At 44.1% G+C, this 57,048-nt stretch overlaps 1 protein-coding gene across 1 annotated transcript; it reads right to left on the bottom strand.

The window, feature by feature from the left end:
- Positions 1 to 10,544: 10,544 nt before the first annotated feature.
- On the bottom strand, positions 10,545 to 56,196 carry LOC115459362 (disintegrin and metalloproteinase domain-containing protein 9-like; the record flags this gene model as incomplete). The annotated part of the gene is made up of 11 exons (XM_030189200.1): positions 10,545 to 10,662; positions 11,998 to 12,050; positions 13,346 to 13,412; positions 19,368 to 19,494; positions 24,571 to 24,676; positions 30,558 to 30,638; positions 31,267 to 31,438; positions 43,441 to 43,546; positions 51,769 to 51,964; positions 52,044 to 52,133; positions 56,025 to 56,196. Coding segments are annotated over 11 exons (1,288 nt in total), but the record flags the coding sequence as incomplete, so codon positions are not given.
- Positions 56,197 to 57,048: the final 852 nt, after the last annotated feature.

The raw sequence follows: 57,048 nt of genomic DNA, 5'->3' as shown, positions 1-57,048 counted from the left end.
TTTTTTAATTGTTGGTCCACCTTTAGCAAGTCTAAAGCTGTTTCAATTGGATAGGCAGTGCCTTAAAAGGTGCAGAAAAAAACTTTTTAATTTATTTGAAAGCGTCCCATATATAACTATCATGAAATAACAATTGAATATCACTAAAACAGCTCATAAAATTATTATAGCTGGTAGAAACAGCAATTTTAAACTCTGTATTTTGTGCTCATTTTCTACACTAAAAACGAAATAAATACACTGTGTACAATACAGATGGCAACCCAATAAATAACTAAATATTCAAACAGAACAATCCATTTATGTATCTCAAACAGATCAAGATGTGATTCTATGTGTGCCCCAATGAAAGGAGAATTTAATTCTACTTCCATTTAATTTCAATATATTCCATCATCTTTATAAGACCAGGCTTCCCAAGGCAGGTAACAACAACATTTAGATGAATCCATCAGGAAACAGGACTTCCCTTTTGTCCTCCACCTTTTAAGGCACTGCCTATCCAATTGAAACAGCTACTGATGGACCAACAATAAAGAACGTCGACAACCTGGATGCAGCAACTCATAGGTTTGCTTGCTTTGTTTTGAGTGTACTAGAGATGACGGCTACGCGCGGGAGTGGAAACAAAGATTACCCAAATTGGCTTCTTTGCTTACAGTGGACTACATAGGCTCACATCCACTCCTGTCTATAAACCTCTGTGCAGCAGCTCATAGGCTTGCTTGCTTTGTTTTTAGTGTACTAGATGACGGCTGCTTAGGGGTAGTAGAAACAGAGATTAACCAAATTGGCTTCCTTGCTTACAGTGGACTAGACAGCCTCACTTCCACTCCTGTCTATTAAATCTCCTTGATTAGATCCAAGGATGTTTGTTTGTTTGTTTGTTTATTGCATTTGTATCCCACATTTTCCCACCTATTTCCAGGCTCAATGTGGCTTACATAGTACTGTTGTGGTGTTCGCCTAGTCCGGTAGAGAAACAAATACAAGGTGATGTTATGGTCGAATAAGGATCATGCGTTTCAGACACAATGGGGTTCAAAGAAAGGAGAGGTTATGTAGTGTCCATTACGAGCTTTGGTTTTGCTGTGTTGCAGAGTGTAGGTATTTATGTTGGGTTGGTAGGGTATGCCTTTTTGAACAGGTTGGTTTTTAGTGATTTCCTGAAGTTTAGATGGTCATAGATTGTTTTCACAGCTTTTGGTAGTGCATTCCATAATTGTGTGCATATTTAGGAGAAGCTGGATGCATAGGTTGATTTGTACTTGAGTCCTTTGCAATTTGGGTAGTGGAGATTGAGATATGTTCGTGATGTTCTGATTATGTTTCTAATTGGTAGATCTATGAGGTCTGTCATGTATCCTGGGGCTGCGCCGTAGATAATTTTGTGGACCAGGGTGCAGATTTTGAAGTTAATACATTCTTTGATTGGGAGCCAATGCAGTGTTTCTCGGAGGGGTTTGGCGCTTTCGAATCGAGTTTTACCAAATATCAGCCTGACTGCTGTGTTTTGAGCTGTCTGGAGTTTCTTTGTGAGTTGTTCTTTACATCCTGCATAAATTCCATTGCAGTAGTCCGCATGGCTTAGTACCATTGATTGTATTAAGTTGTTAGATTGAAGCAAGCAGAAAGCGGGATGACGTCAACAGTTGAAGCCACTTAGGTAAGTCAAGCAAACCTGTGAGCTGCTGAATCCACGTTGTCGTTCTTTATTATTGGTGGCATATTTATTTAATCTCACTTATATGTGCAACTTAGGAAGTGTTGGTTTCATCAGTTAGAGTACTAATTTGTTCTACAATTTAAATCATTGTGTCATTTGGAGGGGTTGGCTATAGGGACTCCCTGTATTCTTGCCAGAGATGTTTTCAGTTAGTGAAGGGCCACCAAAACACAAATCATGTTATGAGAATCAGGTACTTAACAGATATATATTGAATACTGAGGTAGGGGCTTCCTTCATGACTGTCCAGAGTCAGTCTAAATGTGCCAACATTGTCCAGTTCAGCACATTATTAGCAACCAAGTTCATACAAAGTTAATTATGTCCAATGGAAAATACATCTGTTGGCTCAGGGTGTCTGCTATGTGAATATTCAATCACTGTTTCATTATTGCTACCAAGTATTTCATATTAAGGACATTTGTTGCTGTAAACTTTATTTTAATTCATTTATCCAGTCCTTACATGCACATAGTTTTGCTTTTTAAGCCCAAAGGTGAATCCAAAGGGTGGTTGAACAATTAGGTATAAACTGCTTTGGGTCCTACAGATCTGTTCATCTGCTGTCTGGTATTTTGGAAGATGGAAATAAGAAAATAAAAATTAAATTTTGGATCTACTCTGTAGAAGTTGTTTACTTTTGCAATGTGTGTATGGATGCCTGTTCTGGTGTAAGCATGTGATAATATTTGAATAACTGTCTATACTTATGGCTATGATTTCTGAACATGCAGCATCATTAAAGGACAGACTTTTAAATGCCCAGCTGGGTATATATGGTAATCTCATCATAATAGAATTCAGTTACATCATGGGAGCAACATTGAACCCAAGTTTGCTTGAGATAATGTGGGATATAAATGTAAAGAAATATCCTTTTTCCTTCACCTTTTAAGACACTGTCTATCCAGCTGGATGCTGACGACACATGGAAAGCAAGTTTGGTCCAGTGAAGACTAAATCAAAATAACCTATTCCTTAGCTGGGCCTTAGTATTACCACATTGAAAATGCAACCATACCATGCCTTTGTGGTTATGCTCCACTAATAAGTTAAATAATTAACTGGCTTTCTTGAAAGGATTATATAACCTTTGGATGCATGACTAGGGACACAAACATACACTTATTTATTCAATATCACAATTCCTCATGTACAGCCAGAAAACAACCTTTGAGGGTAGATAGTGTTCACAATGAGCTCCGTTTATTATTGACCAGATAGAAGAGATAAGAGTTTTCAATTTTGGCACAGTATAAGTCATCACAAGGACAAAATATAAGAAAACTAATGGACACCATTAGGGGCTTATAGCCCATTTAGTTATGTTTAAACAAAAGAGATCTGCATAAACAAAATATTTATTTTTATTTAGACTTATAAAACCACTTGTTCCTGAAACATGTTCAAGACAGAATAATCGATTTATGTATCTAAAATGTAAACTTCAACAAAACAGATGAAGATGTGATTCTATCAGGCTTATTTTCGAAACAGAAGGGCACCCATCTTTCGACACAAATCGGGAGATGGGCGTCCTTCTCCCAGGGTCGCCCAAATCGGCATAATCGAAAGCCAATTTTGGGCATCCTGAACTGCTTTCTGTCGTGGGGACAACCAAAGTTCACGGGGGCATGTCTGAAGCTTAGCGAAGGCGGGACTTGGATGTGCTTAACACATGGGCGTCCTCGGCCGATAATGGAAAAAAGAAGGGTGTCCCTGATGAACACTTGGCCGACTTTACTTGGTCCTTTTTATTTTTATGACCAAGCCACAAAAATGTGCTCTAAATGACAAGATGACCACCAGAGGGAATTGTTGTGGATGACCTCCCCTCACTCCCCCAGTGGTCACTATCCCCCTCCCACCCTAAAAAAAATTTTTTCCAGCCTCTATGCCAGCCTGAAATATCATACCCAGCTCCATGATAGCAGTATGCAGGTCCCTGGAGCAGTTTTAGTGGGTACTGCAGTGCACTTCAGGCAGGCGGACCCAGGCCCATCCCCCCTACCTGTTATACTTGTGGTGGTAAATGTGAGCCCTCCAAAACCCGCCACAAACCCACTGTACCCACATCTAGGTGCCCCCCTTCATCCCTAAGGGCTATGGTAGTGGTGTACAGTTGTGGGGAGGGGTTTTGGGGGCCTCAGCACACAAGGTAAGGGAGCTATGCACCTGGGAGCTTTTTCTGAAGTCCACTGCAGTGCCCCCTAGGGTGCCCGGTTGGTGTCCTGGCATGACAGGGGGACCAGTGTACTATGAATGCTGGCTCCTCCTACAACCAAATGGCTTGGATTTGGTCGTTTCTGAGATGGGCATCCTCGGTTTCCATTATCGCCGAAAATTGGGGACAACCATCTCTGAGAACGACTATCTCTATGGTCGACCTAAATGTTGAGATTTGGGAGTCCCCGACTGTATTATCAAAATGAAAGATGGGTGCCTATCTTGTTTCGATAATACGGGTTTCCCCGCCCTTTCGCGGGATGTCCTGCGATGACGTCCTCAGGAAAACTTGGGTGCCCCATTCGATTATGCCCCTCCACGTGCCCTATTAAAAGAGAGTTTAATTTTGCTTCCATTTAATTTTAATTTTTATAACACCAGGCTTCCCAAAGAGGCTTACACCATATGCTTGAATAAACAACAAAGCTTTAAGGTGTTTCTTAAAGCTCGACGTATCCAAGAACAGTCTTAAATACTCTGGAAGGTGATTCCATGTCTCAGGACTCGCAAATGAAAATGTACATTTTCTTGTCACTGCAAGATGGAAATTCGTAACAGAGAGAACAAACCACAACTGCTTCTCATCTGATCTCAATGTCCATCTTGGTATATGAGCATTCAAAACTTTCATCAGAGCGGAAAGGGGAGATATGATAGAGGCATTTAAGTAACTGCACAGCATAAATGCACAGGAGACGAGTCTCTTTCAATGGAAAGGAAGCTCTGGAAGGGGATAGACTGAAGGGGATAGACTCAAGGGGTTCCTAACCACACGATCATACCAAGTGACATCAAATTCGATTACATCAGCCTTATGGGCACCTGAATGCGGAGTTCCACAGGGATCCCCCCTCTCACCGACCTTATTCAACCTAATGATGATACCATTGGCCAAACTACTATCAAATCAAAACCTCAACCCATACATATATGCTGATGACGTAAAGATATACATCCCATTCAAACAAGACTTAAAGGAAATCTCCAACGACATCAACCAAAGTCTACAAATCATGCACTCATGGGCAGATACATTTCATCTGAAACTTAATGCAGAAAAAAACCCAATGCCTAATACTCACCTCTCAACACAACACGAGCAAATTCACCACCATCAGCACATCAAAACTGAATCTACCAATTTCAGACACCTTAAAAATTCTTGGAGTTACCATTGATCGACACCTAACACTTGAAAGCCACGCGAAGAACACAACCAAAAAGATGTTCCACTCAATGTGGAAATTAAAAAGAGTAAGACCATTCTTTCCAAGGACTATCTTCCGTAACCTGGTACAATCACTGGTACTTAGTCATCTAGTCTATTGCAATGCATTATATGCTGGCTGCAAAGAACAAATACTCAAAAAACTCCAGACAGCCCAGAATACTGCAGCTAGACTATTAAGCAATTCTACCATACCATAGTAAGCTAGTGCTATCCAGGAATCACTGAACAAGGACCTACCTAGGAAAGGCAGCACTATAAACATTGCAGTGGGCATTAGAACATCAATACATTAATTGGGAAAACTAAATAAGCAGATTATGGATCAATCCTACACAGACACTCAGTGCTAACAGAATACCTGTCTTTTTTCACACATGAACACAGACACACCCTTACCAAGTGTATTTATTTATTTATTGCATTTTTATCCCACATTTTCCCACCTCTTTGCAGGCTCAATGTGGTTTACAATACATCATAAATAGTGGAAACATATAAGAAAATATATATTTGGCATTACAGGAGGATCTTGGGTTACTTGATAATGATAAAACATATTAGTAGATTTAACAATCGAATATTGTAGTCAGTTCTGGATATTAGTACAGGAATTCACATTTGGTGATCTTTGTGGTATGCCCTATCAAAGAGATGGGTCTTCAGTAGTTTGCGGAAGTTAGTTAGTTCATAGAGCATTTTTAAGTTGCGCGGTAGCACGTTCCAAAATTGTGTGCTCAGGTAGGAAAAGGTTGACGCATGCGTTAATTTGTATTTTAGACCTTTAAGGTTGGGGAAGTGAAGATCAAGGAATGTGCGAGATGATTTTTTTGCATTCCTGGGTGGTAGGTCTATCAGGTCTGACATGTAAGCTGGGGCGTCTCCGTGAATGATTTTGTGAACTAGGGTGCATATTTTGAACATCATGCGTTCCTTGAGTGGGAGCCAGTGCAGCTTTTCTCATAGGGGTTTTGCACTTTCATATTTTGATTTGCCGAATATGAGTCTAGCTGCAGTGTTCTGAGCTGTCTGAAGTTTCTTGATTATTTGCTCTTTGCAGCCAGCGTAGAGTGCATTGCAGTAATCTAGATGACTGAGTACCATTGATTGCACTAGGTTGCGGAAGACTGTCCTTGGGAAGAAAGGTCTTAGTCTCTTTAATTTTTAATGTAGAATAAATTAACCACAAACAACAAAATAGAAATATCTAAAAAAAATAAAATTTAACTGAAAACCCAAGAAACCAAACTCTGCAAACAGTGCAACACCAGAGAAATAGAAAGAGTGATGCACAGTCCCCTGTGCGGTGCAAAATATAAAGACAGCAGATACAAATGTCAAAAACTAACACATTCCGCTCATTAAATAAAAACATGAATAAAAATAAAACAAAATAATGGAAAATAAGGTGATACCTTTTATTGGACTAATTTAATACATTTTGTCTGGCTTTTGGAGGTCAAAACCTCCTTCCAGTACTGCAAGTCCAGTGTTCCATTTGGCTGAAACTAATATTAATGTTTTAGGTTAATGTCTGTTCATTGATCCAGCTGATTGTTTATATTCATGCAATGCCTTTATATGCTACAGTGTACAGGGCAGTTACCAAGTATCTGTTAGAACAGTTGTTCGTTGTTGCATACTCTGCCTGTTCTCGGTAAATTCTGGGGTTGCCACATCGTTCAGGGAACTACCCGCAGTACACCCGCTACCAAACACAAGTCCCAGAACCAGGGGCGTAGCCAGACACTCAATTTTGGGTGGGCCTGGGCCCGATGGGTGGGCAGAAGAACCCTGCCCCAACCCCCAGGTGATTTAGTCTCTCCTTCTCTCACCTGCATGCCATATCGTCTCTCAAACATCCTCCCTCTCCCGCATACCTTTTAAATAGCAGATTTTCACCAGCAGCGAGCAGCAACTAATACACACTGCTCATGTTGGCCCCACAGCCTTCCCTCTGATGCAACTTCCTGTTTCCGCATAGGTGGGAATACGTCAGAGGGAAGGCTGTGGGGCTGGTGCGAGCAGTATGTATCAGTCACTGCTCAGTGCAGGCGAAGATCTGCTATTTACAAGTTATGCAGGAGGGACAGTTGTTAGGAGTTTTCGGCTGGTGGGGCTTGGGGATCCCTGCCAGCCACATCATATGTGTGCTGCTACTGGGTGGGCCTGAGCCCAAAATGGTTGGGCCTGGGCCCATCCAGGCCCCCCCCCCCCCTGGCTACGCCACTGCCCAGAACCCTGATTCCAGGTACATAAGCAGCCGCAGGATGGAAAGGGAGCCCCAGCGTCACAACAGATGTAACAGACCTTTTCCATTGGTAACTCAAAGCAAGTTACATTCTGCTAATTCTCAGTCCCCAGAGAGCTTACGATCCAAGGGGCCAATATTTAAAGGGGACCTGCTAACTGTATAAATCCCAGTGAGTCCAATATTTAGTTGCATTATCTGGCCCGTGCCACTGAACAGTTTGCTCTGACCACTGTAATACTATCCATATGGTATTGGGGTGATCCATGGATGGTGCTGGGGAAGAGCTGGTACACATATCTTAGGACAGAAAAAGGCTTCCTAAGCGTATGTGGATCGGCTACCCAGACAGCTGCAGAGGTGACTGCAAACTCCGGATATTCCGCAGTTGCAACTATCCGGATATTAACACTGAATCTAGATTTATTGATCACCACGGGCTCACTATTAACTGCTAAGTTGGCCCTGTTGGAAACAGGACACTGGGCTAGATGGACCATTGGTCTGACCCAATATGGCTGTTCTTATGTAATGTTAGCTCTTGCGTTGCACTAGAGGAATAGCCTAAGCTTCCATTCTTGGAGCCTGGATTGGCCGCTGTCGGAGACAGGATGCTGGGCTTGATGGATCTTTGGTCTTTTCCCAGTGTGGCGGTGCTTATGTGCTTATTTTCATTGGCTACTGAAACGCCACCTGAAATTAAACATGACCAAAACCGAGCTTCTCATTTTTCCCCCCAAACCCACCTCCCCATTCCCCCCGTTTTCTATTTCTGTTGATGGCTCTCTCATTCTCCCTGTCTCCTCAGCTCGAAACCTTGGGGTCATCTTTGACTCTTCTCTCTCCTTCTCTGCTCATATCCAGCAGATCGCCAAGACCTGTCGTTTCTTTCTTTACAACATCCGTAAAATCCGCCCCTTTCTTTCCGAGCACTCTACCAAAACCCTCATCCACACCCTTGTCACCTCTCGTTTAGACTACTGCAATCTGCTTTTTGCTGGCCTCCCACTTAGTCACCTCTCCCCTCTCCAGTCAGTTCAAAACTCTGCTGCCCGTCTCATCTTCCACCAGGGTCGATTTACTGATACTACCCCTCTCCTCAAGTCGCTTCACTGGCTCCCTATCCGTTTTCACATCCTGTTCAAACTTCTTCTACTAACCTATAAATGTACTCACTCTGCTGCTCCCCAGTATCTCTCCACACTCGTCCTTCCCTACACCCCTTCCCGTGCACTCCGCTCCATAGATAAATCCTTCTTATCTGTTCCCTTCTCTACTACTGCCAACTCCAGACTTCGTGCCTTCTGTCTCGCTGCACCCTACACCTGGAATAAACTTCCTGAGCCCCTACGTCTTGCCCCATCCTTGGCCACCTTTAAATCTAGACTGAAAGCCCACCTCTTTAACATTGCTTTTGACTCGTAACCACTCGCCTCTACCTACCCTCCTCTCCTCCTTCCTGTACACATTAATTGATTTGATTTGCTTACTTTATTTTTTGTCTATTAGATTGTAAGCTCTATTGAGCAGGGACTGTCTTTCTTCTGTGTTTGTGCAGTGCTGCATATGCCTTGTAGCGCTATAGAAATGCTAAATAGTAGTAGTAGTAGGCTACTGAGGTGAATTGTTTACCCTTTGAAAACACATCTATTTTCCCAGGTCTTTGGGGACATTGGTTACAGTAACCAGGAGGCTCAGATTAGTCTGTTTTCCTTATCTTTCACTTTATATCCTCTTTTTACATTGCAACTGTTTCCATCTGACAATATCATTGTAAACAGCATTGTTCTTCCTCGAACCGAAGATGCAATACAGAATAATTGTCAAATAATAAAATAGTAATAATAATAATAATAACTAGGCTAGTCCACTGAATGGAGTGTAGAGAGAATGTCTGGCGGGAGGGGAGAGGAGAGAGAATGTTCTTGCAAAGAAATGTGGGAGAATGGGAAGAGAGGGCTTGGATGAAGGTCTAGAATTAGGTATTGCAAACAGGGGGTCCAAAGCCTGTCTGAGGCTGAAGGAGATACAGTTTGCTACTGGGCTTTAGGACCTCCTGGGTCCTGCCATGTTTAACACTGGCCCTGGTTGGCTGAAGGGAGAAAGATGAAGAAGGAGAGAGAAGGAGAGAGGAAGAAGTGAGAAAATGCCTGGAAGGATGTGGGGGGGGGGGGGGGGAAGAGGGAGACGTGAGAAGATCTCTGGAGGGATAGGGAGAAAGAGAATGTCTGGAGGGAAGGAGAGAGGGAAAAGGGGGGAGAAAATTTTCTGGAGGAAAGGAGAGAAGAAGTGAGAAAATGCCTGGAAGGATGTGGGGGGGGGGGGGGGGAAAGAGGGAGACGTGAGAAGATCCCTGGAGGGATAGGGAGAAAGAGAATGTCTGGAGGGAAGGAGAGAGAGAGAAGGGAGGAGAAAATGTCTAGAGGGAAGGAGAGAGGAAGAAGTGAAAAAATGCAGTGCCTGGAGGGATGGGGGGAGAAGGGGGGAGGAAGAAGTGAAAAAATGTTTGGAGGGACAGAGAGAGAGAATATCTGGAGGGAAGGAGAGAGGGAAAAGGGGGGAGAAAATGTCTGGAGGAAAGGAGAGAAGAAGTGGGAAAATGCCTGGAGGGACAGGGAGAGAATGTCTGAAGGGTAGGAGAGAGGGAGAAGTGGGGAAATGCCTGGAGGGATAGGAAGAGAGGGAAGGAGAGAGGAAGAAGGGGAGAAGAATATCTGGAGGAAAGGAGAGAGGAAGAAGTTAGAAAATGCCTGGAGGGACGAAGAGAGAGAATATCTGGAGGGAAGGAGAGAGGGAAAAGGGGGGAGAAAATTTTCTGGAGGAAAGGAGAGAGGAAGTGAGAAAATGCCTGGAGGGACAGGGAGAGAATATCTGGAGGGTAGGAGAGAGGGAGAAGTGGGGAAATGCCTGGAGGGATAGGAAGAGAGGGAAGGAGAGAGGAAGAAGGGGAGAAGAATATCTGGAGGAAAGGAGAGAGGAAGAAGTTAGAAAATGCCTGGAGGGACAGGGAGAGAATATCTGGAGGGTAGGAGTGAGGGACCATAGGAAAGTGAGAAATTCACAGATGTATATAAGGCTCCCAGTCAGGTGCTCACTGCAGTTGTTATGTGGAATCAGACGGCCCTTTGTGGGAGCCAGGCAGGATATGGAGGAATGGGAGGTTTCAGTGGGAAGCCCGAGGGCTGAGGAGGTCTTTGAGGCAGTGCTGATGTTCCAGACGGCCCATTATTCCTGCAGATGTAAAACAAATGGATTCAAACCTTCACCAACACACAGTAAAACCTATTAAGATAGCACAGGGGCCTATGCACTAAAATTCACATTTTAAAAGGTTTCAGCATGTGATTTGCTAAAGATTTTACATTCATGCTAACTTGGACTTAATGCACTCACTATATATTTGCCCACCATATACGGTCTTGGACATCAACACAAAAAGTAACCTAGCTGCTGGGAAATCGACCATGCTAAATGGCTTAACATTAAGGGGCCAATTAGCAAAGAGATTATCCCCCCCCCCCCCCAAAATAAACGATACCACTTCCTGCTCCATAGTCTCCACACATGCACTGTCACAGGACAAGAACAGAAATTGCTCCACGGTTAATTTACCCCCTTCCTACAAGAATTATGTAGCCCCTTCTTCAGGTAAACCCCCTGTGCATTCTCTCTTTCCACATAAGAATGATACATAGATCCCCTGGGGCAAATCCCCATCCCCATTGCATTTTTCATTATTTAATCGGACTAAGCGCCTTTTCAAAAGAAACATTTGGCAAGATAAGTGATGATTTTACTTTTTTGATAAAACAAAGCAAATAAAAATTCTATATAAGCAAAAAATTGAGGGTTTTTTCAAGTCTATGATGACTTTTTCTACAGGCTATAAAATGAACACTTAGGTGTATACAATATAGCTGTAGCGGTTGAGACTTTTCCCTCATAGACAAACAACTCTGCTTTATACACATTGAGATCTTCTAGTATGACCCCATTTCAACACTTAATTTCATGTGACCGCAGATGATGAAAACAAAACAGCAGACCACACTCACCTCCTCAACTGCTTCCTCCTGCTGCCACTTACCCAAAGCAGCGGGTCTGCTCCAGCAATCGCTTCTGCCCGATACGTTCCTGCCCTCCCCTTTACCCTACCAGGGATGCAGAAGGTTAGAGGCCAGGTTTTCAGGATATCCCTAAAGAATATGCATAAGATAGATCTGAATGGTTACTACTTCCACTGTATTCAAATCTCTCTCATGTGTTTCCATTAGGGATATCCTGAAATCCCTGCCTTAAGTGGTGAGGTCTTGCTTTCCTGTTTCTGCCTTCTCATCTGCCAGTGTGTTCTTGACCCCCTTCTCTTCCACAGTCATCGCCTACCTTCCCCTTTCCCTCTGCCTGATGCACTGAGCTCCTGCCCTCCTCTCCTTCATGTGCTGAGCTCCAGGCCATCCCTCTTGCCGTGAGCGCCTGCCCTGACCTTGCAGAGCTCCGGTCTAGAAGAAGGATGTAATATTGGATCCAGAATCCCGGAGGACAGGTTCAAAGATTTCAGTTACAAACCTTGGAGTTGGGAAATACGATACTGTAAACATGCCGGGATTGAATGCTTCACCCTAGAGGTAAATTAAACAAAAGAATATCCTTAAATTAAACATTCTATTCAGCATGATTTTACACAAACTTTTTAAATAAATAAGTTTTGATCTGTTTACGGAACAAGTTATAGGAGATTTTAGATGTCAAGAGACCTTTAATAGCCTTGTCCAAGCGAACCACTTGATATGAGAAGGAAGTGTCTATTAATTTGATCCTTCTCATACTTTTTACAGAAGGAAAGGTAAAAAGTACTAATGTTCTGGTAGCTCTGGTTTTTTTTTTTAATGAGATGGTTCAATAAATAAAGTAGGGATAAACTATATAATTTTGCAGATAAGGCAAGAAAATTTAAACAGGATCCTGGTTTGCACAGGAAACCAATGGAGCTTTACGTAATAGCATGATCCAGTATCAAATTATTTGAAAGAGAAGATCAAACGTAATGCTACATTCTATATAGTGAGAAGCTTCTTCAATAGAGTGGAAGAGTGGCCTAGTGGTTAGGGTGGTGGACTTTGGTTCTGAGGAACTGAGTTTGATTCCCACTTCAGGCACAGGCAGCTCCTTGTGACTCTGGGCAAGTCACTTAACCCTCCATCGCCTGCCATGAGTGGGAAAGTGCGGGGTACAAATGTAACAAAAATAAAATAAATATACGTTTGGAGACTCCCAAATAAACGATATTACAGTAATCAAGCAAACTCAAAATTAAAGCCTGAACAAGTGATCTTGATCAAAATATTTCTGAATTTGACGCAAATTGCGCAACAGAAAGATAGATCTTTGAGTGTTAATTTGCTCCTCTAAAGATAATTTATTATCCAACCATACCCCCCAAAATCTTAATGGATGAAGAAAACAGGTACTGGGTCTTATTATATATCATTATACTCATTTCATCCATATCAGAACTTCAGCTGATTGACATAAACTTTGTTTTGTCTGAATTTAATTTGAGCTTATGCTTTAGCATTCAATGTTCTATTTCTTTTAAGATGTTTTGAAATAGCTCTAAGTGTGAAGCAACTAAAAAACTAATGGGGACCATAACCGTAATATCATCAGCATAGCTGGAAAGATAGACTCCCAACTTTTCTAAAACGATAAGAGTTGGGCTGAAGAAAGAGAAGCAGAGAAGTCAGGGAGAGGGAATCTGGGACCCAGTGCTTCTGCTTCCATCCAATCATAGGAGCTGGCTCTGTGGGTACTTGAGCACCCCTCAATATTGAGAAAATTCCTTGTATGCATCCAGGGAGGGGTTATTTCCATTGGACTTAGCACCCCCAATAATTTTGAAAAGTTGGCTCCTTACCTGACCCGTTGATGCAGAGCTCCTGACAGCCTGATTATTCTGTACCCTGGGCTGCACCGGCTCAGACCTGAGGGGAAAAAAAGTTGTGATCACGCATCGGATGCCAGGCGTCCACAGTCTGTTCAGAGAGCAAAGCAGAGGGAAGTAAGGACTGCCATCGCACGAAGGGAGCACATGGCCATGGCTTCCATTTTGTTCATTTTGGTAGGCTGTTTGGTTTCAGGAATAAGCCCATGCTGTGGTCGAAATAGTGTGCTTATTTCTAGGGCTGCATTTCGTTTAAAATTTTAATCGCAGTTAATCACGTGATTAAACAAGATATCTTTATTTTTGTTTCCAGAGCAGCTTCTTGTGACTCTGGGCAAGTCACTTAACCCTCCATTGCCCAGAGTCACAAGGAGGAGGAGGAGGGAAAAAGAAATATGTAACTTAATCGCGCAATTTATCTCAATTACAAATTGTTTGGGGAGAGAAGTATCTGAGCAGGGAGTTATCTAGATATTACGAGTTAGCTTTCTGGGTGACACCTAATGTGGGGCTTCATGAGATCCAGTTTAGAATACTGCCTAATGCGTATATCACTGGCTAAGAAGGTAATATTACAGCATTGGATAAGTCAGATCCCTCCGCCTATAGAACAATGGGATGGGCATATGCGCCAGATGGCGGATTGGGAGAGAAGGCGGACAGCTGATTTGGGGCGCAGGTCAGCCAGAGAGTACAGAGGCTTGTGGTTACATAGTTTGGAGTCCATGCCCAATATGGACACAGTGAGTAAACATGATAGAAGTTCTGTTGCCGGATCTAGTTCTGTGTGTGTTTGAGTCCTGGACATGGGGAGGGGTCAGGGAAGGGGAGGGAAGAAGGGGGGGCTGGTTAAAGGGGGAGGGAGGTAAGAAAATGAGAAAAATGCGAGTGGGAGTTAAGAGCCAAGACATGGGTTCTAGATATATTGTTATAAATGGTATGGATTTTTTGAGCACATATGTCCTGGTGGTGATAAATTGTTCATGCTGAATTGCTCTGCTCATTATCAATAAAAAGATTATTCCAAAAAAAAAGAAAAAGAAATATAGCCCTAAAAAAATTAAACAATAAAAAGTAATCCTACTATATAAATGAAGAGTGACCGACGTGCCGCGCATGTGCAGAACAGCGCAGCACATCACACCTCTCTCCCGTGCCTCCATTCCTGCTGCGGGGATATGCGGGGAAAGTACGAGCAGTTCTTACAGCTCTCTCCCGACTACACCCACCTCACTGCCGCTACCACCCAGTACCTACGCCACCGCTGATAAAATGCACCCAGTACCTCTGACGCTGGCATGCTGTTCTGCGCCCCGGTGAAGCATTGCTCCCGCTGTGGCAAGCGGAAGAACGCAGCGGGAGTGTGTGGTGCAAGTTGCTTTGATGTGTGGTGGCTTCGGCAAGCCCGGAACTTTCCCGTGCATTGGAGCTCAGCAGCAGCGCCATGTTTGATGCATCGGGTGACGCGCGGCTCTCGGTCCCTTTAGAGAGTGAGGGCATAAATCGAGAGGGAGGGGTCCTGACACCAGAGAGAGAGATGGGGGGGGGGGGTCCTGACACCAGAGAGGGAGGGAGAGAAGGAGGTCCTGACACCAGGGAGGGGGGTCCTCACACCAGAGAGGGAGGGGGGAGAGGGAGGTCCTGACACCAGAGAGGGAGGGAAAGAGGGAGGTCCTGACACCAGAGAGGGAGGGGGTGAGGGAGGTCCTGACACCGGGGGGGCGGGGGGCGGGGGGGCGTCCTCACACCAGAGAGGGAGGGGGGAGGTATCTCTGTGACACACACACTCACACACTCTCTCACACAGTCAGTGTCTTTCTCTCACTCTCACACACTGTCTCTCACATTGTATCATATTCACTCTCTAAGTGTCACAGTCACTCTCACACACTCTCTCTGTCTCATACACTCTAGGTCTCACAGAAAGTCTGTGTATTGCACACATACTCTCACACTCTGTCTCACACACTCTGTCACACACACTGTATCTGTGTGAAACACACTCTCTCTCTCTCTCACACTCACTGAGTCTCACATACGCACTCGCACACACTCATTCTCACACACACACTCTCTGTCTGACAAACACACTCGCACCCAGTCTCACTCTCTCTCTATCACACACACACACTCGCACATTCACTCTCTCTCTTTCACACAGTCACTCTCACACACACTCTCTCAAACATACACACTCCGAGGAACTCTCATTTCTTGGTTTGGCTATTTCATTACATTTTTCACAACAAAAATGTCACCCATTTTAACGGGCTTTACGACTAGTGAAAAGATAAGAAATAAAAAGTACAAATTAACAAATTACAAATTAAGGTGTCCTTTTACTGAGGTGCACTGAAAAATGGCTTGTGGTAGTGTAGGTGTGTGTTTTGGTTGCACACATAATCATTTTTCAGCGCACCTGTAAAAAAAATGCCGAAAATAGATGTGCAGCAAAATGAAAATTGGCACGCATCCATTTTGGGTCTGAGACCTTCCCACCAGCCACTGATTTAGCGATAAAGTCTCAGACATTAACTGGGTGGTAATGGTCAACGAATGTTCAAATGCTGATTACTGTCCGCTTGCCAGCAAAGAAAAATAATTCCTGATGCACGTAGTGGACGCACGTGAAAATTGAAATTACCGCCCAGGCCACGCACATTGGGCTTGCGTAGGCGCTTACACGGCTTAGAAAAAGTGCCCCTAAAGAACAGAAACAGCATTCAGACTACTATAAACAACCTTACAGGTTTCACAGCCTACTTTGGAAATACAGCCCTACTTATTTCCAAAAGAAAACAATTGTTCTTTCATTTTGTGCCCATTAGTTTTGAAATGAAATGAAACATGCCTTTTTGTAGTACATAAGAAGAGCCATATTGGATCAGAGCGATGGTCCATCTAGCCCACTATCCTGTTTCCAACAGTGGCCAATCCAGATCCTTGTGGAAACAAGCTTGATTACACCTTCATTTGAAGATCGAAGAAGTGGATCTCATAGATTATCCTAGTTATTGCCTGATTTCACATCTTCTTTTCATTTCCAAATTATCTCTTCAACTCTCTAACTTCCTAGATAAATCCAATACCCTCATCCCCAACTACTACTACTACTACTTAACATTTCTAGAGCGCTACTAGGGTTATGCAGCGCTGTACAAATTAACAAAGAAGGACAGTCCCTGCTCAAAGGAGCTTACAATCTAAAGAACGAAATGTCAAGGTGGGGCAGTCTAGATTTCTTGGGTAGAGGTGTAGAGGTTAGGTGCCGAAGGCGACCTTGAAGAGGTGGGCTTTGAGCAAGGATTTGAAGATGGGTAGGGAGGGGGCCTGGCATATGGGCTCAGGGAGTTTGTTCCAAGCATGGAGAAAGGGCGGAGCCTGGAGTTGGCAGTGGTGGAGAAGGGTACTGAAAGGAGGGATGTGTCTTGGGAGCGGAGGTTACGGGAAGGAACGTAAGGGGAGATGAGGGTAGAGAGGTAATGAGGGGCTGCAGACTGAGTGCATTTGTAGGTAAGAAGGAGAAGCTTGAACTGTATGCGGTACCTGATCGGAAGCCAGTGAAGTGACTTGAGGAGAGGGGTGATATGAGTATATCGGTCTAGGCGGAAGATAAGATGTGCAGCCGAGTTCTGAACGGACTGAAGGGGGGATAGATGGCTAAGTGGGAGGCCAGTGAGGAGTAGGTTGCAGTAGTCAAGGCGAGAGGTAATGAGAGAGTGAATGAGAGTTCGGGTGGTGTGCTCAGAGAGGAAAGGGCGAATTTTGCTAATGTTATAGAGGAAGAAGCGACAGGTCTTGGCTATCTGCTGGATATGCGCAGAGAAGGAGAGGGAGGAGTCGAAGATGACACTGAGGTTGCGGGCAGATGAGACGGGGATGATGTAGTAGTGACACTGTCTATCCTACCAAATATTGTCGTCGTTTTCTGAATTTTCAGTTTTTAGCTTGTAAACCACCTAGACCTGCAAGTTAGCTTGGGCAGTATTAGTAAATGCAACTATAACCTAACTTATTCTCATCATAGTGTTGAAACAAAACTCCTTTGCTGCCACCCAATATCCTGTCTGTAGCCATAAAAGTTATCCTCAGGAAATGCTCAAGGGTGAGATGTAAAATGCAGCAGTATTGATAAGACTTATCAAGAGAGACTCAGAAGAGGCGTAAAGCCTTTTTGGCTTTACGCACAAGAACTGTGGCAATAGGAGCTACCTTCCTGTTGAAATTTCCTTGTGTATGTAGAATAGTGTTTCAATCTAAACAGTTTCAATTTTTTGACCCCAAACAGCTAGAGGAATTTCTAATCAGTAGGGAAGAGGTTAATGTAGCGGTTTAATCCCATATGTACACTGTTTAACAGCCTTGGAGTGAATCACTCGGGACGTGACGCTTCATTATTATAATTTACAATGTATGTTTATTTCCTTTAGATTATATTATTAATCTTACATCTTGGATTGATTTCTTATTCTTGTGGTCGATAACTATTTGAAACTTAAAAAAATATTTGCTTGTCTATATAATTTTTATTTCCAAATTGTGTAGTATCATTCATAAATGTGAAATTATGTTTGTTAAAAAGCTTAATAAAGATAAAGTTTTTAAAAAATGCAGCAGTATTGCTCCATTACAGTGGAGAGTGAAATCAGAGATGTTTAGCAGTCTAATGTCCATAGAAATGAAAAATATCCCTGGAGGAGTAGCCTAGGTGTATAGGTGGTATATAAATTTAAAAATAAATCAATAAATAAATAACACAGCCCTCTGGAGGGAAACCAAGGCTGGGCGGGACTGGAGAGAGAGTCAGAGTAAAGAAGTACTTGGCCCACTGTTAGGTAAAATTCTTCTGTTATTTCCAGCTGCCATTCTTCAGTATATAGTCGTACAGCTCCAGATGGGGTACCTGTAGTGCAGTGAATAGGTCATGCAAGGCAGAGCCCACTCGTGGTCAGTGGTGAGAGGCTGCAGGAGCAAGTCACAATTTCATGGGTTCAGCAACATAGCTCCGAAAAAGGTAAACGAACCTCCATTTTCAAAGCTCTCCCGTTGAAGAAACGGTAAGTGTCCTGTAGTGATTGAGGTCAGCCTCGCTCGGCTTAAGGTGTGCAGGAGCCACCATGTGGGGAAGAAGGAACAGTTGTCAACTTCAAGAAGGAAAGAGGAAACGGGCTCACCAGCACTTCCAGTGATCCATATCAAACCCATTTCAGCCAAGACATCGTGTGCCAGTGCAGTCAGTGTAGAAGGATGGATTTGGATAGAAAGTTGAGCTAAGCGGCCATTTTGCTCAGAATGCAACCTTCACCTCGACCTCTTATATGATTAAACTGCATTGGCTCCCTGGGTCTATTTTAAATTAGGAGTTACAGTTTTTAAAATATTGTATGGTGAGGCCCCTCTTTATATGGTGGGTATAGTTAATTTACTGCTAGGGCGTAAATTGGGTCGTTTGCACGAGCAACTTTTTAAAATCTTATTTCCTCAGTGCGAAAGAATAAGTCTATTCTTGACCCCTACTTGACTGTTTGTCCATTAGATTGTAAGCTCCTTTGAGCAGGGACTGTCCTTCTATGTTAAATTGTACAGCGCTGCGTAACCCTAGTAGCGCTTTAGAAATGTTAAGTAGTAGTAGTACTATTAGATTTTATCTACTTCTCTTTCTTATCAGGCTACAACCTTTTGGAACACTTTGCCCCTCGATCTTAGAATGACAAGAAATTATCAGCTTTTCAGGATGTCGCATAAGACCTTTTTATTAGTCTCTAACTGAGCTATTAGTTTAACTTTTGTATTGTGTTAGTGATATTACCTTGTACATTTGTTATTTATAGTTGAGTGTATTATTTGAACAATGGGTTCTTATCTCAAGTATTGTAATCCGCAGCGAACTATTCTGGTATCTGCGGGCTATAAGTCCTGTATTATAATAATAATAACAATACATAAGCTGGAAGGAGGCAGGGATAGAATTCCACTTGCAGACTCTGTACTGTACCTGTACTTTTTCCTCCTACAAAACCTCTTCCTCAGGGCATCTCGCTTCACAAAGCAGACAATCAGCACAATCAGGAGAGGCAGCACCAGCAGGAAAAAGATCAGCAGGCCATCTCGCAAGGAGGTATCTGTGCAAGAAAAAAAAATAAAAATAAACAAGCCAAAACCATCATACTTGGAGGGGCATAATTGAACGAAAACGCCTATCTCCATGGGCGTTTATCTCCGAGAACGGGTCCGTGAAGGGGTGGACCCAACCGTATTTTGGGAAAAAATAGACGCCCATGTTTTATTCAACAATGTGTGAGCTGGGCGTTTTTGTTTTTCAGCGATAATGAAAGCGCCCAGCTCAAAAACGAATAAATCCAAGGCATTTGTTCGTGGGAGGGGCCAGGATTCATAGTGCACTGGTCCCCCTCACATGCCAGGACATCAACCGGGCACCCTAGGGGTCACTTTTACAAAACCAAAAAAAAAGGTAAAAGAGCTCCCAGGTGCACAGCACCCTTCCCTTGTGTGTTGAGCCCCCCAAATCCCCCTCAAAACCCACTGCCCACAAGTCTACACCATTACTATAGCCCTAAGAGGTGAAGGGGGGCACCTACATGTGGGTACAGTGGGTTTGGGGGGGTTGGACGACTAATAAGCATTAAGCAGCACAATTGTAACAGGTAGGGGGGATGGGCCTGGGTCCACCTGCCTGAAGTCCACTGCACCCCCTAACAACTGCTCCAGGGACCTGCATACTGCTGCCAGGGAGGTGGGTATGACATTTGAGGGTGAAAATAAAAAGTTGTGAAACATCATTTTTTGTGGTGGGAGGGGGTTAGTGACCACTGGGGGAGTCAGGGGAGGTCATCCCCGACTCCCTCTGGTGGTAATCTGGTCATTTAGGGCACTTTTTGGGGCCTTATTCGTGAAAAAACAGGGTCCAGGAAAAGTGTCCTAAATTCTAGCTAAAAACGCATACTTTTTTCCCATTATCGGTGAAATGCGCCCATCTCTGTTCGGCAGATAACCACGCCCCAGTTCCGCCTTCGCCACACCTCTGACACGCCCCCATCAACTTTGTCCGCATCCGCGACAGAGTGCAGTTGAAAACGTCCAAAAATCGGCTTTCGATTATACCGCTTTATTCGTTTTTGTGAGATAAACGTCCATCTCCCGATTTAGGTCGGAACTTGGGCGTTTTTCTCGTTTGATTATAAGCAGGTTAGTATCACAAAGCTTTTGCGACTCGGATTAATTTGCGTAAGTACATCAAGCCCAGCATCCTTTTTCCAACAGTGGCCAATCCAGGTCACAAATACCTGTCAAGATCCCAAAAAAGTACAAAACATTCTATACTGCTTATCCCAGAAATAGTGGATTTTCCCCCAAGTCCATTTAATAATGGTCTATGGGCTTTTCCTTTAGGAAGCCGTCCAAACCTTTTTTAAACTCTGCTAAGCTAACCGCCTTTACCACATTCTCTGGCAACGAATTCCAGAGTTTAATTACACACTGAGTAAAGAAACATTTTCAGTGATTCATTTTAAATTTACTACTTTGTATCTTCATTCGATGCCCCCTAGTATTTTTGGAAAGCGTAAACAAACACTTCACGTCTACCGGTTCAACTCCACTCATTATTTTATAGACCTCTATCATATCTCCCCTCAGCCGCCTTTTCTCCAAGCTGAAGAGCCCCAGCCGCTTAGCCGCATAGTTCTATAGAATTAAGTACTGGTACTAGTGATAGGAAAGAGGGGTTCACACTGTGGTGTTTAGCCTGAATTAATTATCAGAGAGGAGAGGTATCGCAGTTTGGTATTCATGGTCTAGATTATCGGGGAGGAGGCTATCCCAAGGTGTCCATGAGCCAGAATAATTATCAGGACAGAGCAGTGATTCTTAATCCAGTCCTTGGGACATACCTGGCCAGTCAGGTTTTCAGGATATCCACAATAAATATGCATGAGAGAAATTTGCATATAATGGAGGTAATGCATGCAAATTTATCTCATGCATATCCACTGTGGATATCCTGAAAACCTGAGGAAGGACCTAGCAAAACCTGATGAATGGTCCAGAGTTTGTCAGCTAAGATTTTTAAAATGTAGGGTCATGTTTTGGGGCTGCAAAAACCCGAGGGAACAGTACAGTGTAGAGGGTGAGGAACTTCTGTGCATGAAAGAGGAGCAGGACTTGGGTGTGATTGTATGTGATGATCTCAAGGTGCCCAAATAGGTAGAAAAGGTAACGGAGAAAGCTAGAAGGATACTTGGGTGCATAGAGAGAGGAATGGCCAGTAGGAAAAAGGAGGTGATGATGCCCCTGTATAAGACTCTGGTGTGACCTCATTTACAATATTGTGTACAATTCTGGAGACCAAACCTTCAGAAAATATAAACAGGATGGAGTCGGCCCAGAGGTCAGCTACTAAAATGGTCAGTGGTCTTCGTAATAACCTATTGAATGAGAGGGCACAGGATGAAGGTGAAAGGGAATAGAATTAGAAGTAACCTGAGGAAATACTTCTTCACGGAAAGGGTGGTGAATTCATGGAACGGCCTCCTACTGGAGGTGGTGGAGATGAAAACTGTACCTGAATTCAAGGAAGCTTGGGACAAGTACATAGGATCTCTAAGGGAGTGATAGGGATAGTAGATGGTATGGATGGACAGACTAGATGGGCCATATGGAGGGGCATAATCGAACGATAACGCCTATCTCCATGGGCGTTTATCTCCGAGAACGGGTCCGTGAAGGGGCGGAGCCAACCGTATTTTCGAAAAAAATAGACGCCCATATGTTATTCGCTACTTTGTGAGCTGGGCGTTTTTGTTATTCAGTGATAATGGAAAATGAAAGCGCCCAGCTCAAAAACGAATACATCCAAGGCATTTGTTCGTGGGAGGGGCCATGATTCGTAGTGCACTAGTCCCCCTCACATGCCAGAACACCAACCGGGCACCCTAGGGGGCACTTTTACAAAACAAAAAAAAAAGGTAAAAGAGCTCCCAGGTGCATAGCACCCTTCCCTTGTGTGTTGAGCCTCCCAAATCCCCCTCAAAACCCACTGCCCACAAGTCTACACCATTACTATAGCCCTAAGGGGTGAAGGGGGGGCACCTACATGTGGGTACAGTGGGTTTGGGGGGGTTGGACGACTAACGCATTAAGCAGCACAATTGTAACAGGTAGGGGGGGGATGGGCCTGGGTCCACCTGCCTGAAGTCCACTGCACCCCCTAACAACTGCTCCAGTAACCTGCATACTGCTGCCAGGGAGGTAGGTATGACATTTGAGGGTGAAAAGAAAAAGTTGTGAAACGTCATATTTTGTGCTGGGAGGGGGTTTGTGACCACTGGGGAAGTCAGGGGAGGTCATCCCCGATTCCCTCCAGTGGTCATCTGGTCATTTAGGGCACTTTTTGGGGCCTTATTCGTGGAAAAACAGGGTCCAGGAAAAGTGCCCTAAATTCTCGCTAAAATCGCATATTTTTCTTCCATTATCGGCGAAAGGGCGCCCATCTCTGTTCGCCCGATAACCACGCCCCAGTTCCGCCTTCGACACGCCTTCGACACGCCCCCGTCAACTTTGTCCGCATCCGCGACGGAGTGCAGTTGAAAGCGTCCCAAATTCGGCTTTTGATTATACCGCGTTATTCGTTTTTGTGAGATAAACGCCCATCTCCCGATTTAGGTTGGAACTTGGGCGTTTTTCTCGTTCGATTATAAGCTGGACGGTCTTTATCTGCCTTCATATTTCTATGTTTATGACTGGCTTGTTGTGTCCTGAGAATGGAGTTGAGAACTCCTGGGATAGAGGTTATCTCAGCTTGGTGTTTCTGGTTTGAAGTAAATATCAGGAAAGAGGACATCATAATTTAACTCAATACACTGAAATCTTCTGCCGGGTGTGTGGCGGTAGCCAAATAAGCAAACAGAATGCTAGGAATTATAAGGAAAGGGATGCAAAATAAGACCAAGAATATTATAATGCCTCTGTATTGCTCTATGGTGCAACCTCACCTTGAGTATTGCGTTCAGTTCTGGTCACTCTATCTCAAAAAAGATATAGTGGAATTAGAAAAGGGTCAAAGAAGAGCGACCGAAATGATAAAGGGGATGGAACTCCTCCCATTTGAGGAAAGGCTAAAGAGGTTATGGTTCTTCAGCTTGGAAAAGAGGCGGCTGAGGTGGATATCGATTTTTCACTCTTTCAAAAAGTACAAAGACCAGGGGACACTCAATGAAATTACATGGAAATACTTTTAAAACAAATAGGAGGAAATATTTTTTCACTCTGGAAGTTTTTGCCGGAGGATGTGGTAACAGTGGTTAGCGTGTCTGGGTTTAAAAAAGGTTTGGACAAGTTCCTGGAGGAAAAGTCCATAGTCTGTTATTGAGATGGACATGGGGGAAGCCACTGCTTGCCCTGGGATTGGTAGAGTGGAATGTTGCTACTATTTGGGTTTCAGCCAGGTACTGGTGACCGGGACTGCCCACTGCTGGAAGCAAGATACTGGGCTAGATGTTTGGTCTGACCCAGAATGGCTATTCTTAGGTTCTTAAGTTACAATAACAAATCACCTCTAACATAGCATACATAATATTAATAACATAGATAATAAAAAAACATCCAATAAGGATTATTTAGCAACAAGAAATTTCTGAAATAAGAAAGTTTTCAGTTTCCTTTGGAATCTCATACAGTCCCTTCCAATCCCAACAGCCTCCTGTGGCTTTTTGGATGGTTTCACTATTCAACCAATAAGTGTGCCAAGCCTCAATCTGGAGTCACCAGAGATTTTGACTAGACTCCCATAGGAATCCCAATGCAACTTCTTCCATCCCTGTGGGAATCCCTGAGTCCTCATTCCCGTGCAGCTCGTGAGTACCGGCATCTTTTTCCTAGAAACCAAAAGCAGGGTACTCCGAGACATCAGCTGTCTCAGGCATTAAGTGATATAGAGCCCTTGAACATAACGGTCACTGTCTCCTAACCTCTGTCTATCCCTCACACCCCTCTTCTCTGAGCTATACAGCCTATTTAAACCTAGTGTAGCTACACCATTTCCCCCCCTAAGCCAATGCAGAGGGAAACGCTGCAAAGCTTCTCAGATACGTTACATTACTGCAGTAAAAAGGTGTCAATTACACTTGGTTCTTGTGAACATAAAGGGAACAGTAGGGGAAATAAAGAAAGACAATAATTACCTATACAAGTAGGGCCACTGTCCACACTTCCTCCACAGCCTGATCTGTCACAAGATGGTGGCGCCCAGCCAGGGTCACAATGACAGTTTCCATTGTTATTGCAAATCTAAATAATACAATACAGAGTGTTTTACTGAGAGCAAACCCGCCCCCCCCCCCCCCACACACACACACACAAACCCTTCCTCACTGACAGGGACACAATGACACAGTTCACATCGCCCAAGGGGTGCCAATTCCAGAGAATCTGGTAGTCCTTGTAGGGTGCCTGTGTAACCCATGGTCTGTTAAGAACATGATCGAGTGGGCCCACGGGTAGCTGCTCATTAGGGGAGTGACCGGAAGACCCGGGAGGAGATCAAAGGATATATAAGGGAAACCTTGCGGGAAGGATTTTGACTCTGGTTCTGTCTCTTGATAAAGTAACCAGCTCTGGGTGTGCGAGTTCGGTGTTACTGATAGTCCCCCTACCAGATGACCCATTGCAAGAGAAGGGGAAGTCCAGTAACATTGTGACCAGTGGATAGATTATCCGGGCAGTAAGCTGTTATATGCATCAGTCATTAGAGGAGCTAGAAACTCGGTGGATTGGGGAGTCCGGCCATAACCGGGGCTCAGGTGGGCTCAGGTAAAATTGCAGTGTACACCTGGCTGATAGCAAGACCTTCAGGGTGGCAGCCCGAAGGGAGTATGCACTTACTGGGAGTCTAGCCCGGATGGTATTGAAGTACATAGGGAATGTGAAATCCACTCTGGGTCCTAACTGAGCTGCAGGACAGGCATGAGGCGTTAAGCACGTGTATTAACCAGGAAATGTATTATTGCTTATCATCACCTGGAAAGCAATTTTGAATTATAATTGAACTGTATGAAGACCAATGCAGTGGAAACCATCAGTTAAGAAGTTAATAAATGTTCCAGTTCTTTTAATCCTTTGGGTATCGTCTGGTTCCTGAGTGGATTAGCTGACGGGACCATAGTAACATAGTAGATGACAGCAGAGAAAGACCTGTACGGTCCATCCAGTCTGCCCAACACGATAAACTCGTATATGCTACTTTATATGTATACCTGACCTTGATTTGTCCTTGCCATTTTCAGGGCACAGACTGTAGAAGTCTGCCCAACACTTTCCAAGGACCATCTTCCGTAATCTGGTACAATCATTGGTACTCAGTCATCTAGACTAGTGCAATGCACTTTACGCCGGGTGCAAAGAGCAAATACTCAAAAAACTCCAGACTGCCCAGAACACTGCAGCTAGACTCATATTCGGAAAACCAAAATATGAAAGTGCTAAACCCCTACGAGAGAAGCTACACTGGCTCCCACTCAAAGAACACATCGCGTTCAAGGTATGCACCCTAATTCACAAAATCATCCATGGCGCTGCTCCAGTCTACATGTCAAACCTGATAGACTTACCACCCAGAAATGCTAAAAAATCATCTCGCACATTCCTTAATCTTCATTTCCCCAACTGCAAAGGCTTAAAATACAAGCTAATGCACGTATCAACCTTTTCCTATATGAGCACACAATTCTGGAATGCGCTGCCACGCAACCTAAAAACGATCTATGAACTAGCCAGCTTCCGCAAACTATTGAAGACCCATCTCTTCAACAAGAGATCAAGACATGTGAAATTCCCCACATGCATCTAGAACTGTCTTATAATGTTTATCTTGTTATATTGCTACTATGCTTTATCATTATCATGTAACCCAAAATCCTTCTGTAATGCCAAATGTCTATACTGTCCTATTTCCACTATTCATGATGTATTGTAAGCCACATTGAGCCTGCAATAAATTTGCTTCCCAATTACCTGGTGTTGCCACCCAATCTCCGCTAAGCTTCTGTGGATCCATTCCTTCTGAACAGGATTGCTCTGTGTTTATCCCATGCGTTTTTGAATTCCATTACCATTTTCATCTCCACCACCTCCCGCAGGAGGGCATTCCAAGTATCCACCACTCTCTCTGTGAAAAAATACTTCCTGACATTACTCTTGAGTCTGCCCCCCTTCAACCTCATTTCATGTCCTCTCGTTCTACCTCCTTCCCATCTCCGAAAAAGGTTCATTTGCGGATTAATACCTTTCAAATATTTGAACATCTGTATCATATCACCTTTATTTCTCCTTTCCTTCAGGGTATACATGTTCAGGTCAGTAAGTCTCTCCTCATACGTCTTGTAACGCAAATCCCATATCATTCTCGTAGCTTTTCTTTGCACCGCTTCAATTCTTTTTACATCCTTAGCAAGATACGGCCTCCAAAACTGAACACAATACTCCAGGTGGGGCCTCACCAACGACTTATACAGGGGCATCTACACCTCCTTTCTTCTGCTGGTCACACCTCTCTCTATACAGCCAAGCAACCTTCTAGCTATGGCCACCGCCTTGTCACACTGTTTCGCCGCCTTCAGATCCTCAGATACTATCACCCCAAGATCCCTCTCCCCGTCTGTACATATCAGACTCTCACCGCCTAATACATACATCTCCCGTGGATTTCTACTTCCTAAGTTCATCACTTTGCACTTCTTTGCATTGAATTTTAATTGCCAAACATTAGATCATTCTTCTAGCTTCTGCAGATCTTTTTTCATGTTTTCCACTCCCACCGGGGTGTCCGCTCTGTTACAAATCTGCAAAAAGGTACACTTTCCCTTCTAACCCTTCAGCAATGTCACTCACAAATATATTGAACAGAATCGGCCCCAGCACCGATCGCTGAGGCACTCCACTACTCACCTTTCCCTCATCCGAGTGAATTCCATTAACCACCACCTTCTGGCATCATTCTGTCTGTCATTCAGTTCCTAATCCAGTTCACCACGCTGGGTTCTATCTTCAGCCTGTCAAATTTATTCAAGAACCTCCTGAGAGGAACCGTGTCAAAAGCTTTGCTGAAATCTAAGTAGATTATATCAATCACATGTCCTTGATTCAATTCTCTGGTCACTCAGTCAAAGAATTCAGTGACATTCCTTGGCATGTTGTCTCAGATCTTGCAACTTATTGGCTTCCAGGAAATTCACTATTCATTCCTTCAGCATTGCTTCCATTACTTTTCCAATAACCGAAGCGTGGATTAACGGCCTATAGTTTCCAGCTCCTTCTCTGTCACTACTTTTGTGAAGAGGGACCACATCCACTCTTCTCTAATCCCATGGAACCTCCCCTATCTGCAAGGATTTATTAAACAAATCTTTAAGGGGACCCGTCAGAACCTCTCTGAGCTCCCTCAATATCCTGGGATGGATCTCATCCGGTCCCATGGCTTTGTCCACCTTTAGATTTTCAAGTTGTTCATAAACACTCTTTTCCATGAACGGTGCTATATCTGCTCCATTCTCATATGTACTTTTGCCAGTCAATCGTGGTCCTTCACCAGGATTTTCTTCCTTGAAAGCAGAGGAGAAGTATTTGTTTAGCACATTTGCTTTTTCTTCATCATTCTCTACATAGCGGTTCACAGCATCTTTCAATCTCACAATTCCATTCTTAGTCTTCCTCCTTTCACTAATGTACCTGAAAAATATTTTGTCACCCTTTGTTACACTTCTAGCCATTTGTTCTTCCACTTGCGCTTTCTCCAGACGTATATGTCTCTTGGCTTCTTTCAGTTTCATCCGGTATTCCTCTCTGTGTTTCTCTTGTTGAGTTTTTCTGTATTTCATGAATGCCTTAATTTTCTCAGCCACTTTCCTTATTCTCTCGCTTTTATTTACTCTCCTTACATAAAGGTTTGTGGTCATATTTATAGCTTCTTTCAGCCTGGTCCGTGTTTCGGCACTAAAGCGCCTGCCTCAGGGGTCACAAACAACTTTCTCTGAAAAGAAGCTGATTGGCTTTGATGAATCCTTTTTGTATGCACGTGGTTATATAACAATTTATTCTCTCCGTGGATTAAATTGTTATATAACCACGTGCATACAAAAAGGATTCATCAAAGCCAATCAGCTTCTTTTCAGAGAAAGTTGTTTGTGACCCCTGAGGCAGGCGCTTGAGCGCCGAAACATAGACCTTGAGTATTGTGTTCAATTCTGGTCGCCGCATCTCAAGAAAGATATAGTAGAATTGGAAAAGGTGCAGCGAAGGGCGACTAAAATGATAGCGGGGATGGGACGACTTCCCTATGAAGAAAGACTAAGGAGGCTAGGGCTTTTCAGCTTGGAGAAGAGACGGCTGAGGGGAGACATGATAGAGGTATATAAAATAATGAGTGGAGTGGAACAGGTGGATGTGAAGCGTCTGTTCACGCTTTCCAAAAATACTAGGACTAGGGGGCATGCGATTAAACTACAGTGTAGTAAATTTAAAACAAATCGGAGAAAATGTTTCTTCACCCAACGCATAATTAAACTCTGGAATTCGTTGCTGGAGAACGTGGTGAAGGCGGTTACCTTGGTAGAGTTTAAAAAGGGGTTAGACAGTTTCCTAAAGGACAAGTCCATAAACCGCTACTAAATGGACTTGGGAAAAATCCACAATTCAGGGAATCACATGTATAGAATGTTTGTACATTTGGGAAGCTTGCCAGGTGCCCTTGGCCTGGATTGGCCGCTGTCGTGGACAGAATGCTAGGCTCGATGGACCCTTGCTCTTTTCCCAGTATGGCATTACTTATGTACTTATGTACCGTGTCAGGTCCTTGATATGAATATTCTGAATAAACTGCGCTTTGATATTATCTCCCTATTGATTTGTACATTTGTCAGCCTCTACTTTTGCTGTTTTGTTTTGTTTCTCCGTGGAGGCTACTCCTGTTTTTTTGGATTTTTTCTTTCAGCCTGAACCACTGTCCTTCCACTTCTCGTATGTCTTCCCAGCCCATCAGCTCCTTCCTCAGGTATTCCCCCATTTTACTAAAGTCAGCATGTTTGAAATCCAGGACTTTGAGTTTTGAGTGACTGCCCTCTACTTCAGCTGATATATCAAACCAAACTGTTTGATGGTCACTGCTGCCCAGGTGGGCTCCCACTTGGACATTAGACACACTTTCCCCATTTGTCAGCACCAGATCCAGCATCACTCCCTCCTTCCTGGGTTCTGTCACTATTTGTCTGAGCACAACACTGAAAAACATCCAGGATCTCTCTACTTCTTTCCGATTCTGCAGATGGAACTTTCCAATCCGCATCCAGCAGATTGAAATCTCCCAGCAACAGCACCTCTCTTTTCTTTTCCAACTTTTGGATATCTGTAGCCAAATCTTTATCTAGTTCCTCCAATTGTGTCGGAGGTCTGTAGACAACACCCATGTGGACAGAGGTTCCATCATCTCTTTTTAAGGTGATCCAAATCGCTTCCTCCTTTCCCCAGGTCCCTGTCATTTCAGTCGCTATGATATCATTTCTCACATACAGAGCTAAGTCCTCCAGAGTGAGTTAAGTGATAAAAACCTGCAGAACCTCTGGAGCCCCTTCTAACCCGGGATAGCAGGATCAGGTTACACCTGCTTCAGATCTCACTGCTGCTCCCTGTGACCCTGGAGCAGCCTTACACACCCCCTTCAATAAAGCAGCCACTCATCCAGTGTTTCACACACACAACCTTCCACCCTCTTTCTTTCACACACAACCCTCACTACAGCCAGTGGCGTTCCTAGGGGGGGGCGGTGGGTGCGGTCTGCCCCGGGTGCACGCCTGTCCTCCGTTGGTCCATGCTTCTTCACCTGTTCCGGGGCAGAGAAGAAGCATGGAACAATGGAGGACAGGCGCGCACGGCACCCCCCCCCCCCAGCGGCATGCACCTGGCGGGGGTGGGGTGGGTGGGTTCCTTCGCGGGGGTGCCCTTTTGCCGGGGGGGGGTTCCGCGCTGCATCGGGGGGGGGGGGGCTGCACCCGGGGGGGCGGGGCGCATCGGCGATCCGTCCTGGGTGTCAGCCCCCCCAGGAACGCCACTGACTACAGCCTCACACACCAGCGGTGATACAGCTTTACATCCTGTGACCTCACAGCAGCCTCTTACTTACACCTCGATTGTTGCATTTTTGTGCCACATTACAGCTGTAGCCCAGGGCTGTTGCATTTACACACCGATTATCTACACAGGCCTGTAAGGGAGAAACAGAACATGGTAGATATTTTTAAAATTGTTTCACCATCAATAAATATTCTCTGCCCGACATTCAGTCCGCGGTGGTAAGTAGTGTATGAGCCACTTAAAGCCAGGGGCTGAACTGACCCCGGCTATTGCTAGGGTTGAACAATCGCATCTCAGCGGTCACCCAGAAGCTAACCGGGCACCAGTCGATATTCAGACCAGTGACTGGTTAACTTTAGCGCATAAAACTAGAAGAGCCGTTTTTCTGTCCTAACGTTATGCGGTTACTTAGCTGGTTAGTGGACTGAAAAACCTGCCCTCCCCTACCTAATGCTTAGTTGATGGCTGGTTCACAGCAATATAAAACGACACTAACTGGTTAAGTCTTCTGCATCGTTCAACAGGGTTTAAGAGGGCAGGAGCTTCTTCTACCTGGTTAAACCATTTTGAATATCAGGCAGTTAGTGATTTCAACAGATACAAATCAGAGAATTATCTTCTGTACGTACAAGATAAACAAACATCAAACTGCTTCTTCCGTACCCTGCCATCTGTACGCATCCCAACCCCCGAGGAGTCCATAGTCTGCCCAGACTCTGTCAGCTTCTCCTCATCCTCCACATCTGCATCCTTCCTACCTTGCCCTCTGCACATGGGCTTCCTTGCTGGACCAAACCAGGATCAGGGACATCAGTTCCCAGGTTGAAGTCCACACTAGTGCATTTCATTCCATTGCTAATGAAGGTCGTCACTATGGCATTAAGGCTGTTTTTCACGTTCTCACAGTGGAGTTTTCCACACAGAGTATCCCTGTAAAAAAAACACAAGGGGGCCGATATTCAGACCACTCCCTACATAGTACTATGTAGCACTACTGTGTAGTAACAGACCATATGGCACTGCAGCTCAGAGTCTGACTAATGAAACTTCCTTCCTACAGACATGGTGTAAGATCAGAATGACTTGGCAAGGAAGGTCCCTGCTTGGCTAACACCATAGCTGGGCAGCTGTGACATCTGCATATCCCTTAGCTTCCCTCCGGACCGGCCCAGGATTAGACTGATGGGTTATGCACGCACTCCTTCCAGCAGGTAGAGACTGAGAACTTCTGACTCTAGAGAGCCAATAAGAGCCCTGGCCATGTGAGCCTAGATTCAGTATTCTCAGTCTCCACCTGCTGAAAGGAGTGCGTGCATAACCCATCAGTCTAAAGGGACTAAAGGAAAGCAAATTTCTCCTTGTTTAGTGGAACAATGACTCATGGTGTTGACCCACCAGAATGACGAAAATGGGACAATATTGTGATTCTTCAGATCATAACATCTGAAATAAACAAGACTGTTATGATAGACAATTTGGAGCCTAAGCAACAACATGTCAATAAAGGCAAGGTCAGAATTCACTGGCTTTGCAGTTTGCTGATGCTACATGGCTGTGCAATAAATCCCCATGTCAGTTGATCCAGAACAAGGGGAAGGCGCTTGCTAGCTCCAAGGATTTCTGCTCCATCAGAACTCTATAAACAGCTGGTTCTTCCACCTGATCTGGACTCAGGTTCTATACCAGCCACCCACTCTACACTGCTCTGCTGAGACTCGTCTGGGGATCTTCTGCCTATTACTGATCATCTGATGCCTCGTCTATATTCAGGTTGTATACAGTTGTTTCAGATTAAGAGAAGAGGCCTACCTTAGGGTTTAGTGTGCATTTACTCCGTCCTTTTCCCTGTCCTCTTCCCTTATTTGTCTTTTGGTTTCCTGAGTTTTCTTGCATTCTTATATAATTCTGAATAATTTGCAGTCACTTGTGTTTTCACTTGTAAATATAAAAGGTGTCTTATTTTCTTTTCTATGGTTTTGTTTTATTTCTATTTACTACCTTTAAAAGTGGACTAACATGGCTACCATATCACTTTACTCACTTGTAAATAATCAGTCTTTATTTTTATAACCACTGAGACTTGCTTCATTGATTGTCCGTATAACAGGGCTTTATATTTGGATCATAAGAGAATGTGAGATCGGTTGTTATAAATTCCAGACTGCTAAAAATAATTATGCTAAGAGTTCTAGTTCTCAAATTTCCTCTTCTCAGACTGGGGGCAGGTAATCTGTGTTAGCCTCACGTGGCCACTAGGCTTCAGCTCTGCTAGCCTTTAGTTCACTGTTAAACTGCCAAACATTAGGTATAGCTAATACAGATAATATGTATTATCTGTAATCCCCCAAATATATTGAGGATTGCTAGAACTGAGAGACCCCTCCCTTCAGAGTTACAGGGGGGAGGGAGCGGGTTGGAAAGGGAGAGTGAGAAGGGAGTGTTTATGGGGAAATGTTTGTGGGTTAAGATGGATAGATGTCATCATATAGGATGGAGTTAAAAATGAATAAACGCTGTTGTGAAGAGCATATGATCTTTGGTTGTCTTATTTATTGCATTTGTATCCCACATTTTCCCACCTCTTTGCAGGCTCAGTGTGGCTTACAATACATCGTGAATGATGGAAGTACAATTTGTTACAATTTGATTATGGGTTACATGGTGAGGAATTATGAGAAGACAAAGTGAAGATAACATTATGAGGCAATAAGAACTATAGGGTAGCAACTTGAGGATAACTTCATGAGACATGACACATTTCTAGCTATAAGTGAGGGGTTTCATATGTGGTGAAGGTACGTAAAATGAGAGTGCAAAAGGAAATATTATGAGACATTTCTAACTAACGAAGTGCAAAGGTATAAAATACAAAGTACTGCATGCATCAACCTTCCCTTATAAGAGCACGCACTTCTGGAATACACTACCACGCAACCTGAAAATGACCTACGAACTAACCGACTTCCGCAAACTACTAAAGACTCATCTCTTTGAAAAAATCTATTGCAAGGATCAGAACACATGAATTCCATACACACTAATAGAAATGCATCAATACACTCTCTTCCGAATTCTCTTCCCCGTACTTTCACCACACCTAAAACTCTACCCTCAGATAAAATTGCTAAACCCTAATGCTCTCTTGCTATTGTTCTATCGCCCTATCATTTCCCCATTGATACACTGCATTGTTATATCCACAAAAGATATTTTGTCCATTGATACATTCCACTGTTCTACTTCCAAAATTACATTCTATCGCCCTATCATTTCCCCATTGATACATTCCACTGCTCTATTTCCCCAAATGATATTTTGATTCTCACTTTGCCTTCACATAACTCCTCACTATGTAACCATAACAGTACTGTAACAAATTGTAACAAATTATATTTCCATCATTCACAATATATTGTAAGCCACACTGAGCCCGCAAAGAGGTGGGAAAATGTGGGATACAAATGCAATAAATAAATAAATAAATAAATATATAAGGAATTTATGTGTTTTGATCCTTGTGATATATTTTGTCAAAAAGATGGGTCTTCAGTAGTATGCAGAAGTCGGTTAATTCGTGAATGGTTTTCAGGTTGCGTGGTAGTGCGTTCCAGAACTGTGTACTCATATAGGAAAAGGTTGATGCATGCATTAATTTGTGTTTTAGGCCTCTGCAGTTAGGGAAGTGGAGATTAAGGAAAGTTCGGGATGATTTTTTAGCATTCCTGGGTGGTAGGTCTATCAAGTCTGACATGTAGGCAGGGGCTTCACCATGAATGATCTTGTGAACCAAGGTGCATACTTTGAAAGTGATACGTTCTTTGAGTGGGAGCCAGTGCAGTTTTTCTCGTAGGGGTTTTGCACTTTCGTATTTTGGTTTTCCGAATATAAGTCTGGCTGCTGTGTTCTGGGCTGTTTGGAGTTTTTTCAGTATTTGTTCTTTGCAGCCTGCGTAGAGTGAGTTGCAATAGTCTGAATGGCTGAGCACGAGTGATTGCACCAGGCTGCGGAAGACGGACCTTGGGAAAAATGGTCTTATTCTTTTTAATTTCCACATTGAGTAGAACATCTTTTTGGTTGTGTTGTTCGCGTGGGTCTCGAGTGTTAGGTGCCGGTCAATAGTAACTCCAAGGATTTTTAAGGTTTTTGAGATTGGCAGATTTAATTTTGGTGTATTGATGGTGGTAAATTTACTCGTATTGTATTGGGAGGTAAGTATTAGTCCTGCCAGGATCCGTGAGGAGAGGGGGTGTCCTGATCAGGACCAATAACCTAAGGCTAAATTAAAAGGAGGTTTTTGCCAATTTAAGCATTAACTGGATTGTAAGGACAGACAGACAGGGAGGTCTGATCCTAAGTGGGTCCAGCAGCTGGATAAAGCCCAGCGGGACAGCTTGCTGCAAACAGCGCTGCAAGTACAGCCTTGGATTATTTTACCCAAAAGGATGGGTTTTGGACTGGTGAAGCTGTAAATATGTAAATACCCCAGGCTTATATGACTGCTAATGTGGTGTATAGCAGTTTTACCAATAGTGTTGGACTGGCAAGAAAACCTCTTTCAGTAAGTTGAACTGTTGGAACTAAAGCAACTTTTTTTTTTAACCAGAAAGTATGAAGTTTGGATATCTGCTTATTCCAGTGTTCCAGTAAAGTTTGCATTTATTTATTTATTGCATTTGTATCCCACATTTTCTCAACTCTTTGCAGGCTCAATGTGGCTTAAAATTACGTCATGATTAGTGGAAATATATAAGAAAATAGACATTTAGTATTGCATAAGGATCTTGGGTAACATGATAATGATAAAACATGATAGTAGTTTGACAAGCAAATATTGGAAGGCAGTTCTGGATATATGTATAGGAGTTCATATTTGTTGATCTTTGTGGTATGCTTTGTTAAAGAGATGGGTCTTCAGTAGTTTGCGGAAGTTCGTTAGTTCGTAGGTCGTTTTTAAGTTGCGCTGCAATGCGTTCCATAACTGTGAGCTCAGGTAGGTAAAAAGTTTGACGCATGCATTATTTCGTATTTCATTCCTTTACAGCTGGGGAAGTGCAGATCAAGGAATGTGCGGGATGATCTTTTGGCATTCCTGGGTGGGAGGTCTATCAGGTCTGACATGTAAGCTGGTGCATCACCATGAATGATTTTCATTTGTTTCATTAAAACCTGGAGTGGAGAATTTCTTTGGAGTGAGAGAGTTGATTTGCTCCCAGACTGATAAAGAAATAACTAATAAAGTGTGACAAAGAGTAGAATTTTATGGTTTACTATTAAAAAAAGGCCCGTTTCTGACAGAAATGAAACGGGCGCTAGCAAGGTTTTCCTTGCAGTTGCAGCTTGGCTTCCTGCCTCCCTCCCTGTCATGTGAATTCCAGGGCCCCCTCCTTGTTCTCGGAGTTCCATGCTCCCTCTGTGGTGTCGGGACCCCCTCCCCCCTCTGTGGTGTCAGGACCCCCCCTGGTGTCGGCACCCCCTTCCCCCCGACCATCACTGGTCTCGGGATCCCCTTCCCCCCTCTCTGGTCTCGGGACCCCCTCCCTCATCTCTCTGGTCTGAGGACCCCCTCCCCCACTGTGTCATTTGAGGTTGCCCCCGCCCTCTCTGGTCTTACGATCCCACCCTCTGTCGTCTCTGGACCCCACCCCCCTTGTCTCTCTTCCTTCGGCCCCCGAGCTCCATGCACCCACTGTCGACCGAGTTCCAGAACCCAGTGTCTCTCTGTGGCCCCCGAGTGCAAGGAGGACGTGTGCTACTGCCCGTACCCTTCGTAAATGCCAGATGATGTATAAAACTTTTTCCCTCCTGCAGTGCCGGCAAGAGTGAAGAGGAGCACGCGCGGACGCCGCTTCAGAGTGCCTTCGCTTTCGGTTGTGTTTCAGCTATTTCTCTGGTCCCGCCCTTCCAGAAACAGGGAATGAGGGCGGGACCAGAGGAACAGCTGAAACAGAAACGAAAGCAAAGGCACTGTGCAGCGGCGTCTGTGCGTGCTGGACTTCACTGCCGGAGCAGGAGGTAAAACGGAGCCCACAGAGAGAGAGAGAGAGGGAGGGAGGTGCTGGGCTGTGAAAATCGGAGGAGAGGGAGGGCGTCAAACTCAGATGGGAGTGGGGACGTTGGACTGCAGTGGGCCACGGAAGTGGAGGGAGGGAGGGAGGTAGGTAGGTAGGGGGGTCATGGAACTCGGGGGGGGGGGGCGATTGTTTACTCACCTCCGGTGGCTGCTGCTGGGTTCCCTTCCCTCTCACTTCCCATTGGTCCGCCCTGTGACGTCATCCCCAGGGCGGACCAATGGGAACTGTGTTACGAACCCAGGCATCCAGACAGAGGTGCAAATTATTATATAGGATAATGAGCTAGAAAGCCCAGATCTTTGTTAAGTCCTGTCTGGTGGGTGTCAAAATATTTAATCATTTTGACTTCAAAGTTCCTGGATTGTCTTAATGCTTTTGTGCTTCACTTATTTATTTGTTACATTTATACCCCACATTTTCCCACCTATTTGCAGGCTCAATGTGGCTTACATAGAACCGTGAAGCGTTAGCCACCACCGGTGATGAAACAAATACATGGAGGTGTATTTTCAAAGCACTTATATATACTAATATTTATAAACATTTGTTTATTTCTGATCTGACGAAGAAGGGCTACTTTCGAAAGCTAATCAAAAAATGTATTAAGATAGTCCAATAAAAAAGGTATCATCTTATTTTATTTTCTCTGTTTTATTTTATTTTTATTGATTGCACTTTGATAGAAGAACCATCTTGAAATGTCAAAACCTAAGAGTGTTACTTTTTTTTTTTTTTATTTAATTGCTTTTACAGATGACATCAAAAAAGAGAACATTCTTTGAATAGGCAACAAATATCCATTTACATGGAATACAAAGAAAATTTTTAAGGTCAATAGTCCACAATTAAGGACATGAATCAGGAAAGTCATAGGAAGTTGGCTTAATCAGAAAATGGCACATTCCTCACCATATATCATACAGAAACAGTTATTGTGTCTATTTATGACATTGTTCGGCACTTAGTACGTCACAATGGTAAGCGTTTAATTCTACAGTTTGATCTACGTCGGCTTTTGATCTGGTAGATTGTGATATTTTGCTTTCCAAACTTAATCATATACAGTATTAACGGTAATGTATTGAAGAAGATTTTTGTTTTCTGGGTCATATAAAGTAAAATATAATGGAAAGTTATTGGATAGTTGGAGAAATCCTTATGGAGTCCCACAGGGATCTCCTTTGTCACCTACCCTATTTAATATCATCTTACAGTTATGCCGATGATATTACAATGTTAATTCTTATTTACTCATCTATAAAATTTAGTTTCATCAGTTGTTCAAATATGTTTAACACTGATTTAGCCATGGATGTTAGCTATCGACTCAAGTTAACGCTGATGACCAAATTTTTGCTTTCTGATAAAAATCCTGACCCTTTACGGCCTTATTTTCAAAAGAGAAGGGCAGCCATCTTCCCACCCAAATCAGGAGATGGCCGCCCTTCTCCCATGGGCGCCCAAATCGGTATAATCGAAAGCTGATTTTGGGCGCCCCAACTGCAGTCTGTTGCGGGGAAGAACAAAGTTCCCGGGGGCGTGTCGGAAGGGTAGCGAAGGCGGGACAGGGGCGTGCTTAAGAGATGGGCGCCCTCGGCCGATAATGGAAAAAAGAAGGGCGTTCTTAGCAAGAATTTAGGCCACTTTTTTTAACCTTTTTTTTCACGACCAAGTCCTAAAAAAGTGCCCTAAATGACCAGATGACCACCATAGGGAATCGGGGATGACCTCCCCTGACTCCCCCAGTGGTCACTAACCCCCTCCCACCAAAAAAACCCAACTTTAAACACTTTTTTTCCAGCCTGTATGCCAGCCTCAAATGTCATACCCAGCTCCATCACAGCAGTATGCAGGTCCCTGGAGCAGTTTTTAGTGGGTGCAGTGGACTTCAGGCAGGTGGACCCAGGCCCAACCCCCCCCCTCTACCTGTTACACTTGTGGTGGTAAATGGGAGCCCTCCAACCCCCCCCCCCAAAACCCACTGTACCCACATGTAGGTGCCCCCCTTCACCCATAAGTGCTATAGTAATGGTGTAGAGTGGTGGGGAGTGGGTTTGGGGGGAGGATTTGGGGGTCTCAGCACCCAAGGTAAGGGAGCTATGCACCTGGGAGGTATTTTAATGTTTTTTTTTATTTTTAAAAGTGCCCCCTAGGGTGCCCGATTGATGTCCTGGCATGTGAGGGGGACCAGTGCACTACGAATCCTGGCCCCTCCCACGACCAAATGCCTTGGATTTGTTTGTTTTTGAGATGCCTGCCTTCGGTTTCCATTATCGAGGAAAACCGAGGCCGGCCATCTCAAATCTGCCCAAATCCTAGGCATTTGGCCGGCCCTAACTGTATTATCAAAAGAAAAGATGGCCACCCATCTTTTTCGATTATACAGTTGGGACCGCCCCTTCTCGTGGCCGCTTACAGATGGGCGGCCCCTTTCGATTATGCCCCTCTTAGTGGACTATATAATGGTGGATCAAACTAGGTATTTACTTTCTTCTCTTATAAAGATACTGGGGGTTTATGTTGACCAGAATTTATTCCTTGACTTTCAACTCAATACTTTCTCTAGAGGAATTTAAGATGCATAAGAAAGTATTTTGAATTTGAGCCGTTCAGATTATTGGTACAGGTGTTGCTTTTGTCCAGGTTTGACTATTGTAATCTTATGTATTGGGTGAACCTAGACAAGTTATCTAGCAATTGCAAACAATCTAGAGCACTGCAATCCGATTAATTCTTTTGCTACAGAAGCAGCATAAAATGTCTTCATATTTGTTGACATCCACCAGACAGGACTTAAAGATCTGGGTTTTCTAGCCCATTATAAACCATAAAATTCTACTGCTTTGTCACCCTCTTATCTACCATCCAACTCTCCCTGTCTCTAATCCACCCACCCCACCCTCTTCCTGTGAGTCTGTCATTGGAATGTTTTGACGTTTCACTTAAATATACTGTTATTTATCAACATTTTCTTATTTTTGATCTGAAGAAGGGTCATCTTTGAAAGAGAATCAAAAAATGTATTTAGTCCAATAAAAAGGTATCATCTTATTTTCTTTTCTCTGTTTTATTTCTATTTATCACCTTTACACTGGTTGCCTATAGGAGGTGTTCAAATTCTTTTGCTTTCTATATAAGATCTAAATAGTGAATGCACAATTTATATAATGAATCATATAGAATTTATTTCCAGTAACAGGGATAGAAGATCATTTCACAATTCACTTTTCATCCTTCCATCTATTAAGGGAGTAAAGAGATTTAAAATGTTGGATAGACTTCTTGCAGTTCAAGCACCAAGGTCCACCTAGGGTGATTTTAATATTTGATTTGCTGCTCAGTTATCTTTTTTCTTAACCAAGAAGTTTGTTCAAATTAGTTCTTCAGTAAGGTTCTCTGTGATTTGCTTCCCATGAGACTGTCTTGGTTTTTTAATTATTGAAAACCTCTAAGATCCTGAAGGTATCAGCGGTATAGAAGTACATTGCAAAGTAAGATAATAATAACCTGGAATACCAGTAATAAATCAAATTAAGTCTAGCTAAATATCATGAACTGATACACAATAAACTCACGAGACACTTCTCCCTTCCAGAAAAAAATCATAGTTGAGAAACCTCATAGAAAACATATCCACTACTCTGTAAGAAATAAAAAATTTACAAGGAAATTTTAATTGAAAGGTGGCCCCCAATGAAATCACATGTTATCATAGCTCCAAGAACTGTTTCCTCCTAAGCTGAGTAGCCTTGGAAATATCTGGAAAAACCTGAAACTTCTGTCCCTAGAAGTTAGTATCCCTAGACTTATCCTGATGGAAAATAAATGACACAGCATAAAGACGCTGTCTTAAAACTTTATTGAAGGCTATGGAATGTTAATTATACTGTGGATGAACCACGATATTTTCACCTTCCCTTTGCTCAGTTAAAGGCCGTGTGCCTTACTATAAGTTTCCATCCCCTTTATCATTTTAGTCCCTTTTCTTTGAACCTTTTCTAATTCCGCTATATCTTTTTTGAGATATGGCAACCAGAACTGAACGCAATACTCAAGGTGAGGTCGCACCATGGAGCAATACAAAGGCATTGTAGTATTTTCGGTCTTATTCACCATCCCTTTCCTAATAATTCCTAGCATCCTGTTTGCTTTTTTGGCCACCACCACATACTGAGCAGAAGATTTTAGTGTATTATCTACAATGACACCTACATCTTTTTCTTGAGTGCTCACCCCCAAGGTGGACCCCTAGCATCAGATAACTATGATTCGTATTATTCTTCCCAATGTGCATCACCTTGCATTTGTTCACATTAAATTTCATCTGCCATTTGGATGCCCAGTCTTCCAGTTCCCTAAGGTCTTCCTGTAATATTTCACAGTCTGAACGTGTTTTAACAACCTGAATAGTTTTGTATCATCTGCAAATTTGATCATCTCACTCATCATTCTGATTTCCATATCATTTATAAATATGTTAAATAGTACAGGTCCTAGTACAGATCCCTGTGGTACTCCACTGTTCACCCTTCTCCATTGAGAGAAATAACCATTTAACTCTACCCTTTGTTTTCTGTCTAATATCCAATTCCTAATCCACGCCAGAACCTTGCCTCCTACCCCATGACTCTTTAATTTTCTCAGGAGTCTCTCATGAGGAACTTTATCAAAAGCTTTCTGAAAATCTAGATACACCACATCAACCGGCTCATCTGTATCCACATGTTTATTCATGCCTTCAAAGAAATGAAGCAAGCTGGTGAGGCAAAACTTCCCTTGGCTGAACCTATGCTAACTCCGTCCCATTAAACCATGTTCGTCTACATGTTCTGTAATTTTATTCTTCATAATAGTTTCAACTATTTTCCCCAGCACTGAAGTCAGGCTTACTGGTCTGTAATTTCCCGGATCACCACTGGATCCCTTTTTAAAAATCGGTGTCACATTGCCCAGCCTCAAATCTTCAGATTACAGGTTACAGATCATTAACAACAGATCATAAATTTCATGTTGGAGTTCTTTCAGTATCCTAGGGAACGTACCATCCAGTCCAGGTGATTTACTACTCTTTAATTTGTTGATGTGGCTCAGTACATCTTCCAGGTTCACTGAGGTTTCTTTCAGTTCCTCCACATCACCACCCTTGAAAACCATTTCTGGTACAGGTAGATCTCTTACATCTTCTTCCATAAACACTGAGGCAAAGAGTTCATTCAATCTCTCCGCTATGGCCTTGTCATCCCTGAGTGCCCCTTTTGCTCCTTCATGATCTAACAGTTGCACGGTTTCCCTCACAGGCTTGCTGCTTCTGTACCAGAAAAAGTTGTTACTATGAGTTTTTGCCTGTTTGGCAAGTTTTTCTTCATATTCTCTTTCAGACTTCTTTATCAATGCTTCGCATCTAACTTGGCAGTACTTATGCTGCACCTTATTTTCTTCATTCAAATCCTTTTTCCTCTCTTTGAAGGATGTTCTTTTGGCTCTAATAGCCTCTTTCACTTCGTCTTTTAACTATGCTGGCTGTCATTTTCTCTTTCTACCTCTGTTAATACGTGGAATATATTTGGTCTGGGCTTCCAAGATGGTATTTTTAAACAATGTCCATACCTGATTTAGGGGCCCCTTTTACTAAGCCGCATAAGTGTCTATGCATGCCCAACACACGCCAAAATGGAGTTACCGCCCGACTACCGCATGGCTCTTGTGGTAATTTCATATTTGGCATGCGCCCGATGCGCGCGTCTGAAAAATATTTTTTATTTTCGTATGCGCGTAATGGACGTGCGCCAAGTGGCATTTAACACTTGTAGGTCATTGCCACCCAGATTCTTTACCGCTAGGTCAATGGCAGGCGGTAAGGTCTCAGACCCAAAACGGACGTGCGGCAATTTTGATTTTGCCGCACATCCATTTTCGGGAAAAAAAGGTCTTTTTCACAGGCACACTGAAAAATGGAATGGCACATGCCCAAAACCTGCACCTACACTCCCGCAAGCCATTTTTCAGCGCATCTTAGTAAAAGGACCCCTTAAGGTCCTGACCTTTGCAACTGATCCTTTTAGCTTCTTTTTAACCATTTTCCTTATTTTATCATAGTTGCCCTTTCGAAAATTAGGTTCTGGTCTCTGAAAATTAGTTTAAAATGTGTGAAAACTAGTCCAATAAAAAAATCTCACCTTATTTCCTTTTTCTACTTATATTTATAAATATTTATTAACACAGTTACTACTTTATCCTAAACCAAAAGTAAAATTCTTTTTAATACCTTTGTTGTTTAGCATTTTATTATTTCTGCTTGTGTTGTCCCAGTCTCTGGTTTCCGCTATTAAATGGACTTGGAAAAATTCCGCATTTTTAGGTATAACTTGTCTGGAATGTTTTTACGTTTGGGGAGCGTGCCAGGTGCCCTTGACCTGGATTGGCCACTGTCGGTGACAGGATGCTGGGCTAGATGGACCTTTGGTCTTTCCCAGTATGGCACTACTTATGTACTTATGTACTTCTGCTCGTCAGGAGTTTTACTGTGTTTACCTACAGCTTTCAACCTCTTTCCCTCACCCCAACTCTCTTATTCCATTGCCTCTTATTCCCCAGTCTCTCATTAACGTTGTCTTTTTTCTTTCCCCTCCCTATCTAGCATCTGCCCTGTTTCTCTGCCTCTTTCCATCCAGTGTCTGCTCCATCTCTCTCCCCTTTCATCCATTGTTTGTCCTCTCTCTCTGACCCTTCCATACAGCATTTGGTCTCTCTCCCCCTTCCATCCACCGTCTACCCCCTCTCTCTCCCCCTTCCAACTGCCCTGCACATTTCCTCTTTGTTTTAATTATTTGGTGGAAGATGTTCTGCATATTCGTTACTTACACAACAGCACACTTCCTGTACTTTCCACCTGACAGACCACAGTTTCCAACTGTATCTCCTCGTATATTTCCTTCCTTGAAACACTGATCGATTGCTTTTCTTGCGCCTAGGAAGCAAAATTAATAAGAACCATAAGAACCTAAGTAGCCAAACTGGGACAGAACAAAGGTCCATCAAGCCCAGCATCCTGTCTCCAACAAGTACCTGGTAAGATCCCAAAACAGTACAATACATTTTATGTTGCCTATCATAGAAATAAGCAGTGGATTTTCCACATCTTAATAATGGCTTATGGTCTTTTCTTTTAGGAAGCACATAAGCACCGCCATACTGGGAAAAGACCAAGGGTCCATCAAGCCCAGCATCCTGTCTCCGACAGCAGCCAATCCAGGCCCCAAGAACCTGGCAACCCTCACCACCCCCCCAAAAAAAAAAAATTTTCCCTTTTTTTTTTTTAAATAATGTTCAATGGACTTTTCCTTCAGGAATCTGTCCAAACCCCCCTTAAACTCCGTAAGGCCAGCTGCTGTCACTACATTCTCCAGCAACGAGTTCCAGAGTCCAACTACACGCTGAGTAAAGAAAAACTTTCTCCTGTTTGTTTTAAACCTACCATATTCTAGCTTCATCTTGTGTCCCCTGGTTTTGTTGTTGTTTGAAAGTGTAAACAAACGCTTCACATCTGTCCGCTCTACTCCGCTCATTATCTTGTAGACTTCTATCATATCACATCTCAGCCGCCTTTTCTCCAAGCTGAACAGCCCTTACCTTCGTAGCCTTTCCTCATAGGGAAGCTATCCAAACCTGTTTAAACCCCGCTAAGCTAACTGCTTTTACCACATTCTCTGGCAACAAATTCCAGAGGTTAATTACACATTGAGTGAAGAAATATTTTCTCTGATTCATTTTAAATTTGCCACTATGTAGCTTCATTGCATGTCCCCTAGTCCCAGTACTTTTGAAAAGAGTAAACAAGCGACTCACGTCTACCCATTCCACTCCACTATTTTACAGACCTCCATCATATCTCCCCTCAGCTGTCTTTTCTCCTAAAGCTGAACAGCCCTAGATGCTTCAGCCTTTCCTCATAGGGAAGTTGTCCCATCCCCTTTATCATTTTTCTTGCCCTTCTCTGCACCTTTTCTAATTCCACTATATCTTTCTTGAGTTACGGTGACCAGAATTGCACACAATTTTCGAGGTGTGGTTTCACCATGGACTGATACAAAGGCAATATAACATCCTCATTTTTGTTTTCCATTCCTTTCCTAATAATAACTAACATTCTATTTACTTTCTTAGCCACTGCCACGCATTGAGCAGCGGGTTTCAATGTACCATCAACGATGACACCTAGATCTCTTTCCCAGTCGGTGGAACCTTGTATCACTTAGCTATAGTTCAGGTTCCCCTTTCCCACATGCATCACTTTGTACTTGCTCACATTAAACATCATCTGCCATTTGGATGCCCAGTCTCCCAGTCTCGTAAGGTCCTCTTGCAATTTAACAACTTTGAATAACTTTGTGTCATCAGCAAATGTAATTACCTCACTAGTTACTCCCATCTCTAGATCATTTATAAATATGTTAAAAAACAATGGTCCCAGCACAGACCCCTGGGGAACACCACTAACTACCCATCTCCATTGAGAATATTGACCATTTAGCCCTACTCTCTGTTTTCTATCCTTTAACCAGTTCTTAATCCACAAAGGACACTACCTCCTCATAGGCGTAGACTGGGGGGGGCGAGGGGGGCAATGCCCCCCCAAACGACGATGAGGCGCCGCCGCGCCATTAGTTAAAAAAAAAAAAAAAACATGCACGCACGCGCTCCTCTCCATCCGCTTGGCTTTCCTGCTCTCTGTCTGCGTCCCGCCTTCCTCTGACGTCAGAGGAAGGCGGGACGCAGACAGAGAGGGCAGGGAAGCCAAGCGGAGTAGCAGACGGAGAGGAGCGTGTCCGTCTACCCCTCTCTCTTCCTCCCTCCCTCCCTCCGCCGCAGGCAGCAGTCTTTTCCAGCGTTCCTGGCAGCGGTAGCGATGTACACGCTGCCTTTGACTCTGCCCCGAAGCCTTCTCTTCAAGTTCCTGTTCCCGCATAGGTGGGAACAGGAACTTGAAGAGAAGGCTTCCGGGGCAGACCGAAGGCAGCGTGTACATCGCTACCGCTGCCAGGAACGCTGAAAAAGCTGAAGACTGTTGCCTGCACCGGAGGGAGGGAGGGAGGAAGAGAGGGGGTAAACGGAGTCACCATCTTGGACCTCGCGGGGGGGGGGGGAGCAGAGGGAAGATGGATGGGACTGGGAGGGGTGGGGAGCAGAGGGAAGGAGCAGGAGATGAATGGGACTGGGAGGGGTGGGAAGCAGAGGGAAGGAGCAGGAGATGAATGGGACTGGGAGGGGTGGGAAGCAGAGGGAAGGAGCAGGAGATGGATGGGACTGGGTGGGGTGGGAAGCAGAGGGAAGGAGCAAGAGATGGATGGGACTGGGAGGGGTGGGGAACAGAAGGAAGGAGCAAGAGATGGATGGGACTGGGTGGGGTGGGGTGGGAAGCAGAGGGAAGGAGCAAGAGATGGATGGGACTGGGTGGGGTGGGAAGCAGAGGGAAGGAGCAGGAGATTGATGGGACTGGGTGGGGTGGGAAGCAGAGGGAAGGAGCAGGAGATTGATGGGACTGGGTGGGGTGGGAAGCAGAGGGAAGGAGCAGGAGATTGATGGGACTGGGTGGGGTGGGAAGCAGAGGGAAGGAGCAGGAGATGGATGGGACTGGGAGGGGTGGGAAGCAGAGGGAAGGAGCAAGAGATGGATGGGACTGGGAGGGGTGGGAAGGAGCAGGAGATGGATGGGACTGGGAGGGGTGGGAAGGAGCAGGAGATGGATGGGACTGGGAGGGGTGGGAAGCAGAGGGAAGGAGCAAGAGATGGATGGGACTGGGAGGGGTGGGAAGGAGCAGGAGATGGATGGGACTGGGAGGGGTGGGAAGGAGCAGGAGATAGATGGGACTGGGTGGGGTGGGAAGCAGAGGGAAGGAGCAGGAGATGAATGGGACTGGGAGGGGTGGGAAGCAGAGGGAAGGAGCAGGAGATGGATGGGACTGGGTGGGGTGGGAAGCAGAGGGAAGGAGCAAGAGATGGATGGGACTGCGAGGGGTGGGGAGCAGAGGGAAGGAGCAAGAGATGGATGGGACTGCGAGGGGTGGGGAGCAGAGGGAAGGAGCAAGAGATGGATGGGACTGGGAGGGGTGGGGAACAGAAGGAAGGAGCAAGAGATGGATGGGACTGGGAGGGGTGGGAAGCAGAGGGAAGGAGCAGGAGATGGATGGGACTGGGAGGGGTGGGAAGGAGCAGGAGATGGATGGGACTGGGTGGGGTGGGAAGCAGAGGGAAGGAGCAGGAGATGGATGGGCCTGGGAGGGGTGGGAAGCAGAGGGAAGGAGCAGGAGATGGATGGGACTGGGTGGGGTGGGAAGCAGAGGGAAGGAGCAGGAGATGGATGGGACTGGGTGGGGTGGGAAGCAGAGGGAAGGAGCAGGAGATTGATGGGACTGGGTGGGGTGGGAAGCAGAGGGAAGGAGCAGGAGATTGATGGGACTGGGAGGGGTGGGAAGCAGAGGGAAGGAGCAAGAGATGGATGGGACTGCGAGGGGTGGGAAGCAGAGGGAAGGAGCAAGAGATGGATGGGACTGCGAGGGGTGGGGAGCAGAGGGAAGGAGCAAGAGATGGATGGGACTGGGAGGGGTGGGGAACAGAAGGAAGGAGCAAGAGATGGATGGGACTGGGAGGGGTGGGGAACAGAAGGAAGGAGCAAGAGATGGATGGGACTGGGAGGGGTGGGAAGCAGAGGGAAGGAGCAGGAGATGGATGGGACTGGGTGGGGTGGGAAGCAGAGGGAAGGAGCAGGAGATTGATGGGACTGGGTGGGGTGGGAAGCAGAGGGAAGGAGCAGGAGATTGATGGGACTGGGAGGGGTGGGAAGCAGAGGGAAGGAGCAGGAGATGAATGGGACTGGGAGGGGTGGGAAGCAGAGGGAAGGAGCAGGAGATGAATGGGACTGGGAGGGATGGGACTGGGAGGGGTGAGAAGCAGAGGGAAGGAGCAGGAGATGAATGGGACTGGGAGGGGTGGGAAGCAGAGGGAAGGAGCAAGAGATGGATGGGACTGGGAGGGGTGGGAAGCAGACGGAAGGAGCAGGAGATGGATGGGACTGGGAGGGGTGGGGAGCAGAAGGAAGGAGCAAGAGATGGATGGGACTGAGAGGGGTGGGGAGCAGAGGGAAGCCTACTGGAAAGAAGACACTGAATAAAACAGAAGACACTGGGACCAAAGCGAATAGAAAAACTAAATGATCAGACAACAAAGGTAGATAAAAGTATTTTATTCATAATTTATTAATTGAAATGTGTCAGCTTTTTGAAATGTGCATCTGTGATATTTTGCCTGTAAATTCAATTCCTTCCTCCACATTAGCATATTCATTTGCATATGTACAGTGGTGGAAATAAGTATTTGATCCCTTGCTGATTTTGTAAGTTTGCCCACTGACAAAGACATGAGCAGCCCATAATTGAAGGGTAGGTTATTGGTAACAGTGAGAGATAGCACATCACAAATTAAATCCGGAAAATCACATTGTGGAAAGTATATGAATTTATTTGCATTCTGCAGAGGGAAATAAGTATTTGATCCCCCACCAACCAGTAAGAGATCTGGCCCCTACAGACCAGGTAGATGCTCCAAATCAACTCATTACCTGCATGACAGACAGCTGTCGGCAATGGTCACCTGTATGAAAGACACCTGTCCACAGACTCAGTGAATCAGTCAGACTCTAACCTCTACAAAATGGCCAAGAGCAAGGAGCTGTCTAAGGATGTCAGGGACAAGATCATACACCTGCACAAGGCTGGAATGGGCTACAAAACCATCAGTAAGACGCTGGGCGAGAAGGAGACAACTGTTGGTGCCATAGTAAGAAAATGGAAGAAGTACAAAATGACTGTCAATCGACAAAGATCTGGGGCTCCACGCAAACTCTCACCTCATGGGGTATTCTTGATCATGAGGAAGGTTAGAAATCAGCCTACAACTACAAGGGGGGAACTTGTCAATGATCTCAAGGCAGCTGGGACCACTGTCACCACGAAAACCATTGGTAACACATTACGACATAACGGATTGCAATCCTGCAGTGCCCGCAAGGTCCCCCTGCTCCGGAAGGCACATGTGACGGCCCGTCTGAAGTTTGCCAGTGAACACCTGGATGATGCCGAGAGTGATTGGGAGAAGGTGCTGTGGTCAGATGAGACAAAAATTGAGCTCTTTGGCATGAACTCAACTCGCCGTGTTTGGAGGAAGAGAAATGCTGCCTATGACCCAAAGAACACCGTCCCCACTGTCAAGCATGGAGGTGGAAATGTTATGTTTTGGGGGTGTTTCTCTGCTAAGGGCACAGGACTACTTCACCGCATCAATGGGAGAATGGATGGGGCCATGTACCGTACAATTCTGAGTGACAACCTCCTTCCCTCCGCCAGGGCCTTAAAAATGGGTCGTGGCTGGGTCTTCCAGCACGACAATGACCCAAAACATACAGCCAAGGCAACAAAGGAGTGGCTCAGGAAGAAGCACATTAGGGTCATGGAGTGGCCTAGCCAGTCACCAGACCTTAATCCCATTGAAAACTTATGGAGGGAGCTGAAGCTGCGAGTTGCCAAGCGACAGCCCAGAACTCTTAATGATTTAGAGATGATCTGCAAAGAGGAGTGGACCAAAATTCCTCCTGACATGTGTGCAAACCTCATCATCAACTACAGAAGACGTCTGACCGCTGTGCTTGCCAACAAGGGTTTTGCCACCAAGTATTAGGTCTTGTTTGCCAGAGGGATTAAATACTTATTTCCCTCTGCAGAATGCAAATAAATTCATATACTTTCCACAATGTGATTTTCCGGATTTAATTTGTGATGTGCTATCTCTCACTGTTACCAATAACCTACCCTTCAATTATGGGCTGCTCATGTCTTTGTCAGTGGGCAAACTTACAAAATCAGCAAGGGATCAAATACTTATTTCCACCACTGTATATATGCAAATGATATGCTAATATGATCCGCCCATTCTTTGCCCCCCCAAATGAAACAGTCAAACTACGCCTATGTACCTCCTCTCTCATGAGGTACTTTGTCAAATGCTTTTTGAAAATCCAGATACACAACATCGATTGGCTCACCTTTATCCACGTGTTCATTCACCCCTTCAAAGAACTGTACTAGACTGGTGAGGCAAAATTTCCCTTCACTAAATCCATGTTGACTTTTGTCTCATTAGTCCGCGCTCTGTAATTTTGTCCTTTATGGTTTAGTCTCTACCATTTATCAACAGTTCTTGTTGATTGGTGCTCATGGTTACAAATTTCAAATTTAATCAAATTCAGCCTCTGTGTGTGCTGGTTACCGTGGGCTACATTCTACATAGGGTACCTAAAAAATCAGTGCCGAACGGCATTCTGTAAGCACGCTTAAGTGGAGAGTTCCACATAAATTTGGGTGTGGTCATTTGCACCAACAAATATGTGGAAAATGCCGTGCGGAGCATGTGATTACGTGCGTAAGTCGAAACCTTGCTGCAGTTCTGCCCTGAAATGCCCATGACTCACCCATTACTGCATCCTCTTTTTTGGACTGTGTGTAAATGTATACACATCAGTCCCAATTACATCTAATTAGTGCCAATAATTACTTGTTAAAAAGCCAATTATTGGCATTAATTGGCTTGCTATTCAATTAAATTGCAAGTGCAAATCGGGAATGTGGCGACCTTTATGGAATCAGAAGATATACGTCTATTATATGTGGATGAAAATATCTTGTGTTGGACAGTAGAGGGGCAAGTGATGGGAAGAAAGAAGGGAAGTTGAGAGGATGGGAAGATTTATGTAACTAAACAAAGTAGGGAAAACATAAGGGCTTAAGGGATGGGGAATGAAGAGAGACACGTAACCAGGGATGCAAGAAGAGGGAAAGACTTATTGATGGGTATGATAGGAGAGGATGAGGAAAGGGAAGGACAGGGTGAACAGTGAGAAGGGGAAGGAGGAAGATGAGTGGAGTTAAGAGGAATCGGGTTGGCCAGAAGTAGGGAATGAGCCAGTCTGAGCTTTTGATTTCAAGTGAACCTTTTCACTAAATAGATTGTGGTTTATTCAACTTTCCTTCAGACAAAGGCACAACCTTCAAATGGTTATTAAAGAGTTCTCTCTTTTTTTCAGGCTGCATATACAGTGGAACTCCTGATATAACGCAATGATTGGGATCCATGAAATATCATTGTGTTAAATATGGGGTTGTGGAGTGTTTCTTATGCAGGCACGGTGGGTGGACCCCACTCCAGTGTAAAAAAGGGGAGACAAGACATCATTGCGTTGTATGTAGATTTGTGTAACTGCGGGGTGCGTTATATCGGGTTCCACTGTATTTAGTCTGTCTTTGATTAATAAACAGCAACCATCTTATTTTTTCTTTCACAAACACTTAAGAGACTCCATTTCATAAATATTTGATTCAGAAGAATAATTAACACTGTAAAATGATTTTTAAAATGTAATTGCCTACTGTTTGCATTGGTTCCCTTATTGTGAACCACTTCAGACTCTTTTTTTAAGGAATAAATGAATAAAAAAATGCTGAATATTATATTAGATCAGTTGTGTAAAAGGGGAGAGGGAGGGTGGGCAGAGTAAAGGAGAGAGCTGGCCATGCGAAGGGATAGGGAGGGTTGGCGAAGTGAAGGGAAGAGGAAAGGTAGGCAGGGTGAAGGGGAGAGCTGGGCATGTGAAGGGAGAGGGAGGGTGGGCAGGGTGGAGAACTGAGCATTTGAAGGGAGAGGGAGATGGACAGAGTGAAGGGGAGAAGGAGGGTGGGCAGGAAGAAGGGGGAGCTGGGCATGCGAAGGGAGAGGGAGGGTGGGCATGGTTAAGGGAAGAGGGAGGGTGGGCAGGGTGAAGGGGAGAGCTGGGCATGTGAAGGGAGAGGGAGGGTGGGCAGGGTGGAGAACTGAGCATTTGAAGGGAGAGGGAGATGGACAGAGTGAAGGGGAGAAGGAGGGTGGGCAGGAAGAAGGGGGAGCTGGGCATGCGAAGGGAGAGGGAGGGTGGGCATGGTTAAGGGAAGAGGGAGGGTGGGCAGGGTGAAGGGGGAGCTGGGCATATCAAAGGAAGAGGGAGGGTGGGTATAGTTAAAGGAGAAGGAACAGTCATGTGATGAGGAAGGGAGGGTAAGCAGAGTGAAAAGTGAAGGACCAGCCTTGTGAAAAGGACTGAAGCACTCACCCTCCCCAAACAGGGCCTGGCACTGGGAGTTATAGGTCTGGCAGATACCATTGAAGCAGTGTGCCTGTTTGCTATCACAGAGATAGCCATTCATCACATACACATCGATGGGACACAGTGCGTAGCTCCCATTACAGTACTCGGCCAGGTCACACTCCGTACTCTTCGCACGGCACTCTGTTCCTGAACCTTTAAACTGGAGGGAAAAGAAGATTTCAGAGTTACTGCTGTTACTGAGAGTAATGGTAAAAGGAAATGCAGGAGCAAGCCCTCACCTTGCACTTCTCACAACACAGCCCTTGAGCACACTGGGAGCCAGGGGTCAGTGTACAGGTTGCAGCGTTGCAGCAGGGGTTCTGACATTCCTGAGACAGAAAGAAACACAATCACAGTGCTGAAATCACAGGACACAACTCTACATATGCCTGCCCCAGCCAGCCTCAGACACACATGCTCACCACAGCATCAGGATTTGATTTATTTAGGGCCCCTTTTACTAAGCCGCGTAAGGCTCTATGCACGCCCAACGTGTGCCAAAATGGACATACCGCCTGACTACCACGTGCCTCTTTTTTGGCCTGCGTCCGCTACGTGCGTATGAAAAATATTTTTTCTTTTCGAACGCGTGTAGCAGACGTACGCCAAGTGGCATCTGATGTGCGTAGGTCATTACCACACAAATTCTATGCCTGGAAGTAAGGTCTCAGACCCAAAATGGACACAAACCAGTTTTGATTTTGCCACACGTCCATTTTCGGCAAACATTTTAAAAAGGCATTTTTTTGTAGGTGTGCTGAAAAATAATTCTGCGCGCACCCAAAACCCAAGCCTGCACTACCACAGGCCACTTTATTGCGGCTTAGTAAAGGGACCCCTTATTTATTTATTTATTTATGCATTCTTCCATCCCACTATTATCCAAGAACAAGTTTCGGTTCAAAGCAGCTTTACAATAGTGTTGTGCAATGTGGAGAGGGCATCTCCAGTTCGTGTGGTTATTCATAGAGTTTTTGAAGAGATAGATTTGAAAGGAAGGTGACAATATCTTTGTGATTACCAGTAGAATTTTTTGAACAGGTAGGTTTTCATTTCTTTCCTAGAGAGGTGTGTTAGCCGTGTTAGTCCACTCTTAAAGGTTATCAATAGAAATCAAACAAAATAAAACATGGAAAAGAAAATAAGATGATACCTTTTTTATTGGACATAACTTAATACATTTCTTGATTAGCTTTCGAAGTTTGCCCTTCTTCGTCAGATTGGAAATAAGCAAATGTGGTAGCAAATAGTATATAAAAGAGAAACATCAAAGCATTACTTTGACAGTCTGACAGAGTGGGAGGGTGGGGGTATGCATGAATTTCCTGAATTGGAGGAGATTTGTGATGCTTCTTACGGTTTTTGGTATCAAGTTCCACTATTTGGATCCCAGGTAGCTAAATCCTGCTGTGTAGATACTTTTGTAGATGGTGTTTTTGCAGTTGTGTAGATGTAGGAGTAGGTAGTTCCTGTTTTCTGGGCTGGCATTTGTTGAGGATAGTTCAATCATGTTAAGCATATATTCGGGTGCCATTCCAAATAGTATCTTGAAGATTAGGGTACTAGCTTTGAAAAATATTCTTGCCTTGACTGGTAGCCAATGTAGTATTTCAAGCAGTGGGGTTGCTCTTATTTTGATTTCTTGAAAATCAGTCTTGCTGCCGTGTTTTGCACTGTTTGCAGTGATTTTAGTGTGTTTTCCTTGCATGCTATTGGGCTCATTTTCGAAAGAGAAGGGCGCCCATCTTTTGACACAAATCGGGAGATGGGCGTCCTTCTCCTAGGGTCGCCCAAATCAGCATAATCAAAAGCCGATTTTGGGCGCCCTCAACTGCTTTCCGTCATGGGGACTACCAAAGTTTCCGGGGGCGTGTCAGAAGCATAGCGAAGGCGAGACTGGGGTGTTCTTAACACATGGGCATCCTCAACAGATAATGGAAAAAAGGACGTCCCTGACAAGCACTTGGCTGACTTTACTTGGTCCATTTTTTCTTGCGACCAAGCCTCAAAAAGGTGCCCGAATTGACCAGATGACTAATGGAGGGAATCGGGGATGACCTCCCCTTACTCCCCCAGTGGTCATTAACCCCCTCCCACCCTCAAAAAAACTTTAAAATATTTTTTGCCAGCTTCTATGCCAGTCTCAAATGTCATACCCAGCTTGGCCATGACACCATTAGATCTTTTTTAAGAACTATTTGACTGGGAATTTGAAGATTTCATCAGAGTTACTCCCAACCATAGCCAGAGGTTATTATATACCTTCCAAGCCCAGAATACGGTATCAGAGTGAAAATGTGGGAAATGTATCCGTGGAAGTAGCCAATTCTAATGTGGCAACTGGATTAGCCTCTGAAGGTCTTTTGGTTGTTGGGAAAGTAAACCTTACTGATCACTCTGGTTTTTGAATAAGACTTAGGTATGATAGTTCGTCTTTATTTTCATGATATGAAGAGTTTGTTTTTGGGACAGAATTTTCCTGATCTAGTGAGATCAACTCAAGAGCGTAGAAAATGTTTCTTCGCCAAGAGGGAAGAGACGTGGATGCTTTGTTTTTATCCTTAGATATCCTTGCAAGTCTTTAGTGAAATACTTCGGTAATTCCTGTATATTCTTTGTCCCAGATCAGTTGAGATCTTTTTTAGATGCTAAGAAATCTTTGATTCCAATCTCACAATTGTGTCCAATGTAGGTGACCCAGGCTGAACTGAAGATATGATTTGTCGTGTGATGTTAAAGCCTTTTCTTCTTTTTTTGAATTACCTCTAATATTAATCCCCTTATAGTAACTTCATCTTTTGTGGAGCTTTTGTCCTTTTATTTTAAATTTTTGATTTCTATCTATTTGATATGTGATTGACTCATATTTCTTTGTAACAAGGTTATATTGCTTGTTCTATTATGAAAAACGCCAGAAATGCCACAAGATCATCCCGTAAATTTCTCAACTTGCACTACCCCAGCTGCAAAGGACTTAAATACAAGATGATGCACCCAACTACCTTCTCTTACAAGAGCACCTACAGACCTGAAAGCAATCAAAGAAACATCTATCTTTCGAAAATCTCTGAAAACATTCTTCTTCAACAAGGCCTGCAATGAGAACTTATAACCTCACTAAGTCCACTCAACTATGAGCGCACCACACGCCTCCTATAATTACCCTAACAACTCTCTTACCTCTTCCCTCACCCCTTCCTAAGCGCTACACATTACTAATTGTATCCGATATCCTGTTATGACAATGTTATCAAATCTATGTAAGCCACATTGAGCCTGCAAATAGGTCGGGGAATGTGGGATACAAATGCAATAAATAAAATAAAATAAAAATGGCAATAAATAAAAAATAAAGAAATAAAGTTGTGTGTGTAGATTTCATTGATTGATTTTAATTGGGTGGTAACAATTATTGGCGCTACTTGGAAACAATTTGGACTTCCATGCGCATCTTTCTATAAAGATGCGTGTGTAAATGTTAGTGCACAACTGAAAGGGGGCGTGGCTGAGAGAGGAAGGGCAGGTCAGGGGCATTCACTAAAGATGTGTACACTGTTCTAGAATTCAGGGGATCTGCACAGGATTTACACCAGGTTTCAGCAGGTGTAAATCCTGGCGCCCACAGTTGGGCCTGGATCCCGGCACTGTTCTATAAATGGCGCACAACTCAGAGCACTGTTTAGAGCAGAGGTTTTCAATCCAGTCTTCAGGGCACACCCAGTCAGTTGAGGTTTTCAGGATATCCCCATTAAATTCAATGGGGAGATCCTGAAAACCCCGACTGGCTGGGTGTGCCCCGAGTATTGGGTTGAAAACCTCTGGTTTAGAGGACAGCGCTCAGCACTCACCATTTACTGAAGCTAGACCATTATGACGAAGACCAAGGATCACTTTTAATTTCATGTTCTGTTATTTGTGTTTAGGGCGAGGGGCTGATTTTTCAGCCTGCAATAAATGAGATTCAAATAACTCAAACTTATAAATAATGCCAAGAAGCCATTTATGATACTCCAAGGGATAAACTCAGGAGCAACATCAGAGACTGTTTGTCTATTTCTTCCCAGAAAGGTTGTTGGACACATGAAACAGTCCCAAAATTCAGGAAAGCACTGGAGATACAGGGTCAGTTCCTACCTCAGTAAATGTCTAAGGATAGCTGAGGTCTCAGGGACCTGGGAGTGAATGAGCGTGTGCAGACGGGATCCTTGCACCAGACCTACCTTCATGCTGCCACAGTCACATTCTTCGTCACTCTCCACCACTTTATTGCCACAAACGGGCTCGGAGATGACGTCGCTGGGATTGGGAGGGTTCCTCAGACACTGGCCTTGACCGTTCATAATCAAGCTCTCGAAGTCATCGGCACTGCAGGAACTGAAGTTCTTTGCTCCCCTAGTGAGTTAAAGCTGGGTGTTATTAAATGGCCTCCAGGCTCCCAGAATGTGAAAATGAATTCACTGTCCACCCATGTGACAGTTGAGTAACTGCGGAATTCACAGCTGGCCACTGAAGGTTGGAATCTGCTTCATTATTTTTTCAGAAACAGGTCAAAAGTGTGTTGCTGACAGCAGCGTTTTCACGAGCAAACCTGTACTCTGATACCTATGTTTACTAAGGTGCGCTATGCGTTTTTAATGAGCATAAATGGTTTACCCGTGTTAAACGCTAATGTGCCCATAGAAATGTATAGGTGCGTTAGCATTTAACGCGCCTTAAATTTAAAGGTGCGTTAGAAACGCTAACGCACCTTAGTAAATATACCCCTGAGACTGTTAATGTAATTTTCATTCCACTTAACTGCTATAGCAGCTCAAGGTGCATAATAATTGGATTGATATATAACAAACACTTTTAGAAACTCATGAATCTTGCTTGCTATAGAAATGAAGTCACAAAGACGAGGGTAACAGCAAACGAAAGTCAACAGAAATACAAAAAGCAAACACTGGGCCATCAGGAAAAGAGAACAATGTAATCCTTTATTCCAAAAGATGACCTGACACGGGCTGTGTTTCGGCACACAAACGCCTTCCTCAAGGGTCTAACATAGAAATACATAAATATATTAGTCCAAAAAAACACGTCAGTTTGTAAAATAACATATATAAGCAAAAATAATTCATAAATATCCAATAAATGCAGTAAGAACAGCCAATAAAACGTAACCAATAAAAAGTTAAAACATACATATATGGATAAACAATAGAAAATATATAAATTTAAACATAAAACATTTTTGTATAA

Source organism: Microcaecilia unicolor, unplaced genomic scaffold (genome assembly GCF_901765095.1).
Source record: "Microcaecilia unicolor unplaced genomic scaffold, aMicUni1.1, whole genome shotgun sequence".
Lineage (NCBI taxonomy): Eukaryota > Metazoa > Chordata > Amphibia > Gymnophiona > Siphonopidae > Microcaecilia > Microcaecilia unicolor.
Note: the sequence above shows the minus strand (reverse complement) of the source record. Positions and strands in the feature narration are given on the sequence as shown.